The sequence below is a fragment of the Myodes glareolus genome, chromosome 25 (genome assembly GCF_982192425.1).
Source record: "Myodes glareolus chromosome 25, mMyoGla1.1, whole genome shotgun sequence".
NCBI classification, from domain to species: Eukaryota; Metazoa; Chordata; class Mammalia; order Rodentia; family Cricetidae; genus Myodes; species Myodes glareolus.
The window spans coordinates 5,483,413-5,555,501 of NC_142050.1; the positions used below are offsets into that span (position 1 = coordinate 5,483,413).

Sequence of the window (72,089 nt, forward strand, 5' to 3'; positions counted from 1 at the left end):
ACTCCCCAGCAGGGGCTTATGGAAAAGGGTAGCGTCTAAAGATCTCACTTTCCAAAACAGACTAGAGAGAAGAAAGTAGTAGACAGAGCAGCTCAGTGGTAAGTTTAGTAGGACCTGTGAGCAATGGTGAGACTCATAATACGTGTGCATTGGTTCTGAATATGTTGATTAAAATATTTCTAAAGAAACAGCCAGACTCGAGGTCTGAAATAAAATCTATAGACTCATTGTATAGGAAGCCAGACATAGGACAGGGTCAGTGATATCCACTAATCCTGTTCCTTTTTATACATTTATTTATTGTCTGAGTGTCATGTGCATGTATCGGCATACATATGGGGTCAGCAGATAACTTGCAGGAGTTGGTTCTCTCCTTCTACTATGTAGGTTCCAAAGACCAAAATCAGCTTCTCAGGCTTGGCAGTAAGTGCCTTTACCTGCTGAGCCAGCTCCCCTGCCCAGAATTCTGTTTATTCCTAAAACTGCTTTCTAGATGACTGTGGCAATTAGGGCGCCACACTTCTGTATTTACATCCAGAGGGGGAGGCTGGCTTTGGGAGGCTATTGTATGTGGCAGGTTTCCTCTTTGCCAGAGCATCATAGCCCCTTTGTTTTTACTGGCTCAAAATTCTTTAAATTTGCCTGCCTCTTATTTAATCATTTCCAAGAGAGAGTTACCAGGGCTGGCTGAAGATTAAGCAGAGCCCACCCTGACCTAGGAGTGGTATGTAGAAACCTGGCCACATGGGAAAGAAGGGCAATAGATTCCTGATGAAAAGGGGGTGACAACGGAGACTGAGTAGACAAGACTGGAATCAAAGACATGGAGGGAAGAACGGACGGAGTTTGCCAACAAGTGGGGTATTTCAGAAAACAAAACATGGGCAGATCTTACAATCTGGCCTTCAACAGTTGGGTAGAAAAGGTGAGATAGGCAAGACTGGGTGAAATAGTAAGTTTGAGGATAATCAAGGCTTCTGCTCTTTCATTTTCATCAAGTTAATTTGAAGATGTTCCCTCGTCAATGCAAAGACAATCAAGTTAGTAGATGGGAGTTTAGAGTTTTAGCGACAGAAAAATAACTGGAAACAGATCTGAAATCATACATTCATACATTTTTAAAAGCGCCTAACAGAGGATGAGATAAACAGAAAATATATGGATACAGAAAGGAATAAACTCAAGGCAGACTAGATGTAAGCTAGATTTAGAGGTAAGTGCTCAAGAAGACACAATAAGTGGCTAGAAGACCCAAAACCAATCTCCAATGTCACATGACAGTGGACTGAGGATACTGCAAATTGACAATATTCTACCTAACGCAGTGGTTCTCAACCTTCCTAATCCTGCAGTCCTTTAATATAGTTCCTCATGCTGTGGTGAGCCCAACCATAAATTATTTCCATTGTTACCTCATAACTTTAATTTTGCTAGTGTTAGGAATAGTAAATATCCATGTTTTCTGATGGTCTTAGATGACCCCCATGAAGAAAGGGTCATTCAATCCCTAAAGGGGTCATGACCCACAGGTTGAGGACCACTGTCCTAAAAGGAGGGATATATTGCTGTTTACTTGGAAAGGGCAGGGTAGCATATGGTATCCTTCTGGAATACAGTACAAGCTTACAAACTAAGACATATAAAAAAACAAATCCAAAGATGACCTAGAGGGGAGTGGTTGCATGGTTTCCAAAATGAATGCTGAGCCCTGCAACTGAGGCTTGACCTGCTTGAGGGTGAAGTTTATACAGGGACATTTCCAACGGCTGTCTTTCCGCATGTGGTACAAGATAATGTGCTGAAGTAGGTGTTCCTGGTGAGGGGTAGATGCACAAGTAAAAGCCACCAGAGAGTAGGGCATCCTAGGAAGACCCCACGGGTAGCTGTCTCCTCAACATGCTATGAGTAGGCCCTGCAAACAGGTTTCATTATATGATGCAGAACCTTAAAACACCTTAGCGATTTGGGAAAGCACCTGGAAGGACAGTAAAAACAGCAATTAAGGCATCTGAACCAAGACACTGTAAAAGGGAAGGGTATTCCCTGGAGCCATACAGTTGTTGGGTGAAAATCGGAGTGCTAAAAGTGGGCCACCCTTCCTGTAAGTTAGCTATTGGCCACAAAGTCCTGATGACCCATAAACTGTCCCAGTTATTGCTAGTTGTGGGTTTAGACAGTAATTCTCTACTACAGAAAATACTCCAGTTCATGGAGAAAGGAGGCTGGACTAAGCTGGAAGCACTCACCCGCAGGCTGACTTGCCAGCACAGGAGCTGCCTGAACAGCACTGAAGTAACAGCCAGGCAGGACATATCCACTGGGTAACAAACACCATTTTTGCAGAAAATACTAGCTATATGTACTTGGCATTTACTCTGTCCAAACTCATTTTTGTTCTTTATTCCATTCCATCATTTACCAGTTTCAATGAGTCCTGTAAACACGAAATTAAATATTCCAAACACTAGGCATAGTAACAGTAATAATTTTCCAGACTCTGTTGTGTGACATGAATTATGCAGTAGCTGAGAATGCACCCATGTTGCTAAAGTATCCTGGGTCCACTTTCCCAATTGTAACAGAAATTTAGAACTGTGACCAAATAGCCAATGGACTCTACCAACCACTAATAAGATTACTGACTCAGAACTAAGTAAATTACAGAGATTTAAAATGATTAATATTCTAAAACCACAGGTTTTGAAGGCCCCCCTTATAAATAAATATCAGTAATGTTGCCTACGCTATCAAAGGACAGAAGACAAAGTTTAAGGAGAAGTAAAAGAAGTATCTTGTAAAACTGGACTGAGATTTCATTGATGTGACTCAAGAAAGGTGCTGAGCTGGAGATCTGATGAATCACATCTGTTTGAGCCTCAATATTAAAAAAATTTATAACGTGGACTTTTGGTGTGTCAATATGTCTTTCGAAAACCATGAATATAAAGGAACAGAGGAAAAAGATCAAGACATCTGAACCAAAAAGATTAGATCAAAACATTCATTTATTTCGTTATAAAAACAAAAATAAATCCAAGCAGATAATGGAATAACTTTAAAGTATTCCTTCCTTCCTCCTTGTCCTAGAATTTAGCCCACAGTCCATGCTGAGGTTCTTGCTTCCTGGATGCTATGACGTTTCCATCTTGTACCCATGCTTCTCGAGCTCAGCGCTGAAACACAAGACAAGGGCAGCATTAGCATTCCCTCTGAGAATTCAAAGACAGCTGTTTCTAAGACAGAATAGAATAAATCAATTAAGATTGGGTCACTAACTTAGAACATTACTAAATTTATTTTAGTCTCTAAAATGAAACCATAAGAAGGAAAGTGGCTATCAATCAATATAGTAATTAAAAAAATTGTCCTCTCATTACTTGTAATTTTCATTAATTTTCTCATATATGAACCTAGATATAGAATGAGACTTTTCTAGTATTCAACAAGAACCTTACAAATATTGTACTAATGTCCTATTTCTAATGTATATTTCAATATAGCGCAAATATTCTTTTAGATTTATTTCTGTGTACGAATGCTTTGCCTACATGCATGTGTGTCCTGCCTGTGTGCTTACTGCCCACAGAAGTCAGAAGAGCACTGAATGGTTCTAAGCCACCATGTAGGTGCTAGAAATTCACCTCAAGAGGAACAAGTGTCTACACCAGCGTGCACCATCCTCCCAACCCCTAAATATAAATTCTGTTGCTTTATTTGTGTAGGTGGTGGTAAGGACTGAAATCAGCGTCTCATGCATGCTAAGTGAGCACACTACTATTCAGCCGTATTTTTACACACTTCTACTTTAAGAAAATTCTGAGATCTACAAAGCTCATCTCAATATCAAAATTTTACCAATGATACGATCATCCCAAGCACAATACTGCTATATACAGGAAGGAACCTGCTGCTGTTTAACACATGGTGCTGGGAAACCTGGATGCTCACATGTAAAAGTGAGTTGCACCCACATTACATACAAAAACTCAATCAAGCTAAAAGAGTTAAGGTATAAAATTCTTCCACAAAGACACATGAGTAAACCTTATCTGGAATTTGGTAATGAGTTTCTAAATCTGATACCCAAAGTATAAGTAACAATAAACAAACAAACAAACAAACAAACAAACTTGATCACCAAAATTTAAAATTTTGCAATTAACAAAGTAAAAAAGACAACCTATCAGAATACCTAACAAGGTTTTAATACCAAGAATATGCAAAGTAGTTTCACAATTCAACAACAAAAAGAGGACTTCCCTCATCCCCAAAATACATGTGGTCAAGAAACACACTGGGAAATGAGAGCCGAAGTTACAAGGAGACTGTGCCTCATGGCTTTCACTTATAGATGGCTACATAAAAAAAAAAATCGAACAATATTGTATTTGTACACTGCTACTGGGAAACCTTTTCAGTGACTACAGACAAGTCTGACAGTTCTTCAAAATGTTAAAACAGAAAATTACCATACAACCCAGAAATTTCACTTCATAGTCCTCAAAACCTGAAAATACATGCTCAAATACATGCACATGTATGTTCATAGCTACACACTATACAGGTAAGTATGCAGCATATACAGCATATAAAAAGTAGAAATGTCTACAAACTGACAAATAAAAAAATATATAAAACGATATATCTTACATTAGAGAATTATTGAGTTATAAAAAAGAATAATGTACTTCTATACACTACCATATTTTTGAATTTGGGAAAGATTATGCTAATAGGAAGAATGTGGATACACAAGGACATATCTTGTATAATAACATTTATATGAAATATCCAGAATAAGCAACTTGGGTGAATTTATTCTTGAATATATAGACCACTATATAACTCCAATCTCCAAATTTGAGTTCCCCAAAGAGACCTATGATTCTATTTTTGACTCAGTTATTCAATGCTGGCTGAAAATAAATGTTGACAGGATCAAGTTCATGAAAAAGAGCAAATATGCTTTTATTTAACTACCTTTTTAGAAGGAACAAAAGGTGTATGTATTTTCCTGAAATACTCCTGTTTAGAAATCCAAAGGGTGAAGGAAATGTCTTATTTTACATAATGAAAAAATCATCTCGAAAGTTCTAAGAGGACAGCTATCTATGTACGCTGTACATTCCATGCTTAAAATTAATACTGATGTTTAATAAAAACCTGGCTGGACACCTACCGTAACTGATTGGAGAAGTCATCTTCTACATTGTCATCGTCCCAATTATCCTCCCAGACATGTGCATCTTCATCTTCATCTAAGCCAGCCCAGTCTAAAAATGAAACAGATGCCTAAGTCTTTCTCATACATTATTCCCAAGAGTATAAAAACTTCAGAGAATTTGCCATTAAATATCCTCATAACTCTCAAAACAGCTAACACTTTACCTAAGAAAAATTGTAATCTTCCTCTACAAACCTCGAATCTTTTGCTCTCTTGTTTTCATTTTCTCCATGCTTAACAGGGCAGGTGCACACAATGATTGTGTCAGCACACACCAGCCTCATGCAAGCTCAAACCAGGTCAGATCCCAGCATGGAGAGGGGATGGAGTAGCTAAGCTAAGGAGCTACTGGCAACTGAGAGCTGCTCTGACAGTAAGACTCAGTTTTTCTTTAAGACCCTACAGTAAGTGGATCAGGCTATAGGGGAAGGCCACACATTCAGAATATATGGGAAGCACATATTGGACTTGACCGACTGGAGGTTAAAAGACGCAAAGTTGGGAGTGGGTAGATAAGGGAGCAGGATCTGGGAGGAATTTGGGGGGAAGAAGTGAATATGATTAAAAGACACCGAACCGAATTCTCAAAGAACCAAAAGGAAACCAATTCAAATTATAACCCACCACCAAATGTCAGTAAATAAAAAGCAACATAAAATTTACAAGTTTTTTTTAAGACAGGATTTCATACAAATCAAGACTGGTGTTAAATTCACAGTATTGGAGAACGGCCTTACATTAATGATCCTCCTCCCTTCATATTCCAACTACTGAGATTATAGACACACGTCAGGAAGTTCCACTTGTCTTTTACAGAAGGAAAACATAAATATGCACAGGGGCAAGTGATGCTGTTTTACTTAATACTTTCTTTTCTTTTTCCTCCCTCCTTTGGCTTTAAAGGACAGACTTAGATTTCAGCTTTCCTCATAACCAGAAAAACACATGTGTAAATCTCTCTAGACATTCTTGTAGAGGGTTAATATCTATAGAGGGGTTGGAGAGATTGCTCAGTCAAATGTGCAAACATCAGGAACTGGGTTCAGGTTCCCAGTACCCACAGGGGCAGCTGCCTGTAATGGAAAAAGGTCCTGTGAGTTGCTGCTTCAGTGAGAGTTGATGGAGTTAAGAGAAGGATGCTGACATTCACCTCTGGCCTCTGCACACATGTGTATACATATCCGTACGTATGTATGCATACACACTCTCACAAAAATATCTACTGCTAAAATAATACTAACAGCACAAGCTCTAAAGCAACTCAGTAGTCAAGTGAAGGACTAATCAATTAGATAGCTTCATTACAAGAAAATATTTAGTTAATTAGTCAGAAAGAGGCATACAACAAATATAAGTTACTCCGAATTTCCTTTCCTTTATGCTTCTGAACACTACCTCATGGAATGCCTGAAGTAGGAACTGCATCTCTGATCTGTCCTCTACTTTAGTGTACCCCTTGAGTGACAGTTCGGCAGTACACTGCTGCTTTCCAAATACAGCTCCACTGCTGAACTATCCTTTACACCTTCTAATTCTACAAATAACTGACTCTAGACACAGATCCAACTTACTGGCCTAAATAAAGAAAAGCACAGGAATCATCCTAAAATTCCTTTTTTATACATGCATCAAATTCTGCTTATTTAGCCCCTAAAATAATTCGAAAGTTGCTCTTTTATTCCTATTACCTTTAATCTAGAACAAACATTCACACTAGACATGGTAAGTCCCTACTGCTAAAGACACCATGCATTTGGGAAACATGGACCAGAGATTTTGAACTGGATGAGATCTGAAAGCCCCCATTTCCTCCCTGAGGACTATATATCATGGTACCAGAAGGCACCATGCAAGCATTCCAAAGGAAAGTAACCGACAGTCCTACCTACCTACGGTGCCTATGAACCACAATGATGACCAGCATGATACTATACTACACACAACATTGCAGTGGTGGCATGCACAGTTTGATGGAAAACCATTTCTTCTCTAATTGGACTTAAGGCTTACTGAACAGGGGGGAATCATACCTAGTATTACAATTTAGCCAACTACCCAGGACTAGTGATCGTGAGGTCATGGATCTTGGAGGAGGACTTATAGCCACCACTTTACTAAATCAGCACAACTGTTAACTACATTCTAAATATTTATCCATGTACCACAGATAAGTTCTTACTCTTCGTCATGGAAATTCTGCTTTTCAATAGATGGAGACTATTACACAACTGATCAAAACGCAGTGAGCAGTGACCCTGTCCACTCCAACTGAACCCCAACATCTACAACACAATCCTACACCTAAGGGTCAGGGATAATTTCAGAAGACAGAGTAGCAAGATTGTATAAGCCAGAGGAAATAGAAGACTGCTGTGAGATTGTCTCTCTTAGAAATGTCAGAAGCTACACCCATGAAGTCTCCCCAACATGGTTGCCTAAACATAACCTGAACAAAGATGGTATCAACAGACGTGCTCATACAAAAGGGGAAAAGCTCATGAAGCCTTAAACGGAAATAAAAAAAAACTACAGGCAACTAAAGATTGGTGAGAGCTGGAAAAATAGTGTTTCCCAGGGAAGTGCACACCAGCTGCTTCCAACTGGTTACCCAATACCAAAGAGCCCTGAAAACATACAGACAGGTGACATTGCACAGACTGTGCAGGTTGGATGTATATGTATATAAGAACACACACAACCAGCAGCAGCAGCACTGCCAGAGAAAAGAGGCCATTTATTTAAAAGATGGCCAAGAAGGGAAGGATTAGAGGAGGGAAAGAATATGGGGAAATGATTTATTATATTATAATCTCAAAAAATACTTTAAAAACCCCAACACATTCACACTATCACTTTTCATCTGTTCCTTCTCTTTTAGATCCTGATAAAAATTGAGCCTCCTAGGGGATGGCCTTTTAATTCCTCCCCCCTTTTCTTCATTTTAATGGCACCAAACTGTTCCAGAAACAAGAGTATATGCTCCCAAGCATCTACTTAGGCTTATACAACCATTATAAACCTGACTGACATTTTTACAGGTTAACACACTTGTTTTAAAGTAAAGTTATTTTTCCAGTGTGTAGTATACACACACCTGCAACACCAGCACTAAAGCAGAAGCAGAGGTTCATGAATTCCAAGTCAGTTTCAGCTACAGAGAAAAATCCTGTAATAAAAGTACCAAAAATGGAAAAAAACAAAAATTTTTAATATTCAAATCTACTCATAGTTCCTTCATGTTTGTTATTTGTCTTATGTATGAGTATCCCTTTAGTATGAAAACTATACAACGAAGAATGACCCTTAAGATCTTAATCTTTACTCAGCTCCCAATTTTATACTTCATATTTTGAAATTGGAATTTTCTTTGGTGTGTGTGGGTACACATGTGACTGGTGGGAGTGCACATGCATATGCGCAGAAGCCCGGGCCATTCAGTGTCCTACTCCGTCACTCTCCACCTTATTAAGGTCTCTGTCTCTGAACCTGGGGCTCGGTTGGCAGCCAGCAAGCCCCAGGGACTGTCCCTGTCTGTCCTGCCACAGTTGTGCGAATACAGGAATGTGCAGCTTTGAACAACCTTTGCTATGGATGTTGAGAATTCAAACATAGGCCCTTTTGCCCACACAGCAAGCACTCTTAATTCCTAACCCATTGAACAATCTTCTGAGTGCCTGCTTAAGATTTTGTAAATGATCACACATTTAATGCTTATCCCATCGTCTGAACCCACCTACTACCTGGTTGACTTTTACTTCTGAACTTAATTCAAACACTGGTTATTTATTCTGTCATTATAAAAGCTACCTAGCTTCCTGAAGAAATGGCTGATTTCAAATCCTTATCAAGCAAACCACTAGACAAGACATTTATTGTAAATGCCAGAAAGAACATCAGCACGAACAGGAACTTAAAGGAGTAGCACACTGAGTAAGGGTGTGTGTGTGGGGGGAGCCAGTCTACAACAAATATTGGACAGAAAAATAGACAATAATCCTTACAGTTCCATTTGTCGAAGTACAAACAAAAAGACAATTAGAAATGATCATTTTGCAGAACTTCATTACAGCTTAGTAAAAGATCACTAACCAGTATTAAAATTATGGAGTGAAAGATGGGTGACTTACTCATTATAAAGGGTGACACACAGCCATTGCTACCTTAGCCATGCAAACAGACAATACTACTAAGTTAGAACAAATTAGCAAATGTTGCTTAATATAAGCAGTAAGAGATACTTATCACTCGGTAAACTCTAGTTAAAGTTAATTCTGAATCTGTAAGACAAATGAAAAGGTGAGACTTTCTGTACTGGCTACTTGTTCAGGTGCCTCATCACTCACAGTGGGCTGGGCCCTCCCACATCATTCATTAATCAAGGAAATGACCCAGAGGCTTGTCTACAGGTCAATATGTTAAGGGCATTTTCTCAGTGGAGGTTCCCTCTTCCGAGATGGCCCTAGTTTGTGTCAAGTTGACAAAAAACTAATGAGCACAAAAATCCACCTCGGAAAACACCACCTCTAGAAATATTGAGTATCAATCACATCAGCAGCCTGGACAAATAACTATAGTTAAAATATGTCTCATCTCCTTAGAAATAACATCTATTATATTTGCCTCTGTAATTCAGTAACAAACAGCACTTAGCATATGAACAAGGTCATGAAATATGAACAAAATCCTAATCACAAAGGTAAGATAAGATCCTGTATATTTCTGATTTCCCTCCCCTCCATCCAAAAGCCAGTAATGATTGGTATTTTCTGTATGTCCTAACCGTTAGTTTCATCTTACTAGTCATCTAGTAGAAAGACAGCATGCACAGCGACTGCACAGGTCTGCATTAGGTCCTCTGAGTATACATTATGACTTCCAGGAGTCCAGTGTCTGTTTCTTCTTCCTTCTCTTGGGGCCTTTTCTTCTATTTGTTTTATCCAATTCCAGTGTGATAGTTTTTATTTTATCTTTATTATTACCTCTTAGAAGTTTGTTTTCTAATGAAAGACAGAAAGATCAAATAGGAGGTGAGAAGGAACTGGGAGGAGTAGTAGGAGAAGAAACCATAATCAGGATATATTATGTGTGAAAAAAAATCTATCTTTAATAAAGGGGGAATAGCTATGACGATTTCAATCTTATGGCTTGAACTTGAAATATCTTATGTTTAAATGTTGGTATGTGGCCTGTGACACTATTCTGAAGGTTGCAGAGCTTCTAGTAGGTAAGTCTGGCTGGTGCAAGCACATCACTAGGGGTAGATTTTGGAAGACAGCACAGTGGAGTTTTCTACCTTTTGTAATTACAATCAAGTGAACAAGCCCTACGTCATGCATCAGGTGCCAGGCTCTCCCTGCTATGATGGGCTGACATGTCCCTGAATCTGTGAGTCAGAATAAAATTTTCCTTCTGTAAGCTGTTCTGTCCGTGTTGAGAAAATAACACAAATCTCAGAAAATAAATAACAAAGGTACAATTTAGGCTTTTTATGTACATATGTAATAGATTCAAAATATTCAACAGTAGTATCCATAAAGGTATTATTTATGTACTGAAATTTTTCTGGTGTGAAAATGGAAAGAACCAGAAAAGAACAGAAATTTGGAAGGCATCTTAGCTAGTCTTCCTCCTTCAGCTACCACAGTCACATCCTTTCCAGTTTGTTTTTCGAGAGAGGGTTTCTCTGTGTAGCCCTAGCTGTCCTGAAACTCACTCTGTAGATCAGGCTGGCCTTGAACACAGATTAGTCTGCCTCTGCCCCCCCCCCCCAAAGTGCTGGGACTAAAAGTGTGTGCCACCACCACAAAGTATTTTCCAGTTTTAATAACTAAATATCTAAAGTTATTTATCTTCTCCCTACCCTTAATTCGACTAAGTCAATATGGGTGAAATGATTTCTTTCAAGGACTATTACTGTCTTTGGTGACAGAACTATTACATGAAAGTGGCAACAGATGCTAAGATTGAATTTTATCTAAAACAGGAACATCAAATCTGAAGCCATGCTCAACAGTGAGTGCTTATAGTTCTGTTAGAAGAGCCCAGTTTGGATTCCAGCACCCACAACAGAAACCCCAGCTACAGGGACTCTGACATCCTCTGGGGGCACACACATGCATATGGCACACACTTAGGCACATAATTCATTTCAGACAGTAAACGTTTCTCTAAATCACCAAAGATCAATGTGATGGTTTTAATTTTTCAATTAAAATAGAAGAAAATCTTAAAAAGCCTAGGTTCTTGACTGTAAACCTTGTAGCAGAACAACTGGATTAATTATGCTATGCAGCAAATGAGCACTGGCGGGAAGTATTCCTTTCACTCCTCCATATTCCCTCTGGACTTACTAGTTTTCTGGCCATTCAGTAACTTAACTAGTTCCTCCCAAAGAAATGGTAATGCTAAACCCTTTCTTACTAAAATTCAAAAGAAACTCCTTCATTAAACTGGCTTATAATAAATTTAGGCTTTGTACTTCAAGATTTTATAAAATGGTCAAGACATGACTATCTAAAAACTACTAATAACTGGAAAAAGAAGGGTCTTAAAGATCACTCTACATTCCCCTGTTGGCTGGAGAATAATCATCACCACAATCAAAAGCAGATGAAAAAAGGCTGCCTCACCAAAAGATAGTACTTAAGAATCAATCCCCATCCCCCCAGTCTTAAAACCCTGTTGCAAATAGGCTGTTTGGGTAGAAAGCAGAAACAGGAAATGTCAAAATCTGTTAATATACTTTTAGGAAATTTTATAAGTTATACGAAAGGGAGTTTAAAGTTTAAAAACAAAATTAGCCAAACAATAATATGAACAAAGACCTAACCGTTTTTGAGAAAAGGGAGGTGATGTGTCACTAAAACCACAATGGCAAAATCTGCAAGGCACTGAAACATCAGACCTGAAACACTTCCAACTAAATAATTTCCTATTAAGTGAGTGGTTTCCATTCGCACCAGTCCCTAAAAAGGAAATGATCATGTGTGGAAAGAGGCAAGTTAAAAACACAAAAAAATAAAAATATAATACTTTTTGGAGAAAGCTTATGAAGTCTTTCAAAAACACTGCAAAACCTTAATTGTCTTTTGAAGCAATTGCCTTTTTAGAAACATGAAAATTATAGGGTTCCAGAAACTTTTAATCTAAATTATTATTTGATTCAAAATGTTGATTTCAATATTGTTATTACTTGGTGTCATTCAAATGTCTCCATGATGGTTTTACTTAATTTTTTGAGGGAAAAGCTTGTTAATTTGTAACCGAATGCTGCAGAAAATCAGCAGCAAGAAAGACTGAGTCAGTGATTTGTTTTATGAAGTGCCAATGCTTATCTAAAAAAGGCAAACTTCTTACCCTATGTGTCTTTTTCTTTAGGATGATGCAGTTTCTAATGTAGCAAACTGAATAAGAGGAGCACTTGGCTTAAGAATAAAGCACCTACCTCTCCCTTCTTTAAACAGGCACCTCATGCTTTAGTAGGAGAAAGAGGAAAGGGCAGAAATAAAGTTCTTCGAAAAAGAAACTGTCTCACTAAGCAAGGAAGGCAATAAACACCACAGGCAAGGCTTGAGGATTCATGAAAACAGCTGTTTCCTTGGTAATTTATGTGCGCGGGTGCACATGCCATGGGATACATGTGGAGGCCTACTAACTACATGTGGAGACTACTAACAGAAGTTGGTTTTCTGCGTCTACCATGTCAGGCTGTCAGGCATGGTAGCAAGTGCCACTCACAGACCTAGCTAGCTACCATGTCAGCTCATTCCTTGGTATCCTTACCTCTGAAAATGTACCACCCCAATTCAATGCTTTTCCTTCATAAGAGTTGTCATGGTCAAGATGTCTCACACAGCAATAGAAACCCTAACTAAAACAGATTCCTTATTAATGTCTAATGATGTCCTTTAATATATAAATGAATATACATTTTAACCTTCAACTTCAATGCATTGTCAGAATTGTGAGCAATGAAATAATTATAGCTTTTTACTTCAATTTATCTACCTCCAGATGTGTACTGTTAAAGAGAGCACCATGTTTTTAAAAGAACTGGAAATAATCAATAACAGATTCCCAATAAATTTCTAGTAATTCTAAAGCTACAGAGAAAAATGTTCTTGAAAACAACAAAAAGAAAAAAGAAAGAAAAAAGAAAATGTTTTTTAATAGTCTTATCTTCTAACATATGTTAGAAGATATTTCCTTCTAATGAAATATGCCCCCTTGGAGAAAAGTAAAACCTCTACTTAGCATTTTCATGGTTTATAAATGCTTTGTATCAACCCCAAGGGCGAATCTACTATTATTATTCTGCTAAATGGGCAGAGTACCAAACTCCCCTCTAAACTTAGGTCCCTCTATTTGTGCAACTCTCAAACCTTATCAGAGAAATTCCTTCACGCAGTGGGTGGTGGTCTAACACTGAAACTCATAACTGATCAAACTGAAGAAGGTAAGTGTCTGTGGAGCACTTAGTCAAAAATGGGACATGTATATTACAGCCCCTTCTCCAAGGCTCAAGGAACCATCATGGAGGGGGTGAGCCAAAAGCCTGGAAGAGCCAGAGGTTTAAAGGCCTGAAGGGAAACATCAGCTACTGGATATGACAGCCTACTGTACTTATCAACTCCCAGCTGGTGAGCTTGCCTTCACAAGCCTTACACAAGATCAAGTCAGTGAGCGTCCCAGCACGAAGGGTTCATGGGTCTCCAGCCCTGACTAGGGAACTATGGCCAGTTGATGCCTTCTGGAGGAGGAGAAGTCAGGTTTTTTAAGGGTGTGGCTCCTGGTAGGTAGACTACACTCCAATGGAAGTATATATTTGAGCATATATTTGAGCAGCACAAAATGAACTCAGCAGGCTTTTCTGAGAGAGAGAGAGAAAACAAAGTTGGAGGACGGGGGTGGGGGGGTGATCTGGAAGTAGCTAGTGGGATGAATAGGAAGTGCAATAGTGTGAATGCAATCAGAACATGTTCTATGAAATTCTCAAAAATGAAACTGAATTTTATCAATGAATTAATTTTATCATACATGCATATGTAGAGCATTACATGATGAAAATACACCAAATTGCACTTACTATCAAGCGAGCGACAACAGGAACTATGACACAATGTGAGTGTGGAGCCACAGCAACTTTCAACTTACAGGTATATGGGTTCTTCCCAGAACTTTGCTTTCTAAAGTCTATCAATGCAAAAACATCTACACTGCACTCCACAGGTCCAATGTCTGTTTAGCAGATAAGAAACTTCTGTCTAGCACAGCACCACTGTTCTCCCACACTGCCTCTTAACTGCTGTTGAAGGAGAGCTTCAGAGTAAAAGGCAATCCATAAATTATGGTTCTGCCAGGCCACTGGAACATTCAGTTATTTGTGGCACAAAGTCTAAAACTAATGCTCAAAGTAACCTATATAACCACTATAGTTGTCCCTAATTATCCTTTAAAAAAAACCAATTCAAACACAATTCTTTTCACCACTTGTATATATTTGCAAAATGTTTCTACTTCATTTTTATTAATCAGTACCTTCAATTTTAATTTGATAGAGTTGCCAAAAATCATTACTCTAAAAATGCCCTTACGACTTAAAATCTTACCTCATTCTGACCTGCTTCTCACTGCTCAGCACTACCCAATCTGGGTGCCATCATCCATTTCCTGGACTCAAAAGTGCAAAATCAAAACCCCTGATCTCCCAGTATTCCTAGCACCCCATATACAACAAGCAGTCCAAAGTTAACCAATTTGTCTCTCTGTTATTCAGGCACTATCATCCCACTTCACTACTAATAACCAACCCACTGGAAACCCTTCTTACTTGAGTTATTTCAACAAAATTTACTACTTGGTCTACCTGACTTTGGTCTCTACCTTTGTAAATTAATTCTGCTGGTTTAACATATCCCAATAGATTACTGCCTATACAAAACCCACATGCACTCTCAAAAGCAAAATAAGCAAATAACAATTTAAAAAACAACCCCCAACAACTTGAAATCTTTTTAAGAATTAAGTCCAAAATAGTTATGCCTTAAAGATTCCCAAGATCAGTCTCTAGCGACCTGTGTATACAAATCCTAGCTTTAAAAAATTATTGGGGGGAGGAGAGCAAACAAACACGCCATGTTAGGTAGAGGCCAGAAGACAATTTAGGACAACTTATTGGAATCCATCTCTCATTCCACCTTACACAGGCTCCAACTCAAACTTGCAGAGCAAATGCCTTAACCTACCCAACCAGTTCTAGCTCATAATACATACATATGTATATTCACCACCAAGCATTTACTTACCCCTCTCTACATTTCAATCTCTTTTTAAAAGACTAATGTAATTATGTATATGAATGTTCTCCCTGCATGAATATACACAACGGGAATGTCTGGTGTCATAAGAGGGGCCAGACCCCCGGGGAACTGGAGCTACAGGTGGTTGTGAGCTGCATGTGGGTGCTAGGAACTGAATCTAGGTCCTCTTAGTCACTGAACAAAATGTTCATCCCATTTCCATCTCTTAAAGTAGTTGTTCCAATGGTGCTAACTCATGTTTTAAATGCATGGAAATAATTTCCCTTTTTTGAACTGTTGTTGAACTTTACAATTAGTTGGGTTCTAATATCCCAACACACACATACACACTCTACAGAAGAAGGAAACAGAAATCTCACCTAGAAGCCCAACAGATAATAAAGACTGTATCAAATTGTTAGAGTTTAACCAGGGCTATGTGTATGAAGGATCCAGGAAAGAAACTAAGTCTTAGAGATTCTTTCCCTGGGATAGGCATTTCCCAAGACTAAAGTACTCTACTTGGTGACAAATCCACTGGTCCTAATTTATCAGCATTTATATTCCTTACTACATTCAAACAGAGATTCTGCATAGAGTGAAATCTGTTTCAGTGCAGTGTCTACTAAATGTGAACCTGGTTGTTGTTACTATTATTATTATTATTTTGCTAAGTCCTCAGTAAAAACTCTATACCTCATAGAGCTATTACGAACAGTAAAAGACTATGTGAAGCATTTAGGATTGGCAATGGCAGCTAAAGGAATTTTCTCTCTCCATCCTTCAGTATCAGGTTTATAGGAAGTTTATATCAGGTTCATACACACACACACACACACACACACACACACACACACACACACATATCTCAAATGAAAAAATCACTTGTTACCTGCTAACTATGAAAGCAGTTGGGAATAAGAAATCTAAATAGAGAAATCTTTTCCAAAATAAAGACAATACCACAGCTACCAAATTAGATAAAGATACACTTCAAAAGAAGATCATCAAACTTTTGCAACTTTTATTTCCCCATTAATGTTTTCATAATTCATCAAAGAGCAAAGCTTAACAAACACTGAAAATCACAATTGCTTGTTGTCTGCTCACTACATAAGCACTGCGATAGTTAATCAAGTAGTACTCAAAGACAAAGAATTTGTACTAACATTCTGGTTTACAAGTCTTAACTCTGACTTTCATAGGAATTACTCATTTTGATTTTCACACATTTCCATAGTAAACAACGTATGCTATGTATTGCAAAGTATGCTATATATACAGATATACTTCTTGTGTGTCTTTAAAATTCATATTAAGAGCATAATAGCATGGGGCTGGGGGATAATTCAGGCTGAATGAGGTCATGAAGGTGTGGACCTTATAACATGGTTACAGTACCAAAAAAGAGAAGGAGCTGTCCTGACCAGGAATGAAACTGTCAACACTGTCTCACCAGAGTGAGAAAATAGTATGTTTATTGTTTAAGCCATTCAATCTATAGTATTTTCTTTTGGCAATCCAAGAAGGGTAATACAATTAGGAAAGTCTTTCACATTGAAAAAAATCATAGGCAAAGAAACTAAGAATAAAAGCTAGCAATTGAAAAAAAGGTAAAATGCTTAGTCACACTCAAACCAACAGAAAAGAAGAGACTAGGAGATAGCTCAGTTGGGTAAAATGCCTGTGGTGCAACCATCCAAACCTAAATTTGGCTCCTCAGTACCCATGTTGAAAGCTGGGTGTGGTGGCATGCAAAGAAGATCCTGAGGGCTTGCCGGCCACCTAGCCTTGTCAAACTTGTGAGTTCTGGGTTCTCTGATAAACCCGGCTTCAAACCTAAGATGGAGAAGGCAGCCTCCAACATTAACTTCAGGCCTCCATATGTATATACACATGAATATGTACATATGTACATACCACACTATGCACAAACACATAGACACACAAAATGAAACTGACCCATAATAAAAATGATACAATCTCAGCTCCATCCATCAGACTGACAAGGACTAAAATGTTTAATACCTACTGCAAGTTGTAAATGGTAATATATATCACATAACTCTTCTCAAAGAAAATTTGAGAATATGTTTACATTTAAAGTACACCTGGTTTGGAATGAGGTGCCATGCTAATGAATGACAACATTTGTCTGCTGGGGCAAGGCATGGTTGGTGCGACACAGCCTGGAGAGAATGAAGGAGACACCTATACTAGAGTGGGGAGGGGAGAGAGCACCCTGGCATACAGAATGCTAAGCCCAAGGAAGGTGGGCAACTTGACAGGCCAGCAGAAAAGAGGATAAATAGACAACACATTTAGAATATGGTGGCCAAGTGTTGAGTTACTAGAGAAGTTGTAGATACTGAAAAGGAAAAAAAGCAGTAAGGAACCTGTGATTCTGAATTCCAAGTGGAGGGATCTATGTGAACTTGATGTTTTACACACACACACATACACACACTGCATGTTCTCTAGTTCCTTTTCACTGAGAGCAATAACACCCTAAAAACAGTATCATAAATGGAATTAAGATTCTGTTCTCCATTCCAAGCAAAGTAGGAAAATACAAGACTAGCTTCAAATTTCTGTGTCAAATGCTAGCAAAATCAGGGAAAACGATGGGGACATGTCAAAAAATCACACAAAAACAAACTTGAAGTTTTCTATATTCAAATGTGGGACAACCAGAGGTTAAGAATAAAAGTAATAAATTATAATTCATTGAACTAAGAGTCCATCTGCACACAATAAAACAAATAAATGAGAAAATAAGCATATAAATGCATTAAAGGCTTGGGTAATGGAATTAACATTTGCATGGTTTTAATGTCCCTCCCCATAAACAGCTATTAATCGCAATTCAAAAATTTACTTCCTTGAATACAATTTCTAAAAACAGACATTCAGTAGGTACCTTCCCATGTAGATTAGGTATCTTCTATTACAGTTTTAGTGACACAGATTTTTATTTCATACCAACACCATATAACTAACTTAAATGTTGGGTGATCTTGTTTATATGACATAATATTTAGTAACTGTTATCAGCAAAGTCCCCTTTGGTACTACATAAACCAACTCGCAGAGTATAGAAAGTAGTCAACAATGGTTCTGTCTTTCTCCTATATTGATCTAAAAAAATCTGATAATTACTTTAGTGTAGTTAGTATCCAATGTTCATAATATTTTAATGGTACTGTTTTTATGACAAGTCTTTCTTAAATACATCTATGTTAATTTAAATTCCTTGGCTCCCACTCACAAAATGCTGGTCATTTTTACCTCTGCAAGTCATGTGAATGTGATACACTAAAACACGCACCAGACAGAGACCTCTACAGGATGCCTTACTTTGTCAGACACCAGTGAGAGGGCCTTAGTTACCAGCAGCAGCTTCAGGGATCACCAGCCCACTGTCTGACTCAACAGATTATCACCATTCTCTACCAAATACCAAGGTCTTACCCAGGAATTATAGGATAGGATGAAGAGGTGGGTAGTTATGTATTGCTAATATTTCAGTGTATACATGAGTATCACTGATCATAAAAAAATTAAACAATAGTTAACATAGCAGAACTCTTTCAAACCCTACTGTTCTTTGAGGCAAACTCAATTTCACTTAAATATTCTAAAAAAGCAAGACAAAATATCTTAGTTAGGGAAAAGGAAAAAAGAGAATAAATAAAATAGTCTAAACAACACTGCTTCTTCCTTCTTTCACTATCTACTTCTAAATGTCAGTAAAAAGAAATTAACAATACTTTAAAATCCTTTCAATATCTGTCTGACAAGGAAAAAGTAGAAGTCTCAATCATACAACTTCAACTTTCTAACTCATTCTATAATCTCCAACCTAAGTGCATGATGGATGAAATTTGAAATGTTCTGTAGACAAAGTTGTTAGCTGGGTTTAAAACTGTAACCTTGTGAAGGCCTCCAGAAATATATTAAAACCAGTCTTACCAGAATTTTGAATTTGAATAGTTTTCTTATAAAGTCTATTCCCACTTAGCATAAACAACTAGAAATTGTGTAGACTGCATTCCACAAAGATTCTAAACATGATTTTGTAACAGCTCCTACTTAATGGCCATTATAGTACATACCCACCAATTAGAATAATTGTAAGGAATTGCCAATTTAACAGATTCAGACTAAACAAGGGAACTGGAGGGATAAATGGAACATTTGTTCCTTTGTACCTTCAGAGACTCACTCCAGATATTATACTTCACAACGAAACAATGAGGCCTCCATATAATCATTAATTTAAGTTTTCTTTTTAAAATAAAATTTACCTTTCTTTAAGATCACTAAATTGAAATCCCATCCAGTAGGTTCTTATCTGGGAGGAGCTGTAGCAACAACACTCCCAACAAACCATGAATACAAAATTCAATGGCTTATCTGTGACAGGCTATGTACAGTCTACACACAAGTTAAGTCCCGAGAGTAGTAAGCCCTAATATGGAACTCTCAGACTGACAAAGTTTTCAGAAGTAAAATGCCCCACAGATGGCAGAGATAACTCCAGACTGGATTAAGAAGAGACCAGCTCATTTAATCTAGTAGGGCATCTGTAGGAGGTGTGTTTGTCACAAAGGGCGAGCATGAGGACAAAAATACATCTTGAGAAGGGAAAGTACTTGAACGCAAATCAGAGTACTCATAACTGAAGAGAAAACCCAAACACCCAAATTCTAATAGGTGTTTCTAATGTTCTCCCCAACAATGTGAATGCCAACAAAGACTTGTGCTCCATGTATACCTCAGCATCAACAGAGAATCTGTACCATGACGACACAAAAATATGAAAGATCATGTTTACTCTCAAAGAAACAAAAAAAGTTCTTCAGTGATTTTTACAGGTTTTATTTTTTTTAATTTGTAATCAAAAGTTTTCATTTGTAAATATTTAGTGGTTTCACCCAGTGGGATAACTTTATATACAGCAAAATCTCCCTAATGAAAGGTAAGGAAAGGCTATTTAAGTGATAACTAGAGAGGAAACATAAACTTCCATCCATTTCAAAGTATTTCTCATTCTAGATGTAAAGATAACTTAACAAACTAGATTCTATACATTCAGAGGCAACAAATTCCTAAGAGCAATAAATAACATGGTGCACATGCTAGCAGAAGTCTCTTGCGCATCCTATTATCTTTAGAAGCTTTGTTTTGCCTTAACTTTACTTAAAAACACAATCCAACTGTGACCACCCAGCAGACTACTGCTTGCAAGTGGGCTCTGAAGGACACACATTACATAAACTGACGAAAGTGCTGTAAAGAATCTAGTACATCATAAGGAGACAGCTACCTCTTAAATCCTTTAGCCAGTTCTCAACTAGTTGTTATAAATAGGTACATACACTAAATGTAAGGGATAAAATTTGTCTGGGAATATTGATCAGAAAGACCTTTCAGTTTCAACCTTGAGTTGGCCATTTAATACGTCAATTTCTACTGCTTCAGGATGGGACGTTAGACTAGACAATGTAAATCAAAATTCTAACAGTGTAGCTTGTATGGAATAAGGAAGAAAGGCCGCCTGAAGTCAGTAGTTGGGAGGAATGGGATCCGGCCTTCGCTTAGCCAATTCTACCACCAAGCTCTGTTAGAGGATGACTAATGAGCCTGAAAACAAAACACCAGATTGAACAGATAAATTCATTACCAAAGCAAAAGGTAAACTATCCCATAATATATTGTAGACTCCTAACTGAAAGGAAATGTGCTCTGAATTGGTTTATGAGGCTGTGTAATATGCACACTAAAGTTCTCTTCCACCAAAACTAAAACACTGCATCCTAAGTAAACAGACTAAATGCTTCTTCAGTGATGTGGTTTTATGCAGCATAAGATCATGATGGGGCAACTTCTACAATTTTTGTCAGGTGATAACTGCTTTACGCCACATATGTGCACAACTGACCACAATTTTCTTCAGAAAGGCACCAGGAACTCACTTTCTTAAAACAAGGTAAATATTTGGGAATCGTACTCAAAACAATCAGCCAACTCCGAAAACATAAGGGGGCAAAGAGATCTAGCAAACAGAAGGGTAACAGCTTCAACACACAAAGCAAGGGCTTTGGTGTGAGCAGAGTGTCCCTATTTCAGCTTCAACATTTCCATAGTGTTGACACTGGGCCTGTTTCTCGATTGTTCCAAACTTCAGTTTCCTTACGTGAATAATAGTAGATACAGCAATTATATTTGTGGCAATGGAATTGTGCTAATAAAGCGTGGACTTACATTCCCAAGATTATAGCAACCTGCTCTAACATTAGCTGTATTATATCTACAACGAGAAGAGGAAAGCATCTCTAACTTTTGAAGTAAATTTAGAATGCGGACGTTAAGGCAAAATTTGTGAGTACACCACACATGACTCTGCCGTCCTACTTCGCAGGGCTCATTGCCACGGTCCTCGGAGTAGGCAGCACCGGCAGCCTTGGGACTACTGTGGAATTCTGGAGAAGTTTACAACCAAAGGGAGGCTGTGACGCCGAAGCGAAACAGAGTCCCGGGCTGGAGATAGAAGGCCATACACGCGACCGCGTGGGGCCCGGCTGCACCCGGCCCTCTCGGTTCCGAGACACTGAGGCCCGCGGCACCGTAAGCGACGCTCCGGGGGCCCCGAGGCCCGCACACCCGGAGGCCGCGCTGGGGCCGCGCCCCGGCCCAGCGAGCAGGTCCGCCGCCGCCCCACTCGCGGCCGGGGCCCAGCGCGCGGCCTGGCAGTTACCTTCCGCGGGAAACTCCTCGAACTCGTCGTCCTCTTCCAGGAGACCCAGGTCGACAGGCTGCTTCTTCTCGGACATCACGCCGCACCGAGCTCCACCGCACTCAGAGCCGCCGCAAAGTTGGGAGCCTCAGTACTCACCAGGCGCCGAGACGGCCCACGCCGGCGCAACCATAGAGACTAGCCAGGAAGAGCTACGGGGCAGCGCGGGGAATGCTGGGATATCGGAGGTCGCCCAGCGCTTCCTGCGGGTGTAGCCGGTTCCCTGACTTAGAACAGGCAACTGCTTTGTTGTGTAGATTTGTTTTACAGTTCGTTCGTTTTATTATTCATGTAGATTGCCTGACTGCGAAAAGTTAACAGTATATAAAATTACTAGAGACCATCACTTAGCTTATAACCTAGGAAAGAAATATAGAAAGATTTTATATAAGCATATAATGTAAGTAACATTTCTTGCTGTTAAATATCTTCACATCACAGGAAACTCAGGACCAGAGCAGTCCAAGTCACTCAGATATGCTAGACAATCCTGACTGTCCTCCAACTTTTCCATTCTTCAGTGCCTTTTGTATGTGGTAGGAGCTTTGTGCTGTAATTCGTTGACAGGTTTGTAAAAATGAACGAGTTAAAAAATAATGTAACATTTTATTGTTGCTCAAAAGATATAATTTTGGTTTCTTTTTTTGTTTTAATTGTGGCACATGGGAAAAACAATGACAGATGTGAGAATAGTTAGTACCTAAATTAAGCACAAAGTAATATGTATTTGCAGAGCTTATAAATCTATACTCTAAGGCTTCTGAAAGGGGTCTTATAGGAGTTATTTAATTTCTCGGTTGTATAATGTATTAGCAGCGCCACACTTAGGGTTATGCATATAGCATGCATAGTTGTAAGTGCAAGCATAACTCTATTAGAGAATATGGAAATTGAGCCAGGTCGGTAATCCCTGCTACTCAGGAGGCCAAGGCAGCAGGGATCCTTGGCTACAGTATGAGTTATCTATCTATCTATCTATCTATCTATCTATCTATCTATCTATCTATCAATCTATCTCTCATCTATCTATCTATCTTAGGGTTTTTGTTTGGTTTGGGGGTTTTTCTGTTTTTTGTTTTTGTTTTTTGTTTGTTTGTTTGAGACAAGGCTTCTCCCTGCAACCCTGGCTGTCCTGGTACTTGTCCTTGGAGACCAGGCTAGCCTTAACCACCTACCTCTGCCTCTCAAGTGCTGAGATTAAAGGTGTGTGCCACCACTACTGTCCGGCTCTCTTTCTTCTTCCTTTGAATAACCCATCAGCTCCCATGTGTGCTGTCGTATTCTCCTGGATGAAGGGCCAACCACTTGAGCATTGTCGATTATGAGGAGGCCAATCCTTCAAGAAAAATTGACTCTGCCTGCCCCAGGCGCCATCAGCTATCCGTAGTTCCTCAGTTTGAGCTACTTCCCCTCCAGCTAGAATGTTTGCTAACTTATTCTGTGAAGGGCTTGTGTGGGCAACCACGGCTACCTGAGCTCAATGAGGGAAGTAGTCCTGCCACACTCAGAAGACAGAGTTTGACTTCAGTTTTCTCTGAACGCTGGCTCTTATAATCTTTCAATCTCTTCTGTGATAGTGTCTGAACCTTGGCAAGGAGGTGTACCAATGATTACCCATTTGTGTGTGAGCATTCCACTGAAGCTTATTGTATGCACTCTGGGCCGTTTCTTTGAGCAGTGACTTTCTGCATTAAACACTATCTATCTGCTGCATAAAGAAACTTCTCTGATCAAATCTGAGGGATGCATTAACCAATGAGTAGAGAGATATGAATTTAAAGGAAAGTTTATTATTATGTCCATTTGGGATGACTTTCTCCACCTAGCAGCGTGCATAGCACCTTCCAGTACTGTGAAAGCTAGCTAGTAGGAAGGAAGCTTTCTGACCAGTACTGGCTTGATTTCTCTATCTTTGACCAATGGTATTTTAATTTTATAGTTGAAACCACAGGGTTTCTCTGTGGCTTTGGAACCTGTCTTGGAACTAGCTCTTGTAGACCAGGCTGGCCTTGAACTCACGGGGATCCGCCAGGCTCTGCCTCCCAAGTGCTGGGATTAAAGGCGTGCACCACCACCGCCCGGTTGGATTTTTTTCTTAATTGCTTAACCACTAAGCATTTGAAAGCACAGGCCCTTCCCTTAAGAGAGGAAGGTGCCTGTTCGATTTTAGATGGAGTCTTACTACATAACCTTACCTGGAACTCACCATACAGACCAGACTGCGCTGCAGTTCACAGAACTCCACCTGCCTTGCTTCCCAAGTGCTGGGATTAAAGGTATGTGTCATCGTGCCCAGCACTCTTAAAACTTGAAGTGTACAATACTGTGATGTGGGATGCCCCTCTGTATATTGTGAATGTTTTATTACCATTCGTTAATGAATAAAGCTGTTTTGGCCAGTGGCTTATCAGAGTAAAGCCAGGCAGGAAATCTGAACGGAGATATGGAGAGAAAATAGGTGGAGTCAAGGAGATACCATGTAGCTGCTGAAGGAGACAGACACCGGATCCTTACCAGTAAACCACAGACTCATGCTGACACATAGATTAATAAAATGGGTGAATTTAAGTTATAAGAGCTAATTAGAAATACACTTGAGTCATTTGCCAAACAGTGTTGTAATAAATATAGTATCTGTGTGATTATTCTGGTCTGAGCAGTCAGGAAACAAATAAGCACTCTCTGCCTACCATACTTTACTGTTAAATGTAGATGCTGTGTTATACTGCAAATTATATAAACTTCTCAAAGAATTAAAACTTTTTAAAAATTAAGGAGCAAAATCTCTCTAAAATGCTAATAATTTTTTGTTTGTTTGTTTTGTAGTTCTGGCTGTCCTGTAACTCACCCTGTAGATCAGACTGGCTTTGAACTCAGAAGCCTACCTGCCTGCCTTCTGAGTGCTGGGCATACACCACCAAATGCAAATCATTGAAGAGGTTAGATCTTACATTGTTTTCTTACAACAGCAACAATAACAACAATAATAAATATCCCAGTAGGGTTTGGAATCAGCTTCAAGTATCCAGAGTCTACGTGCAACCCCTGCCTCTTTTAGTCCCCACTGTGTCCCAAGTTTCTATGATCTCCTATTTTAGATACCTCTTGTTATGGTTTAGGCCTGAAAGGTCTCTAGCAGCCCAGACACTGCAGGTCAGCTCAGCAGCCTGTAACACTGTAAGGTGCTGGAGACTTGGAGTCCAGTGCATGAAGTCAGGTCTTGGTGGTGTGTCCTTAAAGGGGGTGTAGGTAAACAGCTTTGCTCTATATGCTCCCCAGCACACTGTCTACCTCACCGCAGCCCCCCAAACTGCAGTTAACAGCCATGGACTGAGATCTTTACACTCGTTAGCCCAAAGGAATTTTTCTCTTTTTAAATTAATTTTCTCCTTTCAAGTAAATTTCTCATTTATACAAAATTTGAATCACACATTTTAAGTTGGATCAGGTAGTAATTGTACGTCTATGGAAGGGTTGTTTCACTTAGAAGCATGTCCTCCCCACAGCTCTTTGGAGAAGCCTGCATTGCACACAGCAGGATTTCCTTTTCCTTAAGACCAAATCCTGCTCTATGCCAATTTGCTTAGTTCATCAGTTGATGGCTATTGTTTGTTCCTGTATCTTGGCTGTTACGAGTTATGCTACAGTGAAGATGGTGACCGTGTGAGTATCTCAGCAAGATCCTCATTTCAATTCTTGTGGACACGTACTCAGAAGTAGCACAGTACGATCGTGTGTAGTTCTAGCTTGATTTTTTCTGGGGAACATCTACCACGTTTTCCGCAGAGGCTGTTTCATTTCTCACTCCCTCTAGTAGTGTACAAGTCTCCAGTTTCTTCCTATCCTCATCATCATGACTATCTGTGCTTTTGGATAACAGCTCTTCTTAAAAGGCATGCGGTATCAGTTCCTTGTGGCTTCGATTTGTGTCTCCCTGATAATTAGTAGTGTTGAAGAACTTCTCGTGATGCCTACTTTTAAGTCTTCTTTAAAGAATTCATTTGTTGTGATGTCTGTTCTGTCAACCTGACTATATCTGGAATGAACAACAAGCCGGAAATGAGATAGGAAGACACATGCTTTTAATCCGAATCTTGAGTCAGGGAGACAGTTCTAACCTAGGCCACACCTTCTGCTGGAAGCCTGTTTAAGGACATAGAAGGAGGAAGTTTTTGCTCGTTGCCTGCTGGCCTTCACATTGCTAGCACATCCATTCCTTCACTGACATGAAAGTCTACTTCTTCGGGATTCAGCCTATGTTGAAGACCAGCTGAGACATTGAGACTTGTGGCACTGTGTAGCAGGCTTTCTTGGACTTTCATCCCTCAGATCATGACACAGAGATTTATTAATTATTAATGCTCAGCCTTTAGTTCATGCTTGTCTGACTAGCTCTTACAACTTAATTTAACCTATTTCTGTTCATCTATTTTTTTGCCTCAGGACTTTTTGCCTTTCATTCTGTATGTCCTACTGTGCTGCTTCCTCTGTGTCCGACTGGTTAGTGCCTGCCTGGATGCCTGGCTCTGGGCATCTTCCACTGTTTCTCCCTAGTTCCTTTCTCTCACTCCTCTCAAGCCTAGATTTCTCCTACTACTTATTCTCTCTGCCACCAGCCCCACTTATCGCTCTATTGCCTAGCTATTGGCCGTTCAGCTTTTTGTTAGACCAATCAGGTACCTTAGGCAGACAAATGCAGCATAAACAAATGTAACATACCTTTACAAAGTTAAAGTAATATTACACAACAGGACTGAGCAACTACTAGATTCTTACTTAGACTTTTCATTCACAGATAACCATTGTTGGATTAGCTGAACTGTAGCCTGTAAGTAATTCCAATAAATCCCATATATATATATGGAGAGAGAGACAGAGAAAGTGAAACAGAGAGAGACAGAGATGGAGAGATTCAGGCCATATGTTCTGTGACTCAAGAGAACCCTGAGTAATACATTTGCCTATATTTTAATTAGGCTAGTCTGGGTTTTACTATTTAATTTTTAGAAATTTCTTTCTGTTGAATATTAACCTCTTATCAGATATTTGGTGAGAAAATATTTTCTCCAGTTTCCTAGGCTGTCTTTCCATTGTGTTGGTTAGTTTCATAACTTTGCAGAAATTTAGGAACTTTTGAATTTTAAGTACTGCTTGTCTGTTTTAGCTTTTGTTGTTTATACTTATAACCCAGAGTCATAACCCAGGAACCATCAAGCAGACCAATGGCATGCAGTTCTGTGTTTCTTTCTAGGAGGCTCATGTGGCAGGTCTTGCATTTATGTTAAATTCATTTGGATTTGTGTGTGTGTGTGTGTGTGTGTGTGTGTTTACTTAATAGTTTTTGGGGGGGCAATGACAAATAAAATTTAAGAATATTTTCTTTTAAAAACATAAATTTGCATACACATCCGTTTTGAAAATTAATTGTTTAATATTGTTTATAGATTCTACTCTGACCCATGCCCTGCAAATGTTACATGAAGAAAGGATCGCTTCCCCTGTAGAGTTCACACCCTAGTGGTTCTGTCCATCTCCATCTGTAGCACTGCGTCCCTTTCATACTGTTCTTCATGCTGTGGTGACCCCCAACCGTGAAATTATGTTCATTGCCACTTCATGTGATTTTACTGCTTTTATGAATCACATTGCAAATATTGGTGATTTCTGATAGTCTCGGGCGACACTGTGAAAAGATTGATCCCCAAAGGAGTCCCATCCTACAGGCTGAGAACCGCTGCTCTAGAATAACATTTCTAACTGTTTCTGGGGAAGAAATTGTGGGCTGACTGTGCTTTGAAACTACAATATACATTGAAATCCCCAACGCTCCTCTTAAAGTTCAGATACCACATTCAATCTGTGTATGGCCTGAGACTCTGCCTCCTAACAAGTACTGAACTAATGTGGCTGCTCAAATGAACACACTCATGAAGTAAAGGTGTGGATTAAACCACAGGAAAGACAATATCTGAGTCTTAAATTGCTCCTGTTAACAATGCCACGTGACTGTCCTATAATCTATGTTTCTTTCAGCACCTGGACTAGAGATGGTTGTGTTTCACTCTTGGAATTTCTCCTCCGTGTTACGACTTAGACAGTAGGAGGCCTAACTTTTACTTTTGTGTGTGTGTGTGTGTGTGTGTGTGTGTGTGTGTGTGTGTGAGATTCAACTCACAGATTCACAGATTCGATGTTGTCATGAGTATTTGATATTCAAATCATTCATTCTGGGCCTTAAAAATAATTTTAATTCCAACGCAAACATCGTTTTGGAGGGGGAAGGGGGTCTTTTTATCCTAGCAAAATGAGATGTCTGGATAGATAAAATAGAAAAATATTATAATTTAAAATATATGATCTTATTGTAATTAGCAATGAATAAAGAAAATATATATAAATTCAAAAGTTAATAATGAGAAGTACTCAATCTATCATGAAGTAAAAGCACTTCCCTGAAGACCCATCTTGCACCAAAATACATGCTCAAAGATCGATATTTGCATGCCCAAGACTTGTTTGAAAAGGCGATTATGGTCTCACAAGCAAATCATAAGAATTTTAAAAATTTTGTAAATGCTGTATTTATATGACAGACAAGAACCACTCTGAAGGAATCATTATGGTTTGGGAAATGATATGCAATTTCAAAATCATCTAAATCATTTCAATTGCCTATATTTACATTTATATAATGGGTATTTATAATGGTGATTATTTTAGAACTTCCCTTGTTTTCCAGGATCGCACATTGGTTTCCATGGGAACCAGATTGGCTCTAAAGAGAAGCGTTTTAAGAACTCTTTTCACATGCAGTGGCTGTTAACTGAACTGTAAATTCTGTTTGTTAACGGTTCTTAACACTCAAATTTTAACATCTCAAGAAAAAAATTGAGCATTTAGCTTTATAAATCATTTTAAATAATAAAAAAATTAACGAACCATCTGGCATATTGAAGGGTTTTTACAAAAACAAAATAATTAGCTTTAGGAGCTAATGATCTGTCCTCTTTATTGAATTCATCAATGGCTGAGCCACACTAGTCATGTGTTACTTTGGAAAATCGTAAGAAGAAAAACTTTATGTGATGCATTGTTTCTATACATCTTACCTGCTAGCGATATGTGCATATCCAGTTTATTACTTTTGTAGAAATTCCTTAGGTAAGCAATGTAAAATGTTCTGTATCTAAAGTTTCCCTCTGCCTACAACCTCACCCATCCTGCAATTATTTACCTAGGTCCACCGTTGTACCTTGGCTGTGAGTTGGTACTCTATCCCTGCTCCCACACCACCTGGAACTTATTTTTACTGTTTTCAAAAACAAGCTTTTAAGTCTTTGAATTTCAATTTTTCTTTTTCTTGGACTAGATTTGTGGATCATAAAAATCTAAGGTGTGACTTATGCATTACATTTTTTCAGTTTACTATATTTAATTTCCCCCCACATTTCATGTTTTCTCATAAACTTTATTTGATTGCCTGGAAAAATGATATTTCACTATATGTTTATTCAATTCACTCTCCAACTAATTAAAGTCCACTAAAAAGATGAAAAACTTATTTTACTCACACTGTAAAAAGATACAGACTACAAGCACATGGCGTCTTGTAGCCATAGCCAGTTTCTAGAATAACTAACCCAGTCGTTGCTGGTATATAAGCTCATATCCAGACATGGTACCAGGTGGGTGTGAGGAAGCACTGGGTGGTGGGATTTGCTGTTTCTGCTTTTTCAGGATTGGTGGGTTTCTTCCTGCTGTAGCCTGGTCCTGGTATTTGATTATTGGACTTCAGATAGTTTGAGAAGTGAATGCTAGGGTATCTGCATTGAAGAGATTATTTCATAACTAGGTTAGGTGGATATTCCATGCAATTATTGTAATTTTTAGCCCTCTTAAAAGTATTTTGATATTGTATTACATAATACCTCATGAGTATGTACAGTTATGATTAATAATTTTTGAGTATTTATATTCTGAATTTGTCCTGTAAGTTAAATTATGAATTGCCTCACAAATAAATGAGGAACAGGTAGCCAGAGGTTTGGGGAGAAATTATCAATTGTTTGTTCAGCTTTTCACTTGTTTTTGTTTTCATGAGCCACAGTAGTTTATTGTTGGGGCCAATAATACATCCTTTGAGTGTTCTGTTTCTTAAGCTGACCTTGAATTGAAGTAGACCACAGTGGAAATGCAGGACTAATGCCACTCTTCAGAAGCAAAGATTTCTCTTCAAAGGCATTACAATCTAAACAGGAGGAGTGAAATGAGCTCTTATGGGGCTTTCCAAGATGTTCCTGTCTGAGACTGCCACAGAAGTTGCCATGAACATTTAGACGCCCTTAAAGCATCTTGACAATACGTCCATCTGACGTAGAGATTCATCTTTTCTAAAGATAGGTCCATGGCCTTTGCAAAGTTTTAAATTTTACCTTTGACTACAAATAAAGATGCCCCTATTTAACACAAATCATTATTAGCCAGAAAACAAGGAGTGTCATTTGAACTTTACAGTACCAAGAATAATTCATTGTGTGTAACTCTGGAAGCTGGGGAGTGAAGTGCTTTTTGCATCTGAAAGATCTCTCTCTAGTACTAGAATCATGTATTTTCTTCTGCAAGACTTCAGTGAAGGAGGCTGAAGCAGATGCTATTCTCTCTTTTTGCAGCTACAGAAAAAAAGACGCACAGTGAGGCTTGAGTCATGAGTGAGGGGTCTGCACAGTGACCATCAAAACATTAAAGTTAAGCGAACAACATGGCACAAAACTTTTTCATATTCTGGTGAATAAAATAAAAGCCCTCCAGGTTACTTCTGCAGTAAGCTGCACATAGTCACCACTGCATACGGTAGGTGGGAGTGCTTTCAGGCCTCAGAAGGAGCAGCGGTGTGTTCATTTGTCCAGCGGGTGACTGGTGAAATTACCTGGGCAGCAAATCAAGGTGAAGACACAGGAGGAATTCAGTGAGCAAAAGCAAAATTAAACAAAGAGAAAGATGGAAGATTAAGCTAAGAATGCATGCGTGGTCTGGTTAAGAAGCCCAAAGATCAGAAATATCAGTCTACACCTCTTTGAAAGGTATAAAGTGCCAAAGGAGAAAGGTCTTGCTCGCTACCTTGAACTGTAAGTAGGAGAAATAAAGTGAAAATAAGAAAGGAAAAGTTTAGACAACACACTGAGAATTCTCGTTAATTGTCAGGAGTATTAGGTTTGTTGAATGGGCACTCAAAGGAAACTCTGAAGATATTTGAAACCTCACTGAACAAAGCCACAGAGATCATATTGTAAAGCTCAAGACTTAGGGATAAGGGGGGAAGCCTGGGGCCACCAGGAGGACTTTTCCAGCTCCAGTTTCTACTATTCCATAGCTCTAGGAAGAATAGTTGCTAAATTGCTTGGTGAACCCAGACAAGTAGAACTCAACACAAGAACAAAGCCTCAGACAAAACAATAAAGTCAACCAAAACTGAAACATGCCCCTAAAAATAAAAATTAATTAAATAAATAAAACTCCAAACCTGGCATCATCCACTAAAAATGACAAATTTAAGCCTGGCAGTCTGCCCAGAAGAACAAATTCCAAAAGACAGAATCTTTAACTAAGCAAGCCCAGTGAACAGGTTGGAAGAGTTTGACATACTTACAAAACCTACCTGATTAAAATGCTGCAGCAGAGTAAACAGTGATGGGGAGAAGAAATAAAGATTCAGACCCTGCTTTACCCATGAATTAATTTGTTCATTCACAGTGCAAAGGTTTGTTGAGCGCCTACCGTCTATCAGTTACTTCTCCAGGACTGTGAGTGTGAATAAATAAAACAGACAAGAGATCCACCCTTCGGAGTTTACATGTTGCTATAAGGAACAGTGAAGTATCAATACCATCTGATGTCTTCAATTATGAGGAAGCAATGCTAAAAATGGGGCAGGATAAGCAAGAGGAAGGTTTGGAGTTGGAGTATTTAACAATAGAGTGCAGAACTCATGAATAAGGGGAGAGCTTCAGCAAGACTAGAAGGAAAAGCAGAGGTAGCCAAGGACATTTCAAAGCAAGATCATTCCAAGAAGAGGAGAATCTGCAACTCTACTGTGTTTGAAGGGAAGGAGGCCTGGGGAGAGACTGTTAAGATATGAGGTCAGACATGCTTTCGAGGCTGTGACAAGGACCTCATCATTTGCTCTCGGTCAATTGCCCACAGCTTTTGCTTTGAGAATATGAAAAGCTTAGTAACAAAACCAATTCATACTTCATGAACCATGAGATGTCAGCCTTCCTGGAAGCTGCTCACACACCACTCACCTGGTGCTCCCGTGTGGCTGCTCAGAGTGGTCCAGGCGTGAATTTAATAATGTCAGCACGACATAGCATCGTGGGTTCCTAGCACATCATCATGTCCTATAGTCCCTGCCGTTGACAATGTTTGTATAGCCTCAAGTATTAGAACTCTGGATATCTGCTTCTTTTTCATTTTTAGAGTAGCAATAAGAAATTATTGCTAAATTTACATATAATCCTGAATGTTTATACACAGAATGTGTGTTTGTTGTAATAAAACTCCAAAATATCAGCAGTTCTATTATAGATTTATGATCTTCATAAACTTCTCTTTACTAAGGGTTTGGCAAACATTTAAAGGTAGTTGGGGGCTTAAAAATCAACTTAGAAACCAAAGTCAATTTGGTTGTGAGACGTAATAGAAAAAGACCTGTTAGATTTTTCAGACATTTTAAAGACAGCTGTTAAATAAGTTAGAAGACTCACTGTTGGTGCTCTTTAATTAATTGAAAAAAAAAAGTTTGAGTGTTCCAGACAGGATACATTAGATTCTGCAGAAATAACCGTGAGCAACACGTGACAGTCTGGAGTGTAGCATGTGACTTCACTAACGTTCTTTTCAGATCGGTTGCCGGCTGTTCGTGTAAAGCAGTACATAACTGAAGAGATGAGTCAAGTCCTGCTTTAGAGCAACCAGATAGCACCTGTTAAGACGGTCAGGAAACAGCACTCACGGCAGGCCACCACCTGCCCAATTTCTCAGCTGTTGCCTATATCTCTGAGTATTGAAGAATATTGAAGACAGCAATGGGTTTGGATCGAGCTTATTCTGTTCCATTGGATAGGCACGGCTAAACAAGGAAGGGTACTGAGCCACTGACATTTGGTAATTCCAAATGGAGACACACTCAAAATTGTAGTAGATTTTGACTGATTAAAGACTTAGTATGAAAAGGTAGAATATAAAATAGCTCAAAACTTTTTATTGATTATGTGTGGAAATGAAACTTTTGATAATTGGGTTGAATAAAATACATTAAAATTTGTTCTGCTTTTAACTTTATAAAAAGTGTGACTGCAGGAAAACACAAGCATGAGTGTGACTCATTTTCTGCTGTCCTAAGGATGTGTGTTAGTGCCTCGCATCAGCTTCCGCCAATGTGTAACTGCTGAATGTATTTACTACTTTTTAAATGACTGGACCTTTTCAAGCCCAAGCCCTATGTTAAAACATCTGATGACCCTGCAGGGAACTGTTTTTCCAGTTGAATAATTTAAGACTAGAAAGGTCCAGAAATTTGCCAAAGACTGTACATCTATTGGGGGGAGGAGGGAGATTCTGTTTTAGAAACTGTAACCAACCCATTGACTCTCAAAGTTGAGTGAGCCTCAGAGTCACCTGGATGCTTGCTAAAACAGACAGAGCCCAGTCCTAGGGACTCTGACTCAGGAGCTAGGTGTAACCTGAAATGCATGTCTCGAAACTGTCTTCTGAGTAAGACAGATCTGTTGACCATGGTTTGAGAACCACGTAGCTGATCAACACCCTGCGTTGCCCTCTTCTTTATTAAGTCTGTAGCCCTTCCCAGTCGCTATGTTTTCCCTTGAAGTACAGTGAGTTTGAATACTTACCTTATGTGGCATCAAAGTCTCCATTTGAAAGTGCATAACACTTGATTTTCTTCCACTTGCAGTTTTGCAATCACCATCACTAATCTTTAAAGCATTTCTATTACTTCAGAAAGAATGTCAATATATATTATATGGCACCAGCCTTTTGTGTTTATGTTCTTTCCCCAAAAGGTTTTCAGAGACCATCTAAGTATATACGTATGTAGATATCAATACACTTTCCCTTTTTTCCTTTTATGCTCAAATATTTTGGGATTATATGTGTGTACTACATTTTGTTAATTTGTCAGTTTGTATGCACTTTGGGCAGTGTCTACAATTTGTCTATTTGGGATTTTTATAGCATGTTTTCATTGCTCTTGGGATATAGCTATGGGAAGGCCCACTGGGTTAGTCGCCATTCTGTTGCCATGATAAATCATCATAACCAAAGGCAATTTAAGGAAGAGAGAGTTTACTTTAGCTCTGGTTCCAGAGGGATGAGTGTCAGTCATGTCGGGCAGGATGGCAGCATGGGGCAGGAGCAGGAAACTGAGAGGGCACCCTTTTTATTGGGACCACAAAGCAGAGAGAGCACACTGGATGGCAAGGAAGGCTAAACAGTCCCAATCCCTGCGTCCTGTGACATATTTCACCCAGTAAGGCCACACCTCCAAAGCCTTCTCAAACAGCACAACCAACATTGGGCCAAACAAATGCTGGGAGACATTTCTCACTTTTACCACCACATGCAACAAGAATGGAGCCGTCACTTTCACAGTAACATATTTGCCTTTTTAAAAGAACTGTAGAATTGTTTTTAAAGGACTGAGCCATTTTGTATTATAGCTACAATATACAAGGACGTCCTTTTTCTCCATGTCTTTGCTGTGACTTGGCATTTTCCTGTTTTTTAAATGGCCATCCTAATTGTTGAAGAGTTGTTTCACTTTGACTTTAAGGTGCATTTTCCCTAGTGACTAATGACATTTGTACCTTCTTTATGAGCTTGCTAGCTCCCAGACATTTGGGTATCTTCTCTACAGAAATTTGTTGTCAAATCCTTTGCTGGTTTTAAAAATTGGGCTGTCTTTTTATTACTGTGTTCTATGAGTTCTGTTTTGAAGACAGAATCTCACTATGCAGTTCTGGCTATCCTGGAACTCACTATGTAGAACAGACTGGCCTCAAACTCGTAGAGATTGACCTGCCTCTGCCTTTTAAGTGCTGGGATCAACGGAGTGAGCCACCATGCCCAGCCCTATGAGTTCTTTATATATTCTGCAGACAAGTTCCTTCCAGACACATGACTTACAGATAATTTCATCCTAGAGCTGTCCTTCGCTGCAGTGACAGTGTCCACTGAAGAAAAAAGCGACGTTGAAAAGCAACTGTGTAAATTTTTTCTTTCAGTGCTTATGCCCCATCTGGAAACCATTGTATAACCTAAGGTTGTGGAGATTTATACCAATCCTAGTAAGAAAATATTGCTCACACATCAAGGTCTGTAATCCATTTTGACTTAAGAGTTGTGCATGGAGTGAAATAGGAGTCCAGTTCCATTTATTTTCATATGGATATCAAGTCGTCCTTGCATTATTTGTTGATTATAAGATCCATTAAAACTGTAGGTAAAAATATTTTAAAGACTGTCTTAATATTTCATTAATATAAATTATACTATTTTTCCTCTCCACATGGTTGCATACTCTTAGAAAATCTTTTTAATCACTGTAATTATAACAGAATAAATGTCTTCTGAATTAAAACTCCAGGTTAGTAATGAATGGCCATAAGCAGGCTTGTTCAATTCTACCCTGGCGTTTACTGTTATATAATACAAAGTACTAAGATCTTAATGTTATGTCTTTCAGATTACTTCTCCACTGACAGTTATAGAGGACTAGACAAAGGGGAACTTATCCCAAATGATGCTCCTCTGAGGTTTCATAACATTTCATTGCTGCTTGTGTTGTTGCAACTTATCCAACTTATGCTAGAAATACAAACTTGATACACAGAGGATCATTCCTATATATTATTGTAGTCATTTGATAAACAGGCTAACAATAGAAAAATTGTAGAAAGTAAGTTTTAAAAAATAAAAAAAAAGAAAAAGAAAAGCTCTACCTAATTGTAACTCATAGCAAGTAGTGAATTATATTCTGAATACTTCCTTTCCCTAGGAAGTCAGGTAAACAGAATGTGAAACAATAGAAACATCACCAAAATGGTGTAAGATGGTTGCAATGAAGATTAAAGTATAACACTTTTAGTGTGTGGATTCATACGCCATCCATGAACATGTGAATTGTAAGGTAAGGTTTTATTTTTTTGTTATGTCCTCAAACTAAAGGCCTCCGTCATTCTCCAACTAGACTGCAACTATTCTCCAAGTTAGAAACGCTGCCAGAAAGAATTTTGCGTAGGTTATTAGGCCTTTAAACCTTCTCCATACTTACTACATTCCTTTCTGACGTCATCATTCCTATGGCACTTTAAACGTGTACAGCGGAAATGCCATGCGTGTCTTTACAGCCAACAGGAGAGCATTAAGACTGTGGCTCTCCTCTCCTCACAGCTGTCATAGACATGGGCAAAGGGTGAACTCTGGGGATAGGAGCAGATGGCAGTATAAAAGAGTAGGGGACTGAAGAACGCGGAGCTTGGTCTACAACCTCAAGTCATAAAGTATTTGAAGTGAAGACGGGAACTTCAATGTATTTATGTTTCATACAATTCTCCTGAGTATCCACCATGAGTCAGGTCTTCATCACCCGAGCTCCTGGGCCTATCTGAGAGAAGAAAGACACTTAGACATCACCTTGGGTCAGGGAGTGGACCTACTAGGATTTTTTGTTTGTTTGTTTGTTTCCTGTTGCTTCTAGAGTTTGTTTTCTTGAAGCAGGAACCAATAACAAAACCCAGAAATTACAGAACACAGGTGATGATGGTTTCTGGCATAGACACAATCACATCTCCCTTGAGAATCTGTGGTCCCGCAGACTCTCTTGTGAGTCCTCTGCTTACATGTGCAATGGTTTTATACGTAAGCTTATTCCTGAATTGAATAACTCGTTTTACCTCACAATACCTTAGGAGCTCCAGCAATTGTGTGTTAATGTGGAGGGCTTCAGATTGGTACACATGGGCAGAACTTGTATGTACAAAAAACGCAGCACCTAGATTCTTGGGGAAAAAAATAGATGTACTCTTAGGATATCAGAAAAGTTGTCTTATTCTAAATTCTGGTTCTAATTTCAAGCAAAACAAAACTCTGCCCATCCTGGGCAGAGCCAGTCTGTACATGTGGTATCCTGGATGTCTTCTCCTTAGGCAATCACTTCTCTCACCTTAAAACATCATAGCCAGGTTGCCAAGGATGTGTTTCTTGTATGGAGGGGCTGAGTCATCACACCCAGACTTGCATATCTGGGTCGCCCTGTGTCCTGGATTTTAAGAACACTGCAGGAGCCAGGGTGTGGACCGTCTGTGTAGTTCTGTCCCCAGCTTGTGTCAGCATGTTCTGGTATTTGAGCAAGGCTGAGTGTGAAGAAAAGTCTAAAATGAGTGGGGGTGGGGGATAAAGTCCAGTATACCTGCCTGTTTACTCACAGGCCAATCAAATCTGGTCAGCACTTGAAACATTGTTTCAAAAACTCTGATGTTAGAATATCAGCCCTGCCATAACTGTTTTCATGTACTATCCATCTGTGTCTGTTCATTAAACTTTAGATACATGCTTCAAGGTAGGATTTGTTCTATTTTACAACTTACAAATGATTTTTTTTAAAACAATTTAAGGAATACTTTTACTAAAAAGTTAATTTTTTTGTGAGATTAGATTTACTTGTCCGGGCCTCAATGATCAGATGTGCTTTTGAATCTACATACTATACTGTTAATTAATTTTATTTTTAGACATCTTTTTAAAATTTATTTATTTATTTATTATGTATACAATAGTTTGTCTGTCTGGATGCCTGCAGGCCAGAAAGAGGCCACTAGACCTCACTACAGATGGTTGTGAGCCACCATGTGGTTGCTGGGAATTGAACTCAGGACCTTTGGAAGAGCAGGCAATGCTCTTAAGAGCTGAGCCATCTCTCCAGCCCCTTTTTTTAGACAATTTAAATATCTCTGATCAGTAACAAAGCTGAAGAAAAATGGGTGTGTCCTAATCTCCATTTATAAAGTCCAGGCAGGAAAAGGCTAACTTACTGGCTAAGGCAGTTTTCTCTAAGAAAACACATTTCCTGTGAATAAGAAAAAGAATGACTTTGTTATTCTAGTCTTCAGGTTTCTTTTTTCCAGAAACACCAGAACAGGAGCAGAAGAATACAAATTTTAAGAAATTTATTAAAAGCAAATTCTGTCTTATGTTCCCTTCTGTTTATTATCTTAATTAACATCTTTGTAAAGAACATATATTTTATTTTTAGGATTTGTATCGCTAATACAGAGATTACATTGGCCTCCCACGTAATTTTCTGTGGCTAATGAGCCAGTGTCTCTGCACCATTCTTAGAGTTCATGCTTTCTTCAGACGTCCTTAGCTTTTACCCAATGTCTTCTTTTATTCCATTCTAGGATCCCATCTAGGAGAAGACATTACATTCACTCACCGTGGTCCCAACCATAACAATGAAACCTTAGACTTTCTAGATTTGTTATGGCATTGGGTATTTAAGAGTACTTATAGTTCACAAGTATACATATATATATATATGTATATATATATATATATATATGTAGGATGAGATTTTTCTAATGTTTTTCTCATGTATTTGGGGAAAAAGACCATAGGGATAAAGTAACAATTTTATCCCATTGTATCAAGGATACTATCAAAATGTCTCATCACTGTCAGGGTAAATCTTGATCACTTGTCTTAGAGTTTATAAAGTTAAATGTGTTTTAGAAATTGCTATTAATTATAAAACATGATATTTCTCTTAAATGAATATTAAATCTAATTTTAAACATCATTTATCCAAGCTTCAGTACCATTATAACCAGCTGTGAACCATTCAGGTTATAATACATTGTGGATGACGTTGCATATTTAGAGTGTTGGGAAGAGGGATTGCATAATAGGAAAACAGGTTTAGTGAGTTTTAAAGTTCATTTTAGGTACAGTTCGTGTGCAAGAAACTGATATGATCAGTTCTTGCCTAGTATGTTTGATTTTGTAAGGCATGTTGTCATCACTCTGGATGTCTTTTCCAGCATCACTTTGGAGCCCACACCATCTGAACTTATAAATGAACAGTTCAAGATATGGGAATTACAAGGATACATGGTATTTTTAAAAGGGATGTTTAATATTTCAAAAATGATCTTAACGTTTGTGTCTGTGTTTATGTATGTGTACATGCACGCATGCAGGGCATGTACATCACACATGGGTGTAGAGGAATGATGATAAATTGCTGGAGCCAGTTCTTTCTTTCTATTGTGCCCTGAGGATCAAACTTAAATTGTTAGGGTTGATAGCAACCACTATCTTACTGGGCTGTGAAAATTAATCTTTATTTTGTAAATGTCAAACAAATGTTTTATGAGAAAAATTTGACTTCAAACAAATGTGAATCTTATGGTGGTAAATAAATCCAGTTCTTGTGTCCATCCAGACATTAGTATAACACCAACACCATGGTCATGAGATAATCACAATTTCCTGTACTGCTTGGCCATACCTCTCGATCTCCCAGAACCTACTTAGAGCTTTCTTCACTACTTTTTTCTACTTTAAGAATAGTGAGGAAAAAAAGGCTATTAAAACTATAACCACCACAATGGGTTTCAATACTGACTGGTAATTGTTATAATTTAAAAACAATGGGTGAGTGAGAGAGAGACCATACAGCAGGGCTCACATAAGCGATTCATTGGAAGAGGAGAGAAAAGGGCCAGAAAAAGAGACAGAGAAAGGGGTAGAGGGGAGCAGGGAGGGCAAGGGCTGATCTCTGAGGACAAGTGTGGCAGAAGACATGTATATGTATATGTATATGTATATGTATATGTATATGTATATGTATATGTATAGATAGATAGATAGTCAGACAGACAGACAGACAGACAAACAGAGATGGGAGATGAGCAAGGCAAATGTGCACAGGAGCATTCTTGGTGGCTGTAACTGAGCATGTATTATAGACAGAGACTGTACTTTTGTTTCCCAGCTGCCCAGACCTGAATAATCACACAGAAACTATATTAATTATAACATTGCTTGGTTGATAACTCAGGCATATTCCTAGCTAACTCTTACATCTTAAATTAACCATTTCTAATATTTTGTGTATTGCCACGAGGCTGTAGTTTAAAGGTGCATCATGTTACTCCTTCAGCCACTACATGGTGTCTCCTTTGACTCTGCCTATTCTCTCTCTCTCTCTCTGCTCAGATTTCCTCCCTGGCTTTACTCTGCTAAGCCATTGGTCAAAACAAATTCATTATTTGTTATAAAACAAAAACATTAACAAATAAAAGCAATATATATATATATATATATATATATATACATATACAGAAGAACATTCCATATCAATGTATCCTGTCAGGACCATTAGGGCAGGCCAGTACAGATAGATGCCTGAATTCTAACAGCAATGCCATTGTATTGATGAGACTACCTTAACAGTGTAACTCGAGGAACTATAATAGTGTGAGCTTACACCTTTTGTAAAGAAGTTACAACATATGTGTATTTTGTGTAAGAGAAGGCAACTATGTATACTCTAGCCAATCTTTTGTTACCTTGTGGTAATAGTTCCATAATTTTCAGGTACACTAAAACCTGATAATGTCTTAAGTCCTATATAGAAACTACCATAAATATTTGCTCATGAGCTGTGGACATCTTTCCATACACTTTACCAGAGCTAGGTCTACAGTGTGAGTTCTTTATAAATAGTGATTACTCTGTGTAGTTTAGGGAGTAATGATAAGAGGTGTACCTGCTCACTGCCTATGTAATTTAAAAATATTTTGATCCATGGTTGACCGAATCCACAGATGCAGAAGAGGACTTACTATGTACTGCAAAGGATGGAGAGAGATCTCTACATTACACTTTCCTCGCTGGGTGCAGACGTTCGAGGAAGTTTGAGGTAGAACTATGATCATGTTTCCTCCCTCAGGTACCATGTGTGGCAATGGTATTTAAGGGAATTTATTTTTATTTTTTCTAGAGCAAGATTCCAACATGTAAGTACACTACTTCATCTGGTTATTATACTAAAGAAATTGAAATTTCATTGAAAGTTTATACTAATGCAGTTTATCTTTGATGTGCAATAAACGGTCCCCCAAAAGTATTTCAATAACTGCTTTTGACACTATGTCCCTTTTGCCTTATACATTAACTCTAACACAGCGCAGTTACACTGTTTACCATGTATATGCAATATACATGTAATTATATATACCATATATATGTAATATATTATACATATATAATATATACAATATATTGTGATTTCCATGTAATATGAAATTATCCATACCATACCTTTTCCTAGAAAATTACCTTTGGCAGTGGTTTGTAAGAAAAATGGCTTCATTAGTACAGACCCTACAACCCTCTGACTCCTGGTATCCAGGCTGGTTCTCAGTTTTCCTGTTCTGATCTGCTAAAATCCCTCCACACCTGGCTGTAGGAGACACAGACATAGTGCCTCATAGTATGTGTTCCAAAGTCTGATTTCACGAGTCAAGAAGTGCTAACAAAGAAATGTCATGCTTCCTCGGAGCCTCCACCTTAACCTAACGAAAGTTCTGGAAAACAGCTCCAGGCACATTCTCCTCTTTTTTTCTTCTACGTTAATGTATGCAAGGTAGAGATGGACAAAATTCCATGCTACAGGGTCAACGCTGGAAGATGTGGGTCGCCTGTGGGGTAGACAGAAGAAAGTTTGCTCTCCTGTCCGCTTTGATAGCAGCCATGAACCAGAGATGGAAGGGAAGACAGGCAGTCAATTCATTACCACCTCTTTTTCGTCATCTTGCCTTTTCATGGGTGGCACATTACTGGGGTTTCCAGTTATGACAGAGTCAACAGGAAAGCTATCATGATCTAAGGATTCTGAGAAAACAGTCTGTTATGTTAGGAAGACAGTCATGGTTATTTGAAAAACGCCTGATGTGTCACTATCTACTGTGTGGTTCCAGGCATGTTGCTGAACTTCTCTCAGTTTTGACATACATCCCTAACATGTGTGTGATTTGGAGGATTTAAGGAATGTATTCACATATTAGTAATCTTAATGCAATCTGCACGCTAGCCGGTTTTGGAGAAGTAGAGTCAATTAGCCTCGGGAGTAACTGGCAGGAAGTTGTTGCACATTCTTAGCTCTTTGCTTTTGGTGAAAGAATTGGGCTCATCATGTTCTAGAAGGCCATTATTTTGACATTTTGTTTAAGGCTACTTGCTAATTTGATTCAGTTATTTTAGGCAAGAATGTTTAAAAAGACCTAAGTGATATTATTAACAAATAGGTTGTATCTTCTCCTCACAGAGTTAAGCCTCTAATTATATGTTGAGCTGATTTATTAGTACTACAGGCTTAAACATTTCCTAACAATTAAGATTGACTAGAGACACAGAATAACTGTCCCCACGCAAGGGATGTGACGGCCAAAGTGCCGCGGAGGAATAGGTGATATGCAAGGATGACTCACAAGGATGGCTCCGAGAAAGGTATTAATTAGACTAATAGGAAATTATAACAAGTAAAATATGGGTTGAGTATCAGCAAATTTCCCTTACGGACATGTTTTCTATGATAGTAGGGAAGAGTCTTCTAAAGGAGGTGATTACAGCTTTGAAGCCTAAGACCTTTAAAACTAGACTGAACAGAGTCCCTATGCACACGCCTACTGCAGTTGCAGGGACCGTGTTAGGCAAGCTAACAGCCCTCGACACTGGTAAACCTGGGATGTCTGGCCTCACCACTAATCAAATACATCACAAACCATTCAGTGGATTCTCTCCCTGGAAAATCGGTCATTCGAATCCACCTGCATTTTTTTCTCTTAAGACAAATCTTTCAATATCACTGATATTTATATAAATGCCATAGAAATCAGCTTTTCATTTTTAAGACCTAGTGTATATTTTGATTATTTCTTTAGCAGAGGAAATTTTATTCTTTAAGATATTTAAACAAATATTAACTTCAGTTGCTTTGAGAAGAACTTAAGCTTTATTAAATTTGAGACTCACCATCTTCCTTGTGCTTAGTGAAACACTATTCGTTTGGCACCATCACATAAGCAGGGTGTGCCGTGTCTGCCAGAAACTACACCAATAGACAAAGTGGGCTGAGATGTCACTGTTCTAGGTCCACTGTGACAAGAACTCACGGGTGTCTATGATATTATTTTTGGTTTCCACCTATGCTAAGTATGACGGCGCTGGTCTGGAGCTGGATAACGCAGCCCACAGCACTCCTTCTAGGCACACCCCAGTTCAGACCCACCCTACTCAGCAGGCTGCTGGCCTGATGGCTTCAGGAATGCTGGAAAATCCTCCTTACCCATCTTTCCGGGAAACTCAGAACCAAGTCTCTTTCTTGAGTTGTCAGTCCATGCCTCCCTCTCTTTCTTTCACCATGCCTGCTGCCTTTCCCGTGTCTGCCAACTATTCTCCATCATGCTCCCCAAATTAGTGACACAACTCTTTACTTCACACTAGAAATGCCCCCACGTAACCATGCTACCTAGCTCCCCAGTTCCCTTGGAGTAAATTCCTCACCAGTGTTTCTTCCATCCTCTGTCTTCTATGGAATTTTCTGTCCATTCTGAATCATGAACAGCTCTCCAAAGATGGTGGTTCTCTCTTTCCTGTCTTATCATTGTCTACTCTAAATTCATTTCAACAATCCATTTTTATCTGAGTAACTCCCACCACACAGATTTCACCATAGACAGCTATGCCTGAAAATACCTTACCATGTTTTCCTAAGGCAGCACTTAAGTCCCACTATCCCTCCATGTGGCTTATGTCCATACCTTTACAGCACTCTGATGCCATAATCTTCTTCAAGAAATCAATATGTGGTCCTGGATTGAATTCCTTTTATTCTGTTAGCACAGTGTTGGCTTCTAGTAAATACTTAGAAAATGGTTCTTGGATGAACTAATGATCAAGACATCTCATTGGGACAAGTAACAAATTGATTGATATCCTAAAACGTATATAAATTGGAAAAAATTGTCTAGGGTACAGAAGTCATATAGGACTGGAAAAAGAAGACAGCATCTCTGGCAAGAAAAGCTGTATGAACAAAGATTAGAATAACTAAAAGATGTTCATGAAATGCTGAAGAGTATCATATGATTAGAGTGGAAACTATATGTTAAGTAAATAAATGGTCAGATTATGAGGGTCAATGAAAGACAAGAAAAAGACATTAAATACAATTGCAGTTGGAGATATTAACCCACCCATCACTTTAGAACACAGTAATATTATAACAAATGTGGTCACTGATGGAAAGGCAACCTGGGACATGTATACTAGAAGCAGTAGGTCATGATTACACTACAGTCACCAAAAGCCACTAAGAGCGTGTATGCTGTAATATATGAATGAGAAGGCATGATGGGATGCATTGCTGTTTCCAGTACATGCTCCTCTCACTTCCAGTGCCTGTCCTCTAACCCTTGGCTAGAGACTTGGCTAACTTAGCTGGGAAATTTGCTTTGGTTGCTAGAATCTGAGTAGGGATGATGTGAACAAAAATTTGATAAGCATTTATATTGTATGTCTAGGCGGAATGTCATCCTCACTGAGAGGAAAACTTGGCTAATCTATGTCTAGCAAGCCCAGGAGCAGCTGAGCCCTTACTGAATGCAGCCTTAATCAGTTAACCCCCCAGTCAGCCCACAAACACATGGTAAATGCTAAATAATTGTTTTAAGATTGAGTTTTGGGATGTCTTGCTGTGTCGCAATAGTAATTGTTACAGGAGATTAGGATATGGTAATGTAATAGAAAGAAAGGACGGGAGGATTATGAGACATTCTTTGAAGGCCAAAGTCCTCCAATGGGAACCAAGATTGGGGTTGGATAAAATTCAAAGACCACTATGAGTTTTTTTCTGAAAGAGAACAAGGATGATCACATTTAGGTGACAAAGAAATGAGCCCAAAATTTGTGATTTGTTGACTCTAAAGTGATTGTGAGAAGATTGGGGAAATGGGTGTGACAAGGACTTAGAGGTAAGGAAAAGGGGCTGAACTAGACACAAATGATGCTCTCAATCTTGGTACTCAAATTCCTATTGTAGTTTTGACCACGATGTGACTGTGCTTGGAAAGGGCCTTGAAGAGATCATTGGGGTTAAATTATACCACAAAAGTGACAATCTATTCTAGCAAACCCAGTGGCCTTATAAGAAGACACAGCAGAGATCTGCATTTACACAGAGATACAAGCTGCATGAAGACACAGTAAGAAATCATCTGTGTACAAGTCACAAAGCCCTCAGCTCTGACCATACCATGCTGGGATGCTGACTTCATACTTCCAATATCCTGAATATGTTTCTGAGTGTAAACCACTAACTCTGAGGGATTTTCCTAGGGCAATGTGAACTAAATGATGGAACTCTAGAAATAGACTGGAGAAGACATCAAGACTGGACCTAAAAATGTCCACTTGAAGTGTGTGTATGTGTGTGTGTGTGTGTGTGTGTGTGTGTGTGTGTGTGTAGAGATCAGGATGAAAATGTGTCATAACTATAGAGGGACAAAGACCTACCTTGTGGAGTAGAAGTGTCGTAATGGAGGATAGTGATGTCCGTATAAACTCGAATTGAATCCTTCCTTCCTACTAGGGAAATGAGAAATTACTTAACCCCTTCACATGCCACTATTTTGTACTTTTAAAAATTGTATCAATAACACTGCTCACACTCAGTGGTTGTTACGGAACTAGGCAAATATTCATCTGCACATACAAAATGCCTCATAGCGTGTGCAGCATATAATTGTCTCTAACTAAGTAGAAGGTATTTCAGAATGTAATATCATTGTCGAACATCAAGATGATTACAGTGCACTAGATAGTAAAGTCATTCGCTGGAGTTCATCATGGGGATCTTTGAGAGAGTACAAGTCTACATATGTGTGTGGGGGTGTAGAGAGGGAGAAAGGACATCCATTTGGCAAAACAGACACAACAGTTAAACAAGTAGACAAGTTGAGTCTGGAAGTAAGAGTGCATTTGATGTGAAATTCCCCTCTGTATGCTGTGAATACCATTGCTTAATAAAGAAACTGCTTTGGATCTACAGCAAGGCAGAAATTAACTAGGCCGGGAAAACTAAACTAAATGCTAGGAGAGAGAAGGCGGAATCAAGAAGCCACTGCCAGAGATAGATGTGCTAAAACTTTGCTGGTAGGCCACAACCTTGTGGTGATGCACAGATTAATGGAGATGGGTTAAACTAAGATGTAAAAGCTAGCCAATAAGAACTTAGAGCTAATAGGCCAAGCAGTGATTTACTTAACACAGTTTCTGTGTGGTTATTTGGGACTCTGGGTAGCCTCCTACAACATGAATTTGATAAAAATACAGTGGGATGAAGCAGAAAGGACAGCTGAGGCAACTCAAACTAAGGCCTGACTGTCAAGTCCAGAAAGAGGAGAAGCAGGTACATGTGGTGGTAAACAGGAAAGATAAATCCTCGGATCATTTCTGCCAAGTGCTCACAGAGTTTTGTAGCCTGGTTTTGTGTGAAATCTAGGAAAAATTGCTCCCATTAGCATAAACAGTTCCCACCGTGTATCTTCCGTCTTGACAGACAATCCTTGATCTGCTGTTTGCTTCCTGGGTCTGTCCCTGTAGTCTGATGCGCACTGAAGCCAGGGAAAGCACATAATTTGTTAAGGATGGATGACTTCATTGTCTTGCCTGACCAGGGAAGAGTCTACATGGAGAATGGGGAGTGATAACAGGCGGGGCTCTGAGCAGAAGCCAAGATTAACAGCATCTCTCATCCTCATTTCAAATTCATCCATTGAACCAGAGGTTGAAAACCGTTTTTCTTTGGACTCTCTTGGCAATATATGAAAAAGAAAATACAAAATAATGAGTAACTATTATTTCTAAGGCACAGTTACTTCAATATATCCCTTCCTGGGGGGGAATTTATTTCTCTTTTCATTGTGTGCTGCTTGCTTTGTGATCTGCATTCACAAAACCCCTTATTTGGTGAAATCCTCCTTTTGGAAAGTGTACCCGGCACTTAATTATCGACTTACAAAGAAAGGAAGGAGGATGATGTCATTGAAAACCACTTATTCTTGTGAATTTACATAAATGCTGAATGCAAATAAAATAACATTTTCTGAGTACTTCCCTGCACATTTCTGTTTAGGAGGAAATAAAAATGGACTGTATATTTTTGGTGATCTTCATCGGTAGATGACAGGTAGCTGGGAGAGACTGATCTGGCTGTCTTTATTCAGCTATCTGGCTTGCTCTGGCAAGCACAAAAAGTGAAATCAGAGGGGATAGTATAATTAGAGGAACAACGAGAACCATAGGGGTTTGTTTATAAGTCTACCTTATGCTGTTGAAAAAATTGCATGGCAACATTTTTATTTCAGAGTCAAATCAGTCTTTTTTGTCCAAACATAATCCTCAGGCTTTAGTGGAAAGAGTTTCTTCCTGTCCTTTCACCAAACTTCCCTCTGAAAATATTCTTTTATTTAAGGTGGATTCATACTACTGTGGCCAAGTAGGTACTGACTATTTTACATGCAGAAAGGGAAGGAGAGAGAGAGAGAGAGAGAGAGAGAGAGAGAGAGAGAGAGAGAGAAAGAGGAGATTCACCTGTATGTGCACACACACACACACGTGCCCACATAAACACACACGTGCCCACATACACACATGCACACACACATGTGTGTATATACACAAGAGGGGGGTAAGAGGTGGCAGAGGAAGAAAGAGAGAATGAACGAAAATTTGTCTACATTCTGGATGGCAACAGAATTGTTAAAGCTCATCTTGTCATGCTAGCCCTAGCTAAGTTTTTTCTCAAACTGTACCACTACCTCAAGTCATCCGCACACCCTCTTCTGGCATTGTGGAACTAGATCTTTCTGGAAGAAAGTCTCAGTCTTAATGTGCTTTCAGACCTGGCTGTGCATGTGGGAGCTTTCAGAAAAGTACCTGGCTCGTCTTTCCAAAGAGTGAACTGGTCTCTGATTTTCCTTTATGTGAGATGTCAGATAGGAGTTCAGTAGATTAAGGATCTGTTTCCCTGACAAGGAATCTCATAGACTCTTTGGAGTGAGGGTCATGGCACTCCACAGCAGATGCTTTCCTGTGCTCTTGATCCAACCATGGAGAAGAAGTCCCTGGAGGGATTCACTAGAGCAAATGAGAGAGAGGACTTGAGGTTGCTCTCTCTTCTCTCTCCCAGCTCTATGCACTGTGTAAGACATGACAGGGTTCAGCGCTCTCTTGATAAACAGTGCTTCCATTAGCTAAGCTATAGGGAGGGTTGAAAGTGGGAGCCTAGGAGGTGGCAGCGAGAACATAGAATGAGTCACAGGAGGTGACTTATAATACCCAAGTCATTCTTCTTTGAGGAACACTCCCTCTCCACTGCCAGGCACACTGATGAGGAAAACAGAGCCTAGCATTCTCCTACTTTACTGAGAAACATTGTTAGTCAAGAAAGGAGTTCCTTAAGGTTCAGTACCAGAAAACAAGATAAACAGAACAATCTGTACTAGATGGAGCACAGATGATGTGCAAAATAGAACAAAGGTGTTTACAGCACAATAGAGATCTTTAGAAAAGAAAAAATTATGAAATGCGCAAAAGAGACATAGATCATTATAAGAATGATCAGTGATGAGGCATCGAAGGATGAGAGTTGAACTACAGAATGCAATATCTGTATACTTTCCCAAGAAAACAAACAGGAATATGTTCGCGACAGAGGGTAGGACATATAGAATGCACACATTCTTTGGTCTTTTCAAAGAACTAATATCTATAGAATAGGAGTCCTGAGAAGAAGGGAAAATAATAAATAAATAAATGGAAGAAAAAAATATGTGAAGACAGAGAAAGTGAAAGTTTTCAAAATTAGAAAAATGTATAAGACCTTAAATTAAAAATACAGATGGTGAGATGGCTCAGCGGGTAAAGATGCTTGTGGTCACACTGGAAAAAAAGACAGCATTGTTAACAAATGGTACTGGTCAAAGTGGATGGTTGTGTGCAGAAGAACACAAATAGATCAATATTTATCACCCTGTACAAAATTTAAGTCCAAGGACCTTGACATAAGCCAGATACAATGAACCAGGTAGAAGGCAAAGTGGGGAAAAGTCTTGAAGTCATTGACACAGGGAAAGACCTTCTGAACAGAATACCAGTAGCACAGGCACTGAGATCAGCAAATAATAAATTGGACTTCATGAAACTCAAAAGTTTCTGTATGGCAAAGAACCCTATCTCAGGAAAAACAACAGCCTACAGAATGGGAAAAGATCATTACCAATTAAATAACAGTGGCAAGATCTAAAAGCTAGAAATCAAGAAGATAAATAATGTAATTTAAAAATGAGGTACAGATCTAAACAGAAAAATTCCAAACAGAGGAAACTCAAATGGCTGAGAAATACTCAAAGAAGCTTCAATATCCTTAGTCATCAGGGAAATGCAAATCAAAACTACTTTGAGATTTCATCTTACCCTGTCAGAATGGCTTAAATCAATAATACAAATGATAGCTCTTGCTGGCAAGGATGTGGAGTAAGAGGAACACTCATCCCTTGTTGGTGGGAATGCAAACTTTTCCCTCCATTTTTTAAATTTTATTTTTTTAAAAGAAAACAAACTATCTCTTTTCATTATATACATCAATCCAAGTTCCCACTTCTTCCCCTCCTCTCATCCCCTCCACATACCTCCCTACCCACACCCTATCCACTCTTCAGAGAGGATAAGGCACAATGCTTTTGGGATTGTCCAAGGCCCTCCCTACTATATCTAGGCTGAGCAAGGTATTTTTTTATTTTTTATTATTATTAATTTATAAAAATTTCCACTTCCTCCCCTCCTCCCAATAACCCACTCCCTCTCCTCCTCCCTCTCCAGTCCTAAGAGCAGTCAGGGTTTCCTGTTCCTCCCCCCTTCCTCCAGGTCTAGGAAGGTGAGTGTCCAAACAGACTAGGATCCCAAACAGCCAGTACATGCAGACGAAACAAGTCCCAGTGCCATTATCAATGGTTTCTCAGATAGCCCCCATGTCAGCCACATCCAGAGAATCCGGTTTGATCACATGCTCATTCAGACCCAGTCCAGCTGGCCTTGGTGAGCTCTCATTAGATCAATTCCCTTGTATCAGTGGGTGAACGCACCCCTCGCGGTCCTGACTTCCTTGTTCATGTTCTCCCTCCTTCTGCTCCTCATTTGGATCTTGGGGGCTCAGTCCAGAGCTCCAATGTGGGTCTCTGTCTCAATCTCCATCTATCGTCGGATGAAGGTTCCCTCTGATCCTGACTTCCTTGCTCACGTTCTCCCTCCTTCTGCTTCTCATTTGGACCTAGGGAGCTAAGTCCAGTGCTCCAATGTGGGTCTCTGTCTCTATCTCCATCCATCGCCAGGTGAAGGTTCTATGGTGATATGCAAGATATTCATCAGTGTGGCTATGGGACAAGGCCAGTTCAGGCACCCTCTCCTCTGCTGCCCAGGGAACAATCTGGGGACCTCTCCTTGGACATGGGAACCCCTCTAGAATCAAGTCTCTTGCAAACCCTAAAATGGCTCCCTTAGTTGATATATATACTTCCCTGCTCCCATATCCATCCTTCCTCCCTCCCCACCATCCCATTCCTCCAAGCTATCCCCCATCCTCCCCTTCTCCCTTCTCTCTAACCATCTCCCCTTACTTCCATCCCCCCCCCCCATGCACCCAAGTTTGCCTGGCAATCTTGTCTACTTCCAATATCCAGGAGGATAACTATATGATTTTCTTCAGGTTCACCTTCTTATTTAGCTTCTTTAGGATCATGAATTATAGACTCAAAGACCTTTAATTATGGCTAGAATCCACTTATGAGTGAGTACATACCATATTCCTCTTTTTGGGTCTGGGTTACCTCACTCAGTAAAGCGTTTTCTATTTCCATCCATTTGCACGCAAAATTCAAGATGTCATTGTTTTTTTTACCGCTGAGTAAAACTCTAATGTGTGTATGTTCCACACCTTCTTTAACCATTCTTCTATTGAGGGGCACCTAGGTTGTTTTCAGGTTCTGGCCATTACAAACAGTGCTGCTATGAACATAGTTGAACAAATACTTTTGTAGTATGATAGGGCATCTCTTGGGTATATTCCCAAGAGTGGAATTGCTGGGTCCTGAGGGAGGTTGACTCTCAGTTTCCTGAGAAACCGCCACACTGATTTCCACAGTGGTTGTACAAGTCTGCATTCCCACCAACAATGGATGAGTGTTCCCCTTACTCCACATCCTCTCCAGCATAGGCTATCATTGGTGTTTTTGAGTTTAGCTATTCTGACAGGTGTAAGATGGTATCTCAAAGTGGTTTTGATTTGCATTTCCCTGATCACTAAGGATGTTGAGCATGACCTTAAGTGTCTTTTGGCCATTCAAAGTTCTTCTGTTGAGAATTCTCTGTTCAGTTCAGTATCCCATTTTTTAATTGGGTTAATTAGAGTTTTGGTGTGTACTTTCTTGAGTTCTTTGTATATTTTGGAGATCAGACCTTTGTCTGATGAGGGGTTGGTGAAGATCTTTTCCCAGTCAGAAGGTAGCCTTTTTGTCTTACTGACAGTGTCCTTTGCTTTACAGAAGCTTCTCAGTTTCAGGAGGTCCCATTTATTCATTATTGCTCTTATTGTCTGTGCTACTGGGTTTCTATCTAGGAAGTGGTCTCCTGTGCCTATGTCTTGTAGACTACTTCCCACTTTCTCTTCTATCAGGTTCAAAGTGATCAGATTAATGTTGAGGTCTTTAATCCATTTGGACTTGATTTTTGTGCATGGTGATAGATATGGATCTACTTTCATTCTTCTACAGGTTGACATCCAGTTATGCCAGCACCATTTGTTAAAGATGCTTTCCTTCTTCCATTGTATACCTTTAGCTCGCTTGTCAAAAATCATGTGTTCATAGATGTGGATTAATATCCGGGTCTTCTATTCAATTCCATAGGTCGACTTCTCTGTTCTTAAAAAAAAAATCAGGCACGAAATCCAATCAAAGATATATATTGAGAGTAGGTGGAGTCAGAAAAACACTATGAAGGAAACAAATGCTAGAACCTTACCCACAGGTCACAGCTTCGAGGTAATAAATAGATTTAAGGAAATGGATTAATTTAATATGAAAGAGTTAGTTAATAAGAAGCCTGAGCTAATAGATCAGATTGTGTTGTAATGAAAAAAAAGAATATATAGAATCATTGTCAACAGCAGCAAAAACACCTATATCTATATAAGTGATGGAGAAAATGGGGCAAAATTCAAATAACTGATGGTTATATGAAGAAATGTTCAGCCATATCTTGCTATTACTCACATAAAAAGGGTTTATGTGTTGCATGCTTATTCTCAGAGTGAAAGTGCTAAGTGTGGCTCCTACCTGGTAGTCCCAGGGCTGGCAGTAATGGTACGTCCACCATCTTGAAAGAGGAAAGAGGCAGAGCCAGTATTCAGAGCCACTGAAACCAAACCAAACCACTGCTTGCCATTTTAAAAGTTCTTCAAGACAGTAAATAATTGCAGATACACAATAGAACAGATTCAGACATAAGAGATCTCTAAATGGGTCACAGTGTTGGATAAATGTGCATAGGCTTGAAAGAGAGAAGAAAAAGAGTATAGAGCATTATAAAAAGAAATAAAGGTTTTTTAAAAAATAAAACAAAGTCTTTAGAGAGACAGAGAACAAGCAGTCATAGATTAAAGGAGTAAAGACAATAAAATAAATATTAAACTTGTAAAAGAGTAAAAACTAGCCATGTAAAGATGGAAAATTCACCGAGAGTCTAGATTATATATATTATTGTGTTTTCTTTAAAAATTTTGACTGCAGAGAGATATTTGATTCTGGGAATTGCTAAGCTAAACCAACATATATTCTTTAAAGGTATCTTGATTTCAAATATGGATCTAAGGATGTGTTGCTTAAGAAAAGAGGTTCTTCTTTTGTTTCCACAGAGGATGAGAACCTGTGAATTCATTCCAGACTTATGTGGTTTGATGGATTAAAACTCCTAAAAGGTCACTTTAAATACCCCTCAAAAGATTACTTCACCCAATAAACAACAAGATGCAGTTTGGAGAAAAATTATACCCATATTCCCATTACTTTTAATTTATAATTATTATTAATTTATATTGTCTATAAATGCTTATTTACTTTTAAAGGGGGATATGCTATAGAGATTCACATTGGTACGAATCTTGGTTTATTGATACAAATTTAAGATCAATTTTTTATACTGTGTATATATATTTCTGCTCTTGATAAAGGTATTGCATTTTTACAGCTCATTTAAAAATGTAATGTATTATTAAGAAATACAGGTTAATAGATAATCATCTATAATATTCAAGCTTGTAGTCATATTAGTTAGATTTTCTAGATGCACAGAAATGTATTTCAGATGAATAGGCATTCTTCAAACCTTTCAGAGACCTTCAGAATATAGGATTTAAAATGTTTTAAGAACTTAGGACTTTTCATGACAATGAGTCACATCTACTCCTGGTAGTACCAATCTACTTCAAGAGGAATATGGGCATTGAAGAGGCTCCTTATGAAGTTGGTTAGCCATTTTGACAAGAAACTGCTTTTGTTTGGACTGCTTGATGAACAGGACATGCAAGACCCACAGAGAAATGACTGCTGAATTTGTCTAAAGGTGAGACCGTCCTTCAGGGTTCCTGCTTCCTGAAAGAGTCTTCCAGACATTCTGCAGGACACAAAAGAAGGTGAGTGACAAGCTGTCAATATAGGCAGAACTGTCTTTGAAATTTCCTGCTTCATGGAAAAGTCTGCTGGATACTATGGGCCTGTAGGCTAAAGATGAATGCCCCAATGTTACAGAAGAACTTTGGGTAACTGCCCAGGCTGTGAGATGTCTCTGTCAATTTTAGAGTTTTGGAAGTTGCTTATAATGTACTTCATGTTTACTTAGGTAATGGTATATCCTTCTGGAGTCTTTAATGGAGTTGAAGAATTTATAGTCATAGTTATAGTTTTTCTTAGTTATGATAAAAGATAAAGTAGATATAAATATTTTAACTTTAATTCTTGCTTGATACCTGTTTTGCTGTATGTAATTTTACTATGTTAAAGATAAAGCCCTCCTTTTTTATTTAAACAGAAAAAGGGAAAAAAAGGAAAAAAGAAAAAAGAAAAAGGGAAGTGATGTGGGGTTTCCCTCTGTATGCTGTGATTACCATTAACGAATAAAGAAACTGCTTTGGGCCTGTAGCAGAGTTATAGTGCAAGAGAGCTGGGGGGGGACTAAACAGAATGCTGGGAGAAAGAAGGGCAGAGTCAGAGAAGCCATGGAGCCCTGTTGGAGCCAGATGGAACTTTACCCGGTAAGTCACAGCTATGTGGCGATACACAAATTAATAGAAATGGGTTAAATTAATATGTAAGAGTTAGCCAATAAGAAGCTAGAGCTAATGGGCCAAGCAGTGATTTATTTAATACAGTTTCTATGTGATTATTTCAGTTTTGGGCAGCGGGAACCGACAAGCAGCTCTTTCCTCCTACACAGAATGAACATTCAAAAGCTTTTTAAATGAGAATATGGAACCATTATATCAACAGCAGCAAGAACACATATGTCTATAGAAGTGATGGAGAAAATGAGGCAAAATTCAAATAACTGATGATTAAATGAAGAAATGCTCAGCCTCACTGATAGTGGAAGCATGCATGGTAAGAGCAGGAGAGGCAATTCAGCAGCAAGATGTCATCTTTTACTGACCAAAGAGATGAAAGTAGAAGCAGTAATATCCTGTGTTGATGAGATTCAGGTGGATCAGGAATCCCAAAGTTCTGCTGATAGAGATATAGAATCCTCGGCCATTCTAATTACAGTAGAAATAAGTTTTCAACCACATAAAGGCATGTTTCTTTACTTTTCTCCCTGTGGTGACCTAGTCCCCCTTTCGAATTGCAGCCTGAAAAAATGTCTTCTTGGGTCTACAAATAGTCACGTGTGGGGATGTTCACATGAGGTGGTATGTGAGAGGAGTGGCTTGGCCCCCTAGGTCTAGTAACTCAGAAAATGTATAATAATAAATATTGCTGATGCATTTGGTTAGAAATCCATGTGGAGTTAGAGTCGTGCATTACATGTGTACCTAGTTGTGTAAGAGGAGATCCTACAAAGGGTTGTGATAAGTGACCAAAGCAGTACATTCAGTAACGTGGTTCTTAAAGACATATGAGCATTCAAGGGCACAAACAATTAACTGGCTATTAAAGTGGCAGTCAATAAATGGAGTAAGCAATGGGATTGAAAGGGAAAAATAAAAATAAAATAAGACAGACGGCATACTGAGGACAGAATTTAAGTACAACAAATACAATCGTGCCTTTAAAGTTCAAAAGGAGAAAAAAATAGCAAAACTAGGAGCCTTGTCTAATTTCTCATATAAAGTTTACTCTGTGGTCTCAAATTATTGAATATATACATAAACACACATACCCACCAAGAGTCAAGTCAGACAGAATTGTTTCTAAAGGTTTTACTAAGATAGCTCTTTTTGTACCTTTGTTTATTTGAGACCAGCTCTCATAATGGAACTGTGGCTGGCCTGAAATTTGCTCTATGTACTTGGCTGGCCTTGAACTCATAAAGATAACACCTCCTGAGATCTGGGTTAATGGCATGGCATGTGTCACCATACTGGGCAGAAGGAGTTTATTTTTCTGACTAACCACTAGTCACACGAGCTAAGGCAATTCAGCTAATTTAAAGCTTTTTCTTTTTCTCTTACAAAGGTCTGTCAGCAGTCAGCACCCCACCCACCGCTTTAGTCCCCTATGGTTTAAAGGATCAATAACATCAAGTGCTGAAAAGCAACTTGCAGAACTAAGACATCATTCAAATTAATTTAGCAGAAAACATATCCACTCCATGTACTGAAACTACTTTGCACAGATTAATTAGAGAATGGGGTGATTAAGCAGCAATTTTGATTAGTAGTTTGCCAACATTAAATTAAGCTCCAAGCTCCTCCCTTGCTCAGTGGTAAGATTCTCAAGAAAGAAATGTCAAGAAGATGTTTCTTCTAAATTATTGAAAGAGAAAGCCCAAGTTCTTATTAATTTCCCAAGAAGTAAAAAAAAAATCAGTTAACTCCAGTATTATAAACCTCTACAATAACCCATTAAACTACTTCAATATTAACACTCAACAGACTTACTTGGTTTCATGCAATGCTTAAGCATGCTACATGACATTATGATGTATATGGCATGAGGAATGTGCTTTTCTTTAATACACCAGGCAGACATAATACTTTCTAACATCTCAGTTAAAATATAATCTCATCCTGGCCGACTAAATGCTCAATTCAAGTCCAGATGGAATAAAACTTAGAAGATGTTGAGGATACACTATTTGAAGGTCATTCTTGTATCAGGATACACTATTTGAAGGTCATTTGGATCAGCACAGCATATGTCATGGAAAGGGTCATGAAGAGTAAGAGGACAGAGACAAAGTCAAGGACAGGAGTCTCAGCATTTTTGGTTCTTAGCTTGAGAAGTCAGAATCACAAAGTAATTTCTTAATGCCAAGTGTGGCCAAACCTCTCCTAGAAAGGGAATTGATGAGAAAAGACTGTGGACTAAAAAAAAAAAAATCATTATTGGAGTAGTAGTCTTCCTTAAAAACAGTCTAAAATCTAGGTACTTTACTTCAAAATGCAAATAAGAACACAGAACTGTTTGTGTAATCTTATTAGTTCATTGACACCATGAATTTAGGCTCTAAAGTAAAAACCTTGATTGTGAGGGTTGTCTTAGTCACTGTTCTAATGCTATGAAGAGACACCATAGCCATGACAACCCTTAGACAAAATATTGTCTTTGGGCTTGCTCACAGTTTTAGAGACTTAGTTCATTATCCTCACGGTGGGAAGTGTGGTGGCAGGCACAGCAGGCATGGCCCTGGAAATGTAGTTGAGAGCTACATTCTGGTCTACAGGCAGAGGAAACAGGACTAGCTCTGGCATGAACTTTTGAAAGCAGAAAGCACACCCCCAGTAACACACTTCCTCCTACAAGGCCACACCTAATCCTATCAAACAGTTCCACTACCTAGTGACTAGACATTCAAATATGTAAGACTATGGGGACAATTATTATTCAAACCACCAAATTCCAGCCCCTGGTTCACATGAGCTTATAGTCATATCATAATCCAAATATGTTTAGTCCAACTTCAAAAATCTTCACAGTTTATCACAATCTCAACAGTTTATAAACCTCTTCTGAGACTCATGGCGATCTTTTAACTGTAACCTCCTCCCCTTACAGAGACCATATAACCAAAGTAAAAAAAGCATATCACATACTTTCAGTACAGAATACACATTCTCATCCCAAAGGCACGAAAGGGAGTATAGTGAGGAAATACCAGATCAGAATGAGGTCTAAATCCAGCAGGGTAAACTCCAAATTCGACATCTCCATGTCTGATGTCAAGTCATTCTTCAGAACTCCAACTCCTTTCAGCTTGTCTCTTGGCCTGGTTCCACACCCAGTCTGCAGCTCTCCCATGCAGGTATCACACAACTCTGGCATCTCTAACATCTTGGGTTCTCCGAGACAATCCTGGCTTCAACTTCACTGCCTCTTGCAATACCTTCTTCGAGACTCCATATAGGAACACCCCTGATGTTTTCCTGGGCTCAGCAGCTTTCCTTAGACATGAAGTGAGACTCTAAAACCCCTTTCTTGTATCCTGTTTCTAAATCCAGAACTTTGTGGCCAAAGCTGCCGAGTTCTGCTACTTGGTAGGACTGGAACTTGTCCCCCTCCTTCAATGCCATTTGCACCAGTTCTTTCTGTTGTTGATTTCCTTACCTAATTAAAAGCTTTCTTTTAATTCCTTTTCAAAGTGTGAAGATTATCTAGCTGGAGTCTTTCCCTGATCAACACTCCCTTTTTCACATTTATCAGAGGACTTTTCTTTAAACTTTTTATCTCCTTAAGCACTGGACTTAGCTCCATTACACTTCCTGGGGTTCCTTTTCTCCTCAAATGGTACATTTCGCATTTCCCTCTGTCCAGCTTCTTCCTTTTCATTATAGATCTGCATAAGAGTGATGACTAATAATCATATAGCACAGTCAACACTAGGCTATCTTGAAATCATTAATCTGAAGTTCTTCATGCAAACTTTTGGATGAAGTTTGGATTCATTCATTCATTCATTCACTAAATAGTTTAAGAAATGTGTGTTGATCAACAACTGGACACCGAATACGCAAAATTCAAACAAACATCCCTACTTTTCAGGATTTGGGGACTTAAGAATGGCAGAGTATAAATTTGAGGAAGTGTGTGCCTCAGACAAAGTTTATCAGTCTTTATACTATTATATCCTGGGCCAGATGATGGGCTTTGCTAGTGTTTTAGATACTGTCTAAAAAGGTGGTTCCAGTTGCCCTTGACTTTCAATCCTTTGTCCTCAGTCTCCTGTGTTCTAGGATTGGCTTATGTCACCAGGCCCAGACAGGTGAGCCTGTGCTCTTGGTTCTGTGATGCTCATTGCAAGGCATCCAGACCACATCAGTGGAACCCTCTCCCCACTGAAGAGTCCTCAAAATGTTTGAACACAGTGCCAAATGTCACCAAAAGGAAAATTTACTTCTCACTGAAGAACAATGACACTGATTATGTGTTGTGATCTCTTCCAGCATGATTTTTACATGGGGTTTCAAACTGATGCAAAGCAAACTGCATGTGTTGTGTTAATCACATGGCAATTTTGTTATTATAAATATGAATGGATTGTGAACTTGTCTGGCAAGACAGGTCTACTAGTGCAATAGTGATATGAATGTTATAGAAGTCACCAACCACTTTTGATTATACTTAAGAATGGTGACAAAGGGAAAATCTCTAAGTCTCTAAGTTAATGCTAAGGGAAGGACATGGACAGAGCCAACAACAGAGTGAGGCATTGCCTTTCTCCCACTCTAGTGTCCTCATGAAGGATATTTTACAAGGCCATGACTGATATTCCTCTGCCCCCATCCTCATTCTGTCCAGTAAAAATACAATGACTTGCTGAATAAAAAACGCCAAAATTACAGGGTTTTCCAGTTAGTTTCCTCTGCTTGGGATCTGTTGTCTGCAGTGTGTGCAGTTCTTCATTAGGGCCCCATCAGTCACCAGGAATGATGCGTTCCCACCGTGCATTGCTGTGGTGGGCTGGTGAGTCGCCCTCCTTTGGGACTCTTTATTGGCAGTCCTTTTAAGTTCATAGCATTAAAAACATGACGTCCTGTGTTGGTTTAAGTCCTTATTCAAACGAGGTTTTGATTTTCCATATCCTCATTATTGATTTTATTTTTCAATCTATTCAGAACTGAGATGAGGCGGGGTGTTCTAAAGAACCTCCTCCCAGTATATGTACAAGACTGTTAGTCAGATAATTCACTCAGAAGGATAGTCTAAGCAAAGAGAACACTGTAAAAGAGCATGAAATGGTGAGGTGGTGGGGACTCAGCGAACTCCATGAAGTTCAGGGAGCAGAATGTGCAATACAGGAGGAGTAGTGGGAGTGATGAGTTAGACCGGACAGGGAGGTAGAGGTAGGTCACAGTGGATTCCTCATGCGGGAATCTAACTTTTGTTGAGACAATTGTGGGTCAATACTGAGAGCTTGGAGAGGCTGTAGGTAATAGAGGATTATCTGAGTGCTTCCACAGGAAACAGATAAGGGGAGATAGGTTTGGTGATATGGAGATCACTGATTATGTGTTGTGATCTCTTCCAACATGATTTTTTACATGGGATTTCAAACTAATGCAAAGCAAACTGCATGTGTTGTGTTAATAATAGGGCAAAATTGTTATTATAAATATAAATGGATGGGAAACTGGTCTGGCAAGACAGGAATACTGGTGTAATAATGATATGAATGTTATAGAAGTCACCAACCACTTTTGATTGTACTTAAAGCTTGCCCCACAAATTAAAGTCAATACCTGGCACTGGCAATGAGGTCAAGAACCTGTAGTTGGAAGGCTATAGACCCTTGGGGAAACCTACTGCTAGTTTTCTGTTGGATTGACATAGAATGAAACAACTCCTAAGACTTACTGCTATACTTGTAGTCCAACCATTGTCAGAGGCACCTCTAGATGCAATGGATTGTATGCACTTCTGTATGCAATTAACACAGTGACCCAACAACCAGTCAATGTTCACAGATGAAAGAGACTTCAGAGTGCTCAATCCTACATGGGATGTCTATATCACAACCCTATCCTCAAGGCTCAAGAATCTATGTGGAAAAGCAGGCAGAGAGATTTTAAAAGACATTCATGAATAACAATTGAAGTGATCCATAAAAGATTATAAGAGCCAGAGGTTCTGGATAACTTTCAGACACAATTGAGTAAATGCACATATAATCTCACAACAAATATAACAACATGTGCAAGACCAAGCCAGACAAAATCCTACCATAAGGACAAGGATGGGAAGCGTGAAGTGCGCTGCTAGCTGAGGAGCTACTGACATTTAATTTGCTTCAGGGAGAGGGAAAGCTAACTTTCTTTAGTAGAATGATAACTAGTATATTAGCCAAATTTCAAGGCAGGCCCATACCCAGAATTAGTTGGCTAACATAGCCTGGGGTCAGTGGGAGGTGAAGGAGAGGGAAACATGAAGTTGGGGAGGATCTGAAATAAATGGGGGAGGAGAGATAAATATGATAAAAATACATTATATGAAATTCTCAAAGAATTAAAAGAAACTTCTTTTTTAAAAGAAATGGGTGGGGAAAGAATATTCTTTTATGTTTCCGTGTGTTTGTCCCACTGAAGAGGTCTTTGAGTGACCAAAGCTTGCACCCAAGGAAGAATTCCTAACCAGAAAGCATACAGAGCCTGCCTGCGAGAAGAGCCACAGAGCTGACAATTGAAGAGATGGAAACCTGTACTGGAGTAAGATTTATAGGAAGTAGAGCAATTCAATTCAGAGAAGAGAACAATTCCAAAAGTGGCTGATTCTTCTCATTCTCATTAAAGACGAACACAAGGAAAGAGGCTTAAATACGTGACTAAAAGTTATAGACAGTCACCACAAAAACGCTGAGAATACGCTCAAGTAACTGGGAGGAAAACATGGGGTCTTCTGCAAAGTTCTTTAAAAGACAGACCTCCCTAGGGCAAGGAGAAGTGACACAGAAATGAATATGTAAATTAAGATGGCAGGTATATAAGCCAAAGCATCAACATTTATTTTTTTTAAATTAAAAGATAACTTTAAATTTTAGTGTAGCAATAGCAAAAAAAATCATATTCCACCAGAAAAAAAACAAAAATATATTCCACTATGATACTTTGTTATTGTCGTAGAGACAGTCCCTCACAAACTCTTTTACACACATAAGAAATGTTCTAATTGTTAGGCATACAGAGCAAAAATAAAGATAAAAATTTCATGTGTACATGGAACTTACAATTTTATTAATCAGAAGCTGAGACAAGTTTGTAAAAGAGTTAGCATGTATGTAGATAAATGTAAAAAAAACTGCAGGAGAAATGCACAATGAATTCCTGCAAGTTTGGACAAAGAAGTTACTGAATGCATCATTAAAAAAATGAAATTCAAGGAGAAAAATTGATATATGAATATAGTTAGGACTCTTGTACGCAATTCTTAAAACATTTAGAGTTTAAAAAAATCATTTGAATCAGGTTCCAAAAGCGAAGCAAGGAAGCCATGAGAGCTGTTGGGGAAGGGTATCCAACAGAAGTAAAAAGCCTGGAACAGGCAGAACCCGGCAAATCAGTGTAGAAGGAGGAGGACAATGAAAGACAGGGGAGAAGGGCAGAAAGATTAAGGAGGCAGACCATCTGGGGCAGGGTTCTCAACCTTCCGGATGCTGCAACCCTTCAATATAGTTAGTTCCTCATGCTATGGGAAGCCCCAATCATAAAATTATTTCATTGCTCCTTCATAACTGTAATTTTGCTATTGCTATGGATCATAATGCAAACATTTGCTATCTGATATGTGACCCAAGGGTGTTCCAATCCAGAAGCTGAGAACCACTGACCTAGAACTTCTACAGTATTGGAAAGAATTTGTTTTCTGTACTTTCATATTGAAAAGGCAAGGGGGAATGGTTAGCAGAGGAATGGTCCTGAAGTACTCTGGGTTCCCTTGAGAGTAGGACAATGTTAGCACCCAAATCAGGAAGGTTTCTTGAGCAACCAGGGTAGAAATGGTGGTGATTTAGACTACAGTGTCATGGTAAATCGCACAAGCCTTGTTTGGAGTCTGGGTATTTTTGAAGGTTGTGTCAATAGGATTTCAGTTGAAGCAGTCTCTAAGGATTTGAACCTGAGAAAATGAAAAAATAAGGTGAGATTTACTGAAATGGGGTTGTGTGAGATAGGATGCTTTAGGATGGTGCCTAGAAGTTCAGTTACAGGGAGGGAAAACGTAAGGGGCAGCTCGCTGTACGCACTTCTCCTGTGTCCTAAAGGTAAAAATCTAAGAGAAGAGTGGATTCCCTCACTGGCCATGCCATGCCACCCGCTTGATCCAGCCTCCCATTGACCTAGTGCTAGGAAACAAAACAAAACCTCCTCGACTCAAAATTTTAAAACGCACATGATGATTCTACTTTGTTTTGATTTTGCCTTTTAGTGTTATTTTGTCTAATAAAATGAAATACACATTAAAAAGCCTGGCATACGGAAAGTATTAAATAAATATTTGTTGAATGAATGAATAGTAGCTGGGAAGCCACAGGGCAATTATCCCTTCCTTAAAGGACCACACAGAAATGGAAGGTGAGTGAGACACTGCTGCTGGCGTTGAAGTTGTAGCCTCTATGCGCCTCAGCACTTTCTGAAAACCAAGAGATGAGAAATCCAGAAATGTCTCAGTGCATATAGACTCCAGAGACTTGGACAGAAGCCTTCAAACAGCATATTCCATTAAAGGAAGAACTTTTGAAAAGAAAAATACTATGTTTTTTTTCCTTTCCTAATATCAGCCTTGCAACTCAAACCAAGCATGTAGAACTGGCAGTTTTTTTTTCTTTTTTAAAGCCTTCTTATGATGAAAAAATGAAACTCAACAGTGTTTCTAGCCAGCAGTGGTTTGCAGCATGATGGGCAGATTCATTAATCTGAGTACTGCACAGCTATGAGTGACTTGTGGATAAAACAGTGTGCTCTGGAAAGAGAGCTAAGGATCTCATGCAAAAGGACAAAATGGTAGAAGGACTCGGTAAAACAACGTACAAGAACCTTTAAAGGAGTCTCTTCCGGAAGGAGAGGAGAAACTCAGATCGGAGCCCTCCAGACCAAAGGGTGCTAAGACTGAACTCAGAGGCTTACAAACTGCGAAGAGCTGGCCCGTTCAGAGTGTGACCATACTATTGAAGCTGTTGGGCACAAATGCAAGGCTCAAAGAATCCAGTGTCTGCAAACCCTGCGTAGGGGTGTCCGTTTGTACCTCTCAAGGAGAAGTTAGCCAGGCTGAGAAGTAGCTTATTCAGATCTGGGGAGAACAGGTGTCCTGAGAACTGGAAAGGAGGAAGGAAGCTGACATGTGAGTGGGGAAATTCTGTGGGTTGCGATCTAAGTCTGAGGGTGGTGAAGTAAAAGGTCTCAGAGAAGCAGAACTCAGAACTCAGCAGGAGCTTCCCTAGGTCAAGATAGAAGTCAAAAACCAATTGGCATAGCAACAGGAAGGTGTTGCTAGCACCAGTCAACCAAGCTGTGAGCTCCCTGCCAGTCTCACTGCAGTCTGAGGAGTCTAAGTTCTCAGGAGGACTGAGGCCTTGATCAAAGGTAGTGCAGAGCACTCTGAAAGCCCCATAGCCAGTACTGTTAAAATGGTATTTTCTAAATACAGTGTGAACTGGGCCCTGCGGGTAGGCGGGGACCATCAAGTAACTACAAGCCTTTTAAATGGAGAGGTAACCTCACTCTGCTTTGTGGGGTCCTAAAACAACTGGCACTTCTCCTGTGCAGATTCAATACTCATGGGTCTTACCAGCCAAAGATTGAAAATGTTTTCTAAAACCTACATCTGTACTGAACATGGACAGATGTTTCTCCTTGTTCTTTTCCCCCATACATTACAACAGAATAACTATTCCATTGCAAACTAAACATCTGCATTGTATTAGGCATTGTAAGCAAACTAGATATGTTTTAAAGTATATATAAAGATGGACCTAGGTTATATGAGAATATGCCAAGTCACATACAAGTTAAGTGTTTGTAAACTATGGTATCCTTGAGGGAGTCAGAACCAGCCCCTTCCAGACCACACAGCCGCTAATACAGCTGGAACACCTTCAATGAACTGAGATATCTTCATCTGTATTTTGAAAACTGTGCTTCTATTCCTATTTTTTTCAACATTTCCATTGTATCAGTAGCTTTCCGTAGATCTGTGAGCTAAACTCAAACAGGTATGGCAGTATAGATTTGGAAAATTAACATCTACAATTACCATTGCAATAACATCCTAAAGTATCAGGTAGCTCATAAATATAACACAGGTATACAAATTTTTTTTTGTAAATTTAAAATTTTATCATTTTTAAAAATGATAAACCTTGGTTGTGATAAATAAAATAACTCAATACAGAGATAAACCATTTCTGCAGGTGATGATACTCCATGATGCTAAGTGGTCCAGTTCTTCTGGAGAAGATACAACTGAAGAAAACTTTTAAAAATAGTTTTAGAGAGGAAAAATTTAAGTCTCAGACATTTTGAAAAACCATTTCAACAAGTTTTGACAACATTATACTTCATTATATCTATTAAAAAATCAAAATAAAAAAATGTTAATATCATCCAAAGATTCTCCTCTTGTCCGTTCAATCTGGCTGCCCTCAGCCCTCAGCTCCAAGAAACCTCTGACTTGTTCTATTTTGTATTTCCTGGATTTTCACTTGAATGGAATCAAACTCACGTGTTCTTTCATGTCTTGTTTCTCTTACTGAAAATTGCTTTAGAATTTATCCATACTATTTCACATTTCAGCAGTGCCTTTTCTTTCTGGACTCTGTCTCATCGTATGAACATACTTCTGTTTCTTTACTCAGTCACCTATTGGCAGCTATTTGAGATTTTCTGGTTGAAGGCTACTCTGAGTGAGGCCCCTGAGAGCACTCAGTTACACATTTCTGAATAGGCTATGGTTTCTCAATATAACTGCTGTTAATTCTCAAAGTGGAGAATTCCTGGCTTTAGAGAATTATCTTTTGAATTCTAAGGCACTAGGTTTCTGCCTCCCAGATGCCAGGAGCACCCATCCTTGACCCCAAGTTATAAGTTATATCAGTGAAAACACCCGCAGACATTGCCAAATAGCCTTTGCAAGGGGAACACATGTAACCATGTTCTTGGGTACCACCCAAGAATGGAATTCCTTGGGCACAGTGGAAAATATAAGTAACTTTTTGAGGAACTGACAAGCAGTTTATCCAAGAGGGTGTTTCATTTCATGCTTCTACCAGCAATGTATGGCAGATAGTTTGCACACTTGTCTGTTTGGTATTGTTAATCATTTTAATAATTCGACTTCATTTTAATGATTAATTTTAATTTAGCAATTAATGAATGATCATACTGATAATCTTTTGTGCTCATTAGAAAGATGCCTTCCTCTTTATGAAGTGACTTCAAGTCCTTCATTCATCTTTAATAACTTGTTATTTTTGATACTATTTTGTGAGAATTCTTTGTAAACTCTACAGTTTCCAAAGACATATGTGTTCCAAGCACTTTTCTTGGCCAATGGCTTATTTATTAACTTCAATGATGTTTCTTGAGAGACAAAATGACTACTTCATCTTGAATTCTAAAAATTAAAGAAAAACATAGTTTTATCTTTCATACTATGTGGATATGATCGCCAGTGTTTTCTTGCAGAAGTTTTAGACAGTTTCCTAGTTGAACCAGCATCCACTGTGAGTCTTTGCCTGGGAATGGAATGAGATAGAAGCTGAGATTTCATTTTCTTTCTTTTGAATATCCAGTTGTTTGCTAGGTTGCTGTTTCTGAAGAATATTTTTCTTATTAATGATTTGACAAAACCCAGTTCTTTGTTGAGTCCATTTCTAGGCTGGCTATTCTGTTCTATTTATCTGATTGTCTATTCTAGCATCATTTTCTTTTATTAATACCCCTCTAAGGACTTTCCTATAAAATTTTATCAACTTTCCCCCCCCCATGGACTTTGTCTTTCCAATTTGATGCCATAGAGGAGTATCCATAAGATAAAATTCACCATCGTCATTATTTTTCCGTGTGCAGTTCAGCTGTGTCTTGTCCATTTATATTGCTACACAGCATTACCAGTCAGCTACAGGGCTGCTCACATCTTACACAACTGAGACTCTGTAACTGAAGAGAGTTCTCAGTGGCTGATAACACTGGCTTCACAAGCCTGAAATCTTGAGTTTGCGTTTCCAGAACCAACATCAAAGTCAGACATCATAGTGCAAGCACTTGTAATCTCAACCCCAACACTTGTGGAGAGATGTGAGGGAAACACAGGAGAATCTCCATAGACTTGCAAGCCAGCTAGTGTGGCTCATTCAGCTGCAAGAGACCCTGTCCCAAACAGGACAGGAAGAGAAGGGCTAATATCCAAACACACGTGCCATTCACATTCTGCACCAACATACAGGCAAACAATCACGCATTGCATCCATACACAATGATATACACAATGGCATTCATAACAACTAAACCTGAAGCTCTATACATATTAAACTCTAATATTAATTTTCACCCCCTAATCCTTGGCAGCCACTATTTTATTTACCAGCTATATGGTTTTGACCTTTCTATGTGAAAGGAAACATCCAGTATTTATCTTTTTGTGGTTCATTTGTTTCAGTTAGCATTGTGAATGCACCGGTTATCTGTGTTGTGGCGAATGTCAGAATGTCCTTCCTTTTACATGTGGACTAATGTTCTTTTGTATGTATCAACTACATATTGCTTATATCCATATGATAATGCTCAAATGACTTAGCTCTAAGGATGTTGTCATGAAAGTGATTGCAAAATAGGTTTTCAGATCTTTGCTTTCAATTCTTTTAAGTATATATCTAGTAATAGAATTGCCAGATCACATGTTTATTGCAAATTCAAGGGTTTTAGGAGACTCTATATTGTTTTTTATGATGGTTGTTCCAGCTTATCTTCCCACCAACAGCACATGAGGATTCTACTTTCTCCACTCCCTTGCCCACACTTGTTATTTTTCTGGTTCTCTTTAGATGGTGCCCATCCTAACAGTGCGACCCAGTCCTCCCTCGTCCTCCATCATAGTGTTGCTTTCTCCTTCCCTCACGATTAGTGAGGGTAAGTGGACATTTATGATTATCATTCTTCCTCAGACAGATGTCTTTCCCAGTCCTCCATTTTTGAATTTGGTTGGTCTGGTTATTGAGAGCTACACGTTTTGAAAACTTATCACTTATCAGTTATGTGATTTATAAATATTTTCTCTTTATCTGTAGGTTTTTATTTTATTTATAGTGTCTTCTGATACATACTTTTTCTAAATTTCCACAATCCAACTCATATATCTTTCTTTAACCCTATGTATTTTTGATATTATGTCAAAGAGATCACTGTAAACTCACTGCTATGATTCGTTGCCTTTTCTTCTAAGTGCTTTATATTTCTTGTCTTAACACTAGGTCATGGATCTATTTACTAGACTATTTTTGTAATACCATGTCAAATAAATGTTCAACTTAATTACTTTACATATAGATATCCAATTTTCTCAACATCACTTGTTGAGAAAACTTTTTTCAATTTCTTCATGAATTTTTTTAAAAAAAATTTATACAATGTATTTTGACAATATTGCTTTCCCTCCCTCAACTCCACCAAGATCCTCACCTCCTTCCTACACACCCAACTCTATCCTCCTTTTTTCTGTCTCAAATAAAAATTGAAAATCAAAATGAATACCAGTAGGGCAGAAAAATACTAAAAACAAAAAGTGTCCAAAGGTATGGAGTTCATTTTGTGTTTGCCAGTTATTACTGGGCATGGGGCCTCATCCGGAAATTTAACATTAGAGATACACTGTGTGTCTGCTTCTGTGCCGTTTGCATAAATGTGCCTTAAACACAAACAAAATAAGATTTTTCCTCAAATAATCAAGTCCTACCAGCTTGAAGATTTATCATTCCACCGAGAATAATAAACTGCCCTTGAACTGACATCACACTGCAACTTTCATGTTACGTTTTAGAACACACTTGTCTAGTTCTTTGTAAACATGTGATAAGATTTTGCTATTGGCCGTGATGGAGGGACAGGAATTCAATTTATTTTCTCACCTAAAGTATGTGGAAAACTGGGTGAGAGACAAAAACTTCACTTTTTCCCCAGCTACTGGATAACAGGACAGTGGTACCCCAGAGAAGGACAATTGAGAACTGACCCATGTTGCTGCTTTGAGGCAGGAACATTTAAATTTTTAGGGCATTAAATCCTGGAAAAGGATGTCAAAGAGAGAGCAACCATCTTGCTGAAGACAGGTGAGATTTCAAAATATCTAGATAAGGGAAGGTATAGGGAAGAAATCAAGAAGTTAGGTAGCTAAACAAAGAGCTCGTTGTGTATTTAGCATTGTTCTGGAGTGTAACTGGAAGTCAGGTGCTGGGATACTGCCTGCTGGGTTATTTCTCTTTAAAATTGCCTTGGCTAGTCTTGGTCTTTCTTAGTTCCAGATTTCCTCCCTACTTCTGCAAATAATGACATCAAAAGCTTGGTGGAATTCTCCCTGAATCTGTAGATTACTTTTGGCAGTGTGGACATTTTCACTGCTAATTTGTACAATACAAAAGCATGAACGTCTTTGCACCATTTTGTTTCTCTATTGGGTTACCTTCTTAATGTCTTGAATTTTCATTCTAGAATTCTTTCAGTTTGTTGGTTAACTTCATTACTTTTGGGGAGATATCAAAATCAATGGGACGTTTTCCTAATTCCTTTCACTGTAGTCTCACTGGTGTATGTTCACAAAGCCTGCTGTTTTTTGTTTTGTTTTTCACATTAATTGCATAGTAAAACTTTACTAAAAGTGTTTACTAGAGCTAAGATTTTTCCAGTAGAGTATGAACATTATTTTAAGTACAGAATCATGTCATCTGTAAATAGGGGTATTTTGAATTCTTTTCTTGTTTTTATATCTTTTCTGTCTGTTTCTTGTTTTATTTTTTTTGCCAAGACTCTGAGCACTCTATTGAAAAGCAGAACTAGGAGTAGGCATCCTTGACTTGTTGCTGATTTTATAGGAAATGTCACAGAGCTACAACAACAAACTCAGTCTAGTACAGTCTAGTACTGGCACAAAAGCTCACAGGCCAACCCATGGAACAGAACTGAGTGCCCAGAAGCAAACTGACAAAGCTATGGACACATTTTTTTTTAAAAATAATATCAAATCATACAGTGAAAAGAACCAGCTCAACACTTGGTGCTGGATAGCCAGCTACAGAAGAATAGAATTAAATCTGTATCATTAACACTGTAGAAAAATCGATTCAAAGAGCATCAGTCCTTAGTTTAACGCCTGAAACACTGGCACTGGTAGAGAAAAACAGGGAGTGCCTGTCAAGACTTGTGCATGGAATCAGCTTTCCAAGGAGAACTCCTGTAGCACCAAAAGCAGCCCTAGCAATCAGCAGATGTAACTGCATGAAATTAAAAGGTTTCTGAATAGCATAACTGCAGAAGTATCATGTTTATTTCGGCAAAACTAAGCAGGCCCTAAGGTAATGGCTATGCTACAGGCACTCTCCATATTTCACAAAACAGGTCTCATGAAGACTGAGGTGAGATGCTAGTACATCAGAGTCAAGACAGTACTTTTTATGGGTGGCAAAAACCAAAAACCCAGCAGTAAGCAACATTCCATCTCCAACAAAAGGCAAGTGAGCAAAAGTTTCTAGGCATATCCAAATCAGGACATAGTAAGCTTTCTTCTGGACAGTCAATGGCGTCTAGTGAAAGGAAAGTCAGAAATATTCATAAGGATATGGCCCCTGGCAGGTCAGCGGGTGGCCCCACACAGAGAAGTACATGAGTACATGGGCTGCACAAATTGGATGCTATGGATTATTAAAGAAAAAGAAGGGGAAGGAGGGAGGGGGAGAGAAAAGAAGGAGTGTGGAGGTGAGGGTGCATGGGAGGAGGGAGGGGCCAGAGTGGGAGGTGAATGTGGTCAAAATACACTGTGTGAATTCTCAAAGAATTGATAAAATAGTTTTAAAGAGGCAGATAGTGGTTTATTAAGTCGTCTGTGTAGACGTGCAACAATAACATGCTTCATCATGCTTCGCCATGCTAGGCCACGCTTACAAGGCAGACGCGCTCTCTCTCAGAATAGTGCTGAGATAGTTGGCCATGCATAGTCGTTTTGAACTGCAATTGTAGATTCTGTGAGGCTGTAGAACCCATCAAGTGAATTATGTGAAATCTTTTAAAGTCAAACTGCTTATTAGTATTTTATAGAAAGAATTTTAGTGTTTTTATGAAATATCCTTTTTAACCTTCCTTTTCAAAAACTATATTTTAAAAGCTATGGTTTGGGCTCATCAGACAGTTTAAACTATATTTGAAAAGTTTTGGGTTCAATAAAACCCAAGCTGCTTTTTGCCAAGCACCTTTTCCTCTCATTTTAAAAACCATGTGTATTTTAAAGGAAATTTAACCCATGTGTTTTTGATTTATATAAATTTAAATAATCAAAATGGTATTTTTTTTTACAAGCTTGTTGATGTCAAATAAGTTTTTTGAGCCCCTTTAAAGAGACTTTTCTCCTAAAGACAAGATGCAATGCTTTGCCAAGGGTAAATACATTTCAACACCAAGAGGCCCGTGTTAGCTTGCAACAGCAAACCTCTGATTCTGAATTCGTTCTAGGTCTGACTGCATGAAACCATTCCTGTTCTCCACAGTACTGGGGCCTGTACTCCCTCTATAATGAAATAAATATATTAAGGCTGTAAAAATAAGAAAAGCGAGGATGATCGCTTACACATTTCAAGAAGTTATCGGTAGTATAAGAGGCGGTGTAAGTGGATGGAAACCATGCTCACACAGCCAGCAGTAATTTATTGAGCTTCTGTCCTGGGCGTGGCCTTGGGAAGCTGGTAGAGCGAATATGTTGCCTTAGATCAAAATTAAGAACTGTAGCCTTTCAAATTTGCTTTTTGTTTTTTTTTTTAAATTCACTAAAATAAGGAGGAACTTTAGAGTCCAGTTGGGTGATGTTGAGTGGATTAAAGTTTTCTTTGGGTTTTAAAGTTGTCAGAGATGACACAGGTCCTCAGGAGCTGTGGGCAGGAATGAGAGGAATTAGTGTAGCAGACAAGAGAACAGCTCTTTGTCTCCTCCGTCTTTCTCTTATGTTCGATATTCATTGACTAGATTAAGAGTACACACATAGCAACCAGTGAGGCATTATTTCTGAGTTGGGATATGTGTCTGGGAGTCTGTTTCCAGAAGAGATGAGGACTTAATTCAATGGACTGAGTAAGGAAGCTTCACCTTCACCCTGCATGCGAGGCCCCCATCTGAGGG

The 72,089-nt window shown here is 38.8% G+C and overlaps 1 non-coding gene across 1 annotated transcript; it reads right to left on the bottom strand.

The window, feature by feature from the left end:
• Positions 1-2,987: 2,987 nt before the first annotated feature.
• LOC125402400 (uncharacterized) lies at positions 2,988-22,490 on the bottom strand. Its single transcript, XR_014999970.2, has 3 exons — positions 22,283-22,490; positions 5,180-5,273; positions 2,988-3,173 (listed from the first exon to the last, which is right to left on the bottom strand). It is a non-coding gene; the product is annotated as an uncharacterized LOC125402400 (transcript).
• Positions 22,491-72,089: the final 49,599 nt, after the last annotated feature.